Consider the following 54,909-nt stretch of genomic DNA (forward strand, 5'->3'; position numbering starts at 1 on the left):
TATAACAACCTATAATGGAAAAGAATCTGAAAAAGACTATTATGTATATATACAATTGAAAATACATACAATTGAAAAAATATATATATACATCTATATATAAAACAGAATCACTTTGCTGGATACCTGAAACCAACATAACATTGTAAATTAACTCTACTTCCATTTAAAAATGGTTTTTAAAAAGAAATCATAAAAAAGATGTTCAGCACAAAACAGAGCTTTTAATACAGGTTCAAATACATGAAGGGGCCTCACACTGATGACAGGCAGTAGCTTTCTAATTCCACTGAGGACAGAGGAATTTCAACCCAACGGATTTGGATAAAACATAGTTGATTAACTTCTTGTGAGGCTTGTTACATAACTACATGGGTTACTGAAAAGGACTGGAATTCCCTCCTTTGCCCATCTTTTTAAAAAATTTTATTTATTTATTTATTTTGGCTGCATTGGGTCTTAGTTGCTGCGCGCGGGCTTTCTCTAGTTGCGGTGAGCGGGGGCCACTCTTCGTTGCAGTACAAGGGCTTCTCTTCGCAGTGGCTTCTCTTGTTGGGGAGCATGGGCTCTAGGCGCGAGGGATTCAGTAGTTGTGGTGCGTGGCCTCAGTAGTTGTGGCTCACGGGCTATAGAGCGCAGGCTCAGTAGTTGTGGCGCCCGGGCTTAGTTGCTCCGCGGCATGTGGGATCTTCCTGGACCAGGGATTGAACCCAAGTCCCCTGCACTGGCAGGTGGATTCTTAACTGCTATACCACCAGGGAAGTCCCTGCCCATCTTTAAGATGAGATAAACCCTTTGTTTCTAAGGTAACTCTGATGCGGTCGTTCGTTAGAGAAGATGTGATAGAACACCTTTGCATTCCCCTCTGCCTGCGCGTCCCTTAACCTCGCACAAGGCAGGAGCCTTGCAGGGTTCACGTGCCTGTTACCAGCACCATCCTATCGGTCAAACGGGCCTTTGCCAAACAGACAATGTGAAGTATGAGTGTTGTTATTATTTTGACCTTATTAGGAAGAATAGAGGAATCCATAAAAGTGGTCTTCAGTGTTTTCTTTTGAAGATACATCTTAAAGGGCTTGGAAGAAGTCTATCAGTTCTAAGTTCCACTGGGTATTATATTACCCTGAATTATTTATTCAGTGTAAGTGGTAAGGAGAAGTATTGTTGGCGTCTTTTAAGAACCACAGGGTGAGAACAAGAGGTCTGTGTAAAAGAAGAGTTTGACTTCCTAGAAAAGAAGCTGTTAGAAAGAGGAAGGAATGGCTTGATGCCTTTTAAACTTATTTATATTCCCACGTCGTTCCAGAAAGATTTCAGGCTGAATTGTTGATAATGACGGAATTTTCAAGCTCTTAAATCTACAGTAATATTCGTTACCGAGCAACGTGTGGCAAAGAATTCTTGCAGCCTGTGATCAGGCTAGGGCTTCAGATTCTGGCTGCACAGTGCAGAACAATGACGCTTTGTATATCTCTGCTATATAACAGTTCATTCATGCGAATAGATGAACTAGTCAGATATCTTACTTGGTTTTTAATTATCTTATTTAATTATTTTAATTGTTTATTGTGTTATTTTCCATGTAGGAGAGTTAGGAATAATCTCAAATGTATCAGTTAGGATTTTTTTTCTATTGCAAGTTACAGAAAACCCACTACAAACTGGTGTAAGGAGAAAAACAAAACAGGGATGGAGAAGAGGATTTCCTGGATCTCGTGGCTAAGAAGCCCCAGTGGAGAGCAGACGCGAAACGTGGCTGGATCCTGGGCTAAAAAAAAAGTTCTTTCATTGTCATATGCTCCACATGGCAAGATGGCAGCAGAATTAAAGGAACCTGCTTTTCTAGTAGCTGGAATGAGTCACGTGCCAATCCCGACCCAGTCACGCTCGTCTAGGGACTGTGGGGTTCTGAGAGGTTTGGCTAGGTCACAAGTCACCCCCAGACTCCCCCTCAACCAGAGGGACAGAGAGGAAGACTAGATTCCCAAACAAAACCCGGAATTGTGACTGGAGGTGGACTGAATGGGTGTTAGCCAAGAACAAACGTCTTTCACACACGTTCCTTGTATTTGAATATTTCAGTGAAACGCTCAGTTTAGGACGGTTACGCTGCAGTCTGTGCTCCCTGCTTATCTGCTGTGAAACTCCTCGGATTCAAGCTTTGTTCAGCAGTCAAAGCGGAGTCCCAACGGCCAGCGTCCACTGCCAGGCTAGTTGTTCTAAAGCGTCGGGTGCCGGGCTGTGAGTGCGTCCGTATGGTGAGCTAAGAGCGTTCCTCTAGATGAGGACTTTGTTTTTTGTTTGTTTGTTTAATTTTTATTGTATATTGAAGCATAGGTGATTAACAATGTTGTGTTAGTAAGACCAATATACGATATCGATATGCGGAATCTAAAAAGAAAGATGCTACAAATGAACTTGTTTACAAAACAGGAAGAGACTCACAGACTTAGAGAATGAATTTAAGGACTTGCCTTGTAACATCACGGAAACCTTCGCTGGCACAGAGTAGCTGCTGGAGACGAGAGGCCCTGGGGCAGCACCTGCCCACCTCCAGGCAGACCCCCCAGAGTCGGACACTGAAGGCTCTTGGCTGGAGGACCCGACCAGACACTGTGGAATGCCCAGGCGCTGCCCGAGGCCCTGTCCCAGCCGAGGGCGAGTCCCACTCACAGACATCCTGAAACCATCACCAACCAGGGACCCTGCTGGCGCTGAGCTGCCTCCTCCCGGACTTCTCCTTGGCGAGGTCGGTACCCCTTCTCTGTTCTCCCTACTCTTACTAAGCTGTGCTGTGTGCTCATCACGTGCACTAAATCCTATGATTCCTGAACTGAATACTGGCTCCGTTCTGTGTGTCTCCACTCCCGTGACCCTTACGCAGCCTCACCGCTGGGCCTGGTGACAAAACCAGGACACACTGTCATTACGCTATGTGGTCGCATAGATTCTATTTAGAGTTATCGTGGCAGAGATGCCAAGAGCCCCCCACGCTGCCTCTTCCCTCCTTCCAGAGCAGGGAAAGTTTTACCCCGGCCAGACACACACTACCTCTCCCAGCTCCCTGACAGCAGGTGCAGCCACGTGGCAACGCTCCAGCCAATGAGATGTGACGACAAGTGATGTGTACAGTCGCTAGGTCTTGTCCTAAAAGTGAGTGTGGGTGAGGCTACCCTTTTCTAATAACATACATATATATTTTAATATAATATACATGTAATTTCTTATATATAATTTATACTTCATTATTTATTATATTTTAAAAAATATATAAACCTGTATTACCAATATTTCAAAGAGCAAGCAATGTTTACCCTGGGGAACAGAAAACTTAAGAGAGTGGTTTTAAAACCACTTTTAGGGACTTCCCTGGTGGTCCAGTGGTTAAGACTTCGCCTTCCAACGCAGGGGCTGTGGGTTCGATCCCACACCCCCTGCACTGGGGGAGCTAAGCTCCCACATGCCTTGTGGCCAAAAAACCAAAACATAAAACAGAAGCAATACTGTAACAAATTCAATAAAGACTTTAAAAATGGTCCATGTCAAAACCGAAAAATCTTTAAAAAAAATAAAATAAAACCATTTTTAAAGATTTTAGCGTATGTTCTTGTTTTCTAACCACTGAAATAAATTTCTAACCTCAACAGAGCATCACGGCATCTAAGGAAAAGTCCCCAACTGCTAACCTTGGCTGTTCCAAGGAGCTGCTATTGTCCAATAGGATGGCTGTCCCCTCACATTCCCTAGACTCCAGGTAGGAATCACTGACTCGGGGTGGGGATGAGAACACTGTCTCTAAGACTTGAAGTGCTGTCCTGGGAAATGGGGAAGACTGGTTCCTGGTGAGGCAACAGTGAAGCTTCATAAAATGTGGCCGAGATTTCCTATTGGAGGTGTTTATAGAGAGTGGATGGTTACCTACCAGGGATGCTGTCGAAGGACCTCACACCTTGCCTTTCCACCTTCACTTGGATAGCACCTTAATTTGAAAAGTGACCCCGTGGCGTATGGCCCTGGGAGACCAGGAGACAGTCTTGCTGCTTTGGAGTCAAAAACGCACCAAAGGGCTTCACTGGTTGGTTTGAAATATTTGGTCTTCTAAACTCTCGTTCATTCCTATGAAGACATACAGAAAAAAAAAAATTCCAAAGACAAAACACACAAGAAATCAGAACATCACCATCTTCGCCAGGCCTGCTCCAACCCCCTTGACCAGCGTATCACTTGCAATCGACTCTGAAGAATCAAACGTGTAAAGACCAGGGAGCTCAGTACCCTCATGAAGTCGGTGGCTTTTAGAAAAATCATCACCTTCGAGCTGTAGATGTTTCACTGACGCCCGCCCTTGGGAAACAAGCTCATGAACTCAGCAAAGTCTGAGAATCTGTGACTGATGAGGTTTAATGTGCTGACTTGTAAAGGGTGTGAGCTCTGGACAAGAAGGTTGAACTAAAAGGCACACCTCTTTAATTACAGGATTTAAGCCAAGAAAAGTCAAAGACAGTGGGTGGGGTTTGTGACCCTGTCTCTGCCTTTAGTAGAGAAAGCCTTCTGGGTAGCTCTTGAATTTTTTTCTTTCTTAACGACCAGTTTGTTTAAGAGCCAAATAAGGGTCACGTGTTACATTCAGTTTCTATGTCTCTTCTAAGCCATGGGTTCCTCCTCCGTTTCAGTCAGGCTCACTTCCTCTTTTCCTGGAAATGTATTTGTCATTTGTTCCTGTAAGTTTTTCCACAGTCTGAATCTTGCTAATTGCATGCCACTGACGTTGTTTAAAAGCCTCCTCTGTCTCTTCTATTTTCTGTAAATTCATACATCTAGAGGCTCAATCAGATTTAGGTTCAATTTCTTTGGCGTGAATACTGTGTAAGTGGTTTTGCGTGCTTCCATCGGGAAGCACGGAATATCTGTCTGTTTCTGTGACGCTGGGATTGTTCAGAGGGCCCAGGCCCTGCCAGGCTGACTCATAACACTGTCAAGTTCTGTCCTTTTTTCACCTAATGCTTTTAACAGCCGTTGGTGATCTTTGCTTACACCCACTCTTTCACTGGAGGCTGCAGCCCTGTGATATTTCTGGATCTATGAGGCCTGCTTTGCTTCTTAGCTGGAATCTCTCTACAAAGGGAAACCATTTCATCAACCAGTGGTTACCCTCAGGTACAGTTTGTACAGGAAGGCCAGACAAGTGTTTGATTCTTTCTTTTTATTTATAAGTTGTTAGAATGATAGGTTGGTTCCTAAAAGAAAACTATGACTATTTCTTCTACTCACAAAACTTCTGAGGCCAGATGTGTGGGATTCTCTGTCCCATGAAGCAATTCTGACACTAACTACCCAAAGTTAGTGCAGACGGGCTAGAGGCACAGTCCCTCAAGACCATCCCCAACTTGAGATGCTAGTTGCAAATCCCGGGTACCTGTACTTCTGATCAACCAGCTATAAATCGGAGATCCCCACAACCCTCACCTCAGCTTGATCATTTGCTCACAGAAGTTAGGAAAGCACTTACTATCACCCATTTATTACAAAGGACACAACTCAGGAACAGCCAAAGGGACAAGATGCACAGGTACTGGGGGAGGGGTGGGGCATCCATGCCCACCACTCCCAGGACTTTGACGTGTTCACCAGCCCAGATGCTCTCCAAAACCCGTTGTTTAGGGTTTTTACGGAGGCTTCATTTCTTAGGCGTCATCGATTAAATCATTGGCCATTGGTGATTAAGTCCATCTCCAGCCCCTCGCCCCTCCCCCGAGGTCAGTGGGTGGGGCTCAAGGGTCTGACCCTCTAATCAACGCAGCCTCCCCTCAGTCCCATCCTTAGGGTCTTTTCTAAGTCACCTCATTAACATAAACTCAGGTGTGGTTGAAAGAGGCTAGTTACAAACAAGCAAAGAGGCCTCATTTTACCCGATCGCTCAAGAAATTCCAAGCGTTTCAGGAGCTCTGTGCCAGGAAGCCCGTGTAGACACCAAACACATATTTCTTATTATGTCACAGTTCCCTGGCGTCCTCTGTGGGTGACTCACGGTTCCTTCTTTTCTTTTCTTCTTTTTTTTTTGTCATTATGAAATCTATCTACATAAAAGATAAACATAAGAAAGGCTAAGCAAAATGATTTATTACATTCATTTTCCAATGTTTTATGTTGTAAAAGGAAATCGATTCCACATCCTACCGTATAACATATTTAAGCTACTACGGTGTCTTAATCTGTTCCAGATGCTCTACCAAAGTACCACAGACTGTCATTCTGTAAACAAAAGAAATTTATTTCTCATAATTCTGGAGGCTGGGAAGTCCAAGGTCAACACCGTGCCAGCAATTCGGTGTCTGGCGAGGGTCCAGTTCCTCATTCATAGATGGTGCCTTCTCACCGTGTCCTCACGCGATGGAAGGGGCGAGGAAGCTCTGTGGGGTCTCTTTTATGAGAACACTAATCCCACTCATGAGGGCTCCACCTTTATGACCTAAGCATCTCCTCAAAGTCTCACCTCCTAAGACTATCATGTTGGGAGTTAAGATTTCAACAGATCAATTTTGGGACGACACAAACATTCAGATTATAGCATATGTTTTTTTTTAAAGTAATTGAAAGGTAAACTAAATACTGATATTTTTACTCACAAGATGAAAATTATAATTATAGACATACAAATTGATACTTGGCTATTTACAGAAAGCAAGTGAGGTAAAGTTGCAGCAGCCATGTTCATAGGGAAATCTTATTTGATTTAGGAAATGTAGCATCTTCACGTTTCTCAAAGTTGAATCCTAATCCAGAAATATTTGTAATGCTTTTTAGGAATAATCCAAGTGGCACACTTATCTAAATCTATTACCTTTCAGAGAAACAAGCTAACCAAGCTTGTGGTACAAGATTTTGTATGACCCACTCTTATAAAAGGGAGATACTGGGACTTCCCTAGTGGTGCAGTGGGTAAGAATCTGCCTGCCAATGCAGGGGACACGGGTTCAATCTCTGCTCCGGGAAGACCCCGCAGGCCGCGGAGCAACTAAGCCCGTGTGCCACAACTACTGAGCCTGCGCTCTAGAGCCCGCGAACCACAACTACTGAGCCCTTGTGCCACAACTACTGAAGCCCACATGCCTAGAGCCCGTGCTCCGCAACAAGAGAAGCCACCACAGTGAGAAGCCCCAATGAGGCAACGAAGAGTAGCCCCCGCTCACCACAACTAGAGAAAGCCCGTGCACAGCAACGAAGACCCAATGCACCCAAAAATAAATAAATAAATAAAATTTTAAAAATAAATAAAAAGGAGATACTCTAGGTGTAGGAACAAGAATGTTTAAGGTGGAGAATATTAGGGGCCAGGAACTCCCTTTGGTTGTTATCTTACCCAATGAGAATCTGCAAACAGCTCCTGTTAGCAGCTCTCTCTACTCTGAGAGCCACCAATTACCTTAAACTGGAAAATAAATTCTTATCGTTTAGTTGGTAACTTGGTAGATTATTACATCCTTGTAAATCATTCAAATATTTTTGATGTGCCAAGGCCTACAAAGGTGTTGGTGACAAAAAGGGGAAAATTCAGGGTCTCTACCCTCAAGGAATTACAGCAGGTGAGGCAGACAGGAAACAGGCAATCTTAGCAAAGGGCTCTGATAAAGCCTCAGTGTGATTCTTTTTCCTCCAAAATAAGTATTACATAATAATCCTGAGTGGAACCGTGTATCTTGTACTTGACAGCATTTCTCCGACGCGCCACCCTCTGGTCTTTTGCTTAATAAGCGAAGTCTCCAAGGGGTACACACACAACTGCATCCTCCGCTCTTTGACACAAATCTGGGCTGTTATGTAGCAAACACTTCTGACAGCGGGTTCTAGCCCAGCTGCGGGTCTGCCTGCATCGCCATATAAGGGCTTTCCCTTTTCCACCTTAGAATTCAGGGGCAGGTCACGACTGCAAAGATGTAAACGTTTACGTAAGTGGTCACTGAAAAACCAGCGTTGGTTTCCAAGCTTTTTTCCATTTTTTTTTAAGCTCCAGACCGAGTATTTAAATAAAATCACCCCTTGGTAGAAAACTGAAGGCTGCTACCCACACTCCCAATTTCCAGGCGCCTCTGCAGAACTCCGGCTGTTTCTCAGAACACTGACTTCAAGGATAAAAATTCAAAAACATAAGCAAAAACCTTCAACTTGAAATTTCTTGCAAAGGCTTATGTTCATGCTCTTTAAGAACATATATCTTCTTGCTTCACATAATAATAATAATTTCTATTTTATACTGCTTTTAACTTTCGGAAGTGTTTTTCTATGAATTATAGCAGATTTTGTGGTCTGGTCCTCCTGCCCCCTTTTTAATGTAGTTATTTCTAATTTCATGGCCTATGTCTAAGAAGAAAATTTGATATTATTACCTATTCATGGATTTTTCTCACTGTTTAAGCAATGTAGCCTTTTGACTAAGTAGATCTCTTTTAAGCAAGTATGACTTGAAAGTTATTTTCCTTAAGCCCAGTTATCATCTGATACTGATTGCTCCACCCACCTGCAAAAAAGAATTAATCAACATATTAACATATGCTATAATAAAGAGAAAATCTCCAATTCTTTAAAATACTTTTATATAATCTTTCAGACTATTTATAATCTACTTTAACACAGTCATTTTAATTCCCACAGTATATTATTATACTGTCAAATTGAAATTAAAGTTTTTTTTTTTTTTTTTTTTGCAAAACACTGTTGCTTGTATTTATCACTGTGAAGGGATTACCACCAAATGCTAACCCGTCATGGGGTAAGGGAAGGATGTGCTAAAGTGGATTAAAGTATTAAACCCAATTTGTGAAACCACACTGAATATATTACCATTGCAAATTAAGATTTTTAAAGTGCAGAGGTTCTTGGGATGCAGCAAACAATGAAAAGTCAAAAATGGAAAGGCATGCAGCCTGGAATGAATCACCACACAAGACGAGAAAAGTAGAAACACCCACCAGATATCATTATTTGATGGAAAAAAAAAACCAAAAACGTTCCTCTATTCTACAGTAGAGGACAGTTAGAAGATGTAGGAATGGCTTGGGAGAATGGAGCAGTTTGCTTCTGAAGACAGTGATTTAACTTAAGAATGGTCTTGGGGCTTCCCTGGTGGCGCAGTGGTTGAGAGTCTGCCTGTCGATGCAGGGGGCACGGGTTCGTGTCCCGGTCCGGGAAGATCCCACATGCCACGGAGCGGCTGGGCCCGTGAGCCATGGCCGCTGAGCCTGCGCGTACGGAGCCTGTGCTCCGCAACGGGAGAGGCCACAGCGGTGAGAGGCCCGCGTACCGCAAAAAAAAAAAAAAAAAAAAGAATGGTCTTAAACCCAAGAACTTCTATACTTAATTCTAATAAGTTACCTTGCTGAGACAAACCATTGAAACGAATAACTTTCTTTTTTCTTACGACTAGAAACGCTTGTTCACTGCAGGGGATACAGATGAACAAAAAGATAAAAACCAGCATAAGCTCACCTTCCAGGAAGAGCTATTAACACTTTAGAAAGCTTTCTTGAGATTCACATACCGTACAATTCACCCATTTTAAGTGTATAGTTAAATATTTTAAAATATGTGTACTGGGTTGTACAACCATCACCACAATATAATTTTAGAACATTCCATTACCCCAAAAAGAAACCCATTAGCCATCACTTCCCATTTTTCCCCACCACACAGCGGCCCCTACTCAGCCCTAGACAACCACCGATCTGCTTCCTGTCTTTGTAAATCTGCTTATTCTGGACCTTTCATATAAGTGGAATCACAATATGTGGTCTTCTGTGACTGACCTCTTTCACTTCGCTTAACGTTTCCAAGATTCATGCAAATTGTAGCATGTATCGGTACTTAATTTTTTATTGCTGAATAATATTCCAATGTATGGATATGCTGCTTTTTAAAAATCCATTTATGACGCACATTGGATTGTTTCCAGGTTCTGATGGTCGGGAATAACGCTGCTATGAATATTCCTGTACAAGTTTTTGTTTGAACACCTCTTTTTGAGTCTCTTGGAGTGTAGGAGTAGAATTTCTGGGTTACACATGGTGACTCTATGCTTAACATTTTGAGCAACTGCTAGACTGCTTTCCAGAATGGTTGTGTACCACTTTACACTCCCATCACCAATGTAAGAAGGTTCCAGTTTCTCCATATAACACTTTTTATTGTCTGTCATTTTTCTCTTTTAAATAGCAATCCTAGTTGGTGTGAAGTGGTATCTCCTTGTGGTTTTGATTTGTATTTCCCTAATAAATAATGGTGTTGAGAGTTTTTTTCTTATGTTTATTGGCTATTTGTATATCTTCTATGGAGAAATGTCTATTCAAACTGTTTGCCCTTTTAAAAATTGGGTTACTTTTCTTTTTATTGTTGGGCTGTCAGACCTCTTTATATACTCTGGATATAAGCCTCTTATCAGATATATGAATTACAAATCATTTCTCCCAATCTGTGAGCTGTCTTTTCACTTTCTTGATATCATTTCTAGCACAAAAGTTTTAAACTGATCTATTTTTTTCTTTTGTCCCTTGTGCTTTTGGTGTCATATCTAAGGTTTTGCCTAACCCAAGGTCATGAAGATCACTCCTATGTTTTCTCCTAGGAGTTTTAACATCTTAGCTCTTACATTTGAGTCTGTCCATTTTGAGTGAATTTTTGTGTATAGTGTGAGGCAGGGACCCACCTTCATTTTTTGCATGTGGATATCTGGTCCCACCACCATTTACTGAAAAGACTATTCTTTCCCCTACTGAATTTTCTTGGCACCCTTATTGAAAAACAGTTGACCATAAATGTAAGGATTTATTTCTGGACTTTCAATTTTATTCCACTGATCTAAATGTCTACTATTAATATTTGCCACAACTCCTCCCTCTTTTTTTCTGGGTATTTATTAATATTTTTCAAAATAACTGGATCATACTAAATACAGTTTTTAACCTTTTTTTTTAAAAGAAATCACTAACTAAATCCTCTCATGTCATTAAATATTCAACATAAGTTTTAATGGCTGCCTTTTATTCCATTGTACAGATATACAATATTAATTTAATTCCCTTTTGGTGAATATTTAGGCTGTTACCACAACAACATTATCATCAAATGACGTAAAAAAAAAATACACCCAAAATATACCTTATGTGTATCAGTAATTAGTTTATAAGGAAAAAACCTAGAGTGGGAATTGCTATGTAAGAATATTTTTAAGTCCTTGATACATATAAGAGCTTAAGCGTCCCTCATTGAAATCTTGACTAATTCTAAATTCACATTTTATCATAGACTTACACAAAGAGGGACATCTCAAAACTAATAGTTTTTGATAGCTTGACTTAAAGTCAAATAACCAACTCTTCCCCCTGTCTTAAATATCTCAGTTTAATGTTATTTTCTTCTCCTATATGAAGTACTGATTTGTTTTGCTGCACTAGGTAAACTGTCACTGAAAGTGAACATTTCAAATGAAGCAACTGAACGAAACCACCAAGGTTTGTGGCAGGTGTGCTGAAGTTAACCCCACAGTACAGAATCTAAGTTGGATACGATGGGAAAGGAAGACATAAGATGGCATACATGTTGGGAGAAAATAGAGAAATTAATAGACTAGTGGTCCCAGTGTGGTTGAAAAATGATCACGGCAGGAAAAGTAGGGCAGGGAAAACTAGGAGGAAGGAAGATTATTGCCAGATAAGAGAATATCTGAATTGCCGCTCTCAATATGTCCACTGCTGAGAAATTTAGAGTTGCCTTGGAAAAACTTAAGATCTCTTGAGGGGACTTAGCTGGTGGTCCAGTGGTTAAGAACCTGCCTGCCAATGCAGGGGACGCGGGTTTGATCTCTGGTCCGGGAAGATCTGACATGCCGCGGAGCCACCAAGCCTGTGCGCCACAACTACTGAGCCCACATGCCGCAAGTACTTAAGTCCGTGCGCCCTAGAGCCCATGTGCCACAACTACTGAGCCTGCGTGCTGAAACTACTGAAGCTCGTGCGCCTAGAGTCCATGCTCCGCAACAAGAGAAGCCACAATGAGAAGCCCACGCACCGCGACGAAGAGTAGGCCCTGCTCGCTGCAACTAGAGAAAGCCCGCGCGCAGCAATGAAGACTCAACACAGCCAAAAAAATAAATAAATATTTAAAAAAGAAAAAAAAAGATCTCTTGAGACTATAATGTCCCAGAAACAGGCCTAATCTTGAAAGGGACAGTCCACGCAGCATCTTTCCCTCTGGAAAATGGACGCACACTGGCAGATTTCTAAGTGTTCCAACGGGCACGGCTCTTGTATGACGTCTTCAGAGTATACCAGCTTTGCAGTGTTTAATCTAATGAAAACTGTATGTACCTCCCTTCACTAAGGTCTACATATGCAGACTTTATAGTGTAGGGGACCAAAATTTCCACCCCAAAATGTCTCTTTGGGACATGGATTATTTTGAGCTGAAAACAGTCAAGGCCAAAAGATGCAGGGAGAAACTCTGACCTTCCCCCAGCTGCCTAAAAGAATTTCGATAGAGGGCCTGTCCCGAAATAGAGCTATCGCCAGAGATCTCTGCAAAGAATACGGGCCGGGTCGGTGTGGTGGGGAAGTCGGCAGGGCCTGGAGACCAGAGTCCACTCTGTCCCATTGTGTCTGCTGGCTCAGCAAACTCGCTCACCAAGCATTTGCTTTTCCATCTCCATGTAAATGGCCTTCCTCCCCTTTGAGGTCCCAAACCACTACCCGCAACTTCCTCTTTTGTCTTTAGTTGAAGATGGTATTTAAGGTGAGGGTTTTGGCCGTTTGGGGGAGTTACTCAGTTTTTGTGGATCTCTCCCATGAAGACATGTTATGAAACTTTGCGTGATTTTCTCCTGTTAATGTTTCATGTCAATTTAATTCTTAGACCATCCAGAAGAACCTAGAAGGGTAGAGGGAAATTTCTTCCTCCCTGACAATCGCTCAGTACCAGTCTACTTTTTCTAACCATCCAATGACTTTGTAAGTTCGAGGGGTTTTTTTAAGATTTTTTTTTTTTTTGATGTGGACCATTTTTAAAGTCTTTATTGAATTTGTTACACTATTGCTTCTGTTTTATGTTTTGGTTTTTTGGCCGCTGGGCATGTGGGATCTTAGCTCCCTGACCAGGGATAGAACCCGCACCCCCTGCATTGGAAGGCGAAGTCTTAACCACTGGACCGCCAGGGAAGTCCCATAAGTTCAAGTTTTAGGATGAAGTTTTAGATTTGTAACACACACCTAGTTTTAACTAGACACCTCCTAATTTGGCATCCCAGAAGCCTCACTGCCAAGAACTATGTAGTTCTGTGAATACATCTGTGCCAGGAGTTTGGGCAGAAGGAATAATATGATTACCAAGATCATTAACTCTATGATGTGTTCAAGATTAGTAGGAAGACGTTTCTAAAATTATTAACAATAAAATATTTATCACACTATTGTATTAAATTCATCTCTATAAAAGCTTTAATCTTCCTGCTCTGCTCTGTGGTTAGAATAAAGCAACTCGAGTGTCAACCATGGTTCCTTTCTTTCACCCGCCACATCCAGTCAACCAGGGAGAGCTAGTAACCCTACTTCTTATGCATCTCTTGATTCCGTCCACTCCTCTGTATCCCCATGGCCTCTACCTGCGTTCAGGCCACCGTCTGCTCCAGCCTGAATTATTACCTCAGCTTCCTCCCTCAGTTTTACGCCCAACAATCTTTTCTCCACAGTGCAGCATGAATGAGAAATAAACCACTGTTGTTGCTGTGTGCCACTGAGACTGGGGGTCACTTGTTACTGCAGCATAACCTGGCCTAAGCAGATGACCCCTAACTTCTTTCAGTTCCTTGCATGTGCCGTACTCTCACTTTGGGCCTTTCCCTCCTCCTCTTTTTCCTGTGTCAATTGTCCCAATTTATCTTTGGCCTTTCAGATCTCAGCTTAGGTGTCATTTCCTCTGGAAGGCCTTCTCTTTTCCCCCACGTCTGGTTTGTGTTCCCATCCTACACACTCCTCCGACATTCTGTACGTCCCCTGTCACAGCACTTACTGTGTAATTATCGCCCCACCTCTACTGTAAGACAGAGACTACGTCTTTCTTGTTCATCATTGTATTCCTACGCTCGCCATGTGGTAGATGCCAGAAATCCCTTGAATGAGTAAATCAATTTTTAGAACTTGAAGATTTTGTCATAATGTTTATCGGGAAAAGTCACCGACGGCAGAAAGTAGTTGAGTCCAAGTTGTGGTCTGATTCATTGTGATGATACAAGTGAAAAAAGTATCCATGCAGCCAAATGCTATCAACCTGTGCTTTCCTGTCTTCCCCTCGACATAAGTTATACGGGTTTCCAAGCCTCCATACTAAAGGAATAAGGAGTAATATATATATTTATAACTGAATCACTTTGCTGTACACCTGAAACTAACACAACATTGTAAATCAACTATACCCCAATTAAAAAAAAAAAGGAGTAGCTATAAACAAATAGGTGTGAGACTGAAGGTCCCCGGAATCAAAGAACGATAGGCATTATTATTTCTGTACATGTCTGAACAGCGCATGAGGATAACGTACAGGTCAGCTCACATTCTTGCAGCATTTCCGGTTCTAAGACACAGCCTAAGGCAAACTCTTAGCATGGTTATGCAGGATGTACGCATTCCACAACTCTTGTCTAACTGAGTCACCCTGGATAGTTTCCTGTCCCTCCCTGCCATAAAGCATAATGCACAAGAACAATGCATTCATCGTGCCATCTGTGATCCCCACGTGAACTACCATGGGTAAGGCTTCCCGTGGTCCCACAATTAAAAGACCATCTGAAAACCATGTCGGTGAAGACGTTTTGTGCAGAAAGCAGGAGTCGCAGCTTAGGTTAACTAGACTGTGCTCTGGTGAGACCTAAGAGGAAATCTGACTCTGAGCTCGTTACTAAAGAGCATACGGTGGGGTAGAGCCACATGTGAGGCCTGAGTGGTTCTGAGGTTGACTTATTAACACCAAAAGATGAAGGGCTTGATGTTTAATAGTAGGCTTCATGCAGCATGCCTAACTCACGTGCAGAAATGAGTTTAACTCACTAGGCTATATATTAAGAATGAAACACCCCACATGTAAAAATTGCCTAGTTTTTGAAAAAGAAAGAACAGAAGAAAAAGACTGACTAGTTTTCTTAAAGTTATAGTAAGAAGAGGCATGTATACAACAAGGGTCCAAATCTTCTATGAGAAAACTGATGAGCGTCAGGCAGGGCAGGGTTATGCAACACGTATTAGCTTGAACTAGTTCTGAGGTTTCCAAAGGATTAGAAAGTGCTGGGAATGCTAGAAACGACGGTTAGAACCAGGTCCCTTGATTGAAAGTTAAGGGGACATGGTTTTAGGCCCAACGTAAAGAAGCACTTGTGGGGGCTTCCCTGGTGGCGCAGTGGTTGACAGTCCGCCTGCCGATGCAGGGGACGCGGGTTCATGCCCCGATCCGGGAAGATCCCACATGCCGCGGAGCGGCTGGGCCCGTGAGCCATGGCCGCTGAGCCTGCGCGTCCAGAGCCTGTGCTCCGCAACAGGAGAGGCCACAACAGTGAGAGGCCCGCGTACCGCAAAAAAAAAAAAAAAAAGAAACACTTGTGAATGTTACCTGTTTCTTCATTAGTGCAATTTGGATAAAATACCTACTTTATAAGATTGTACTGAGAATTAAACATGATAATGTTTGTAAAATGCTTTGCACAATGCTGGCTAATTAAATGGTAATTATAATTAAGCAGAGATCTCCAATGAAGAACTGGGCTTCCCTGTAAGGTAAGAAGTTCACTGCCTCTAAAAGTACTTAATAAGTCAACTGGTCACGTGCGGTAACACAACTCCTCCTGTTTGGGTACGGAGAGTGGCAGGGGCTATGATTGGACTCTGGTAAATGTATTCAAATCTAAGATTCTAAGACATATTGATGCTTACATTTCTTTGTACACACTGATTCTAAAATAAAATGGCCCCCAAATACACAAAACTAAAATTGCTGGAACTACAGGGAAAAATGGACAGATCCACCATTTTAATAAGAGATTGACTGACCTATTTTACCTATTCATGGGTGATAGATAGGCATACTGATAGGCAAATCTGAACATGAGCGTTAGTAAAGGTGTAAAACGTCTGAACTACCAAGCTTGCTTTATTTGATACACATCCCTGCACCTATCTACCTGCTGGTGAAATCAACATTCTTCTTTGGTTTAGACTATTTCTAAAAATCGACCATGGACCAGCTCATACAGCAAGCCTCCAGGATCTTTGATTCTCTGGCCACAATGCAACAAATATATATGAACAAAACATAAATACATTTTGAATTAAAAAGTCCTGGGCTTCCCTGGTGGCGCAGTGGTTGAGAGTCCGCCTGCTAATGCAGGGAACACGGGTTCAAGCCCTGGTCTGGGGGGATCCCACATGCCGCGGAGCGACTAGGCCCGTGAGCCACAGCTGCTGAGCCTGCGCGTCTGGAGCCTGTGCTCCGCAACAAGAGAGGCCACGACAGTGAGAGGTCCGTGCACCGCGATGAAGAGTGGCCCCCGCTTGCCACAACTAGAGAAGGCCCTTGCACAGAAACGAAGACCCAACACAGCCAAAAATAAAAATAAATAAATTAAAAGTCCTTAAATAACTCATGGTTTAAAGAAGAAATAACAATGGACATTTTAATATACGAGAACTGAATAAAAATACTATGTATCAAAACTTGTGGGATGCAGAAAAAGCAGTATTTGAGGAAAACTTATAGCCTTAGATGCTTATATTAGAAAAATAGAAAGATTAAAGGTGAATATGCTAAACTCATTAACTGAAAAATAGAATAATCTGAAGACAGTAGTAGAGAGAGAAAAAACATAAAGCAGTGAAACGGAAAACAAACTTGCAATAAAGAGGATCAACAAGGTCAAAAGTTGATTCTTGGGAAACGTACAATGAGACAAACTTTTTGGTGAGATGGATTAAGAAAAAAAATGAGAGAAAGATCAAGTCAGTATTAATGAAAAAGAGACATAATATTATATATAAAATACATTTTAAAAAGATAAAATGAAGAACTTTCTGAAAGTAAATATGAAACAGTTGAAAAGAACATTAAAACACATATAACTTAGCAACACTGACCCAAGAATTCCTTAAGAAAGGCTGAATAGTTCTATGACTGTGAAAAACAATAAATCTAAAGGTAAAAATCTTTCTACCCACACACAAAAAAACTCGACACCCAGATAATTTATAGGGAGCTCTGCCAAACTTTCAGCAGACAGGTCATTTCAATGTTATATAATTTATTCCACAGAATAATGGAGGAACAAAAAGAAATATTCCCCAATTCATTCTTTGATGCCTGTAAAACCATGGATAGCGTGAGAAAGGAAAATTACAGATCAATTTTACTTAGAAACATAAACTTAAAAATCCTAAACAAAATGTTAACATAAAATATCAGATATATAAATATATTATGGACAAATTAGGCTTATTTCAGGAATGCAAAGGTGTTTAACATTCGAAAAACCTTTAAATTATAAATATAATTCTTCATATTGCTAGATAAGGGGGAAATGCTTCTGCTGATCTCAACAGATTAAAAAAGAGAGGAAAAAAGCATTTGATATAATCCAGTACTCTTTCATGGTGAAACTTTTAGCAAATTCACAATGAAACAGAACTTCCTTAACTCAATAAAGGGTATTTGAAAAACCTGCAACACACGTCATTCCTAATGAGGAAATGTGTGAATTAAAGTATTTTAAAACCAGGAACTACACAAGAATGTCTGCTATCATCACATGTGTTCAACCCCGTGCTGGAGATGGTAGCCAGCATGATAAGGTAAGAGAAAGAAAAGGAAAGGAAAAACAAAACTGTCATTACTGAAGATGTGACCCTCTAAATAGAAAACTAAAAATAATCTACATATTATTGGAAATATGAAGAGCATTTAGCAAGGTGGCTAAAATATCAATATGTGAAAATCAATTTCATTTTTATAAACCAGCAAATAATTCAAAAACATAAGTTTAAGGACTTCCCTCGTGGCGCAGTGATTGAGAATCCGCCTGCCAATGCAGGGGACAGGGGTTTGATCCCTGGTCCGGGAAGATCTCACATGCTGCAGAGCAACTAAGCCCATGCGCCACAACTACTGAGCCTGCACTCTAGGGACTTCATGCCACAACTACTGAGTCCATGTGCCACTACTACTGAACCCCGCATGCCTAGAGCCCATGCTCTGCAACGAGAAGCCACTGCAATGAGAACTAAGAGTAGCCTCCACTCGTCACAACTAGAGAAAGCCCACAAGCAGCAACAAAGACCCAACGCAGCCAAAAAAATAAATAAATAAAAAGTCACCAAAAAATCTTATTAAAAACAAAAACATAAGTTTAAGACACATTTATGATAACAACATAAACTGTAATGAATCTGGAATAAATCTGACCAAAGATGAGCAAGTATCTCTAGAGAAAATTAGCAATTCTATAGAAATCGTTAAAGAAAACCTAAATAACTAGAGATATATAGCAAAATCTTACTATAGGAATTTCAATTCTCCCCCCAAATTGACCTACAGAATTAATGCATTTCCAATCATAATCACATCAGGACTTTTTTGTGGAAATTGACAAGTGGATCCTAAAATGTATGTGCATGAAAAAAGGGCCAAGAATAGCCAAGCCAATCCTGAAGCAAACCTGCTCAACCAGACAGCAAAATGTATAAAGCTATAGTAATTCAGGCAGAAGGGTACTGGCACAGGGACAGAAAACTAGGAAGAGAATAGTGAGTCCAGAAACAGACGTTCACACTTTGGAGCCTTGATATTTGACCAGAGATGGTAACCGCAGGTCACTGGAGAAAGGATTCTAGTCAATATAGGGTGTTTGGACAGTTGGCTGGCTATCTGGAAAACAGGAAAGGAAAGGAAATGGATCCCTACTTCACACCAGACAAAACCCAATTCCCTATGGATTAATGATTTAAATGTAGAAGGCAAAACTTTAAAAATTTCCCCCCAATTCGAAGAAATACCTTTCAGATAGCAGTGGACAGTGGACAAGGATATTTTTTTCTATTTGATAGACTTTATTTTCTAGAGCACCTTTAGGTTCACAGCAAAACTGAGAAGGTACAGAGATGCCCCGTCTACCTGCTGCCCCTACACAGGCCCAGCCCCGCCATTATCAACGCACCCCCCCCACCAGATGGCACGTTTGCTTCAACGAACCTACAGACATGCATCACCATCACCCAGAGTCCATGGTTCACATTAGGGTTCACTCCACTTGTTGTACATTCCACAGGTTTGGACAAAGGTATAATGACATGTGTACCCCATGACAGTGTCACACAGAATAGTTTCACTGCCCTAAATATTCCCTGCGCTTTGCCCATTCATCCCTCCCTCCCCTCAACCCCTGGCAAGACCAGGATTTTTTTAAGACATCAAAGTTTGCTAATTACAAAGGAAAGGCTAGACATATTTAACTACGCTAAACTTAATATTTATCTAAAGATAGTATAGAAATAAAGAAAGTGAAAAGATCTTGGACTGGACCCTGGCCTGGGGGTGTGGGGGATTGCTCTAAATCATTGGTCCCCAACCTTTTTGGCACCAGGGACCGGTTTCGTGCAAGACAATTTTTCCACGTACAGGGGTTGGAGGAGGGTAGTGGAGAGATATGGTTCAGGCGGTAATGTCAGCCATGGAGAGCGCAGATGCTGCTTCGCTCGCTCACCCACCGCTCACCTCCTTCTGTGTGGCCCGGGGGTTGGGGACCCCTGGTCTAAATGACATTATTGGAACAACTGATGAAATTTCAATGTGGACTGTATATTAGACGTATCATATCAGTGCTAAATTACCTACATTTGAAAATTGTTCTGTGCCAACATAAGGAAACATCATTGTTTTCAGAGGTGCACGCTGCAACTTACTCTCAAATGGTTCAGCAAAAATAATTTATATCTTGTCTCTCTTACACACAAATACAGCAAACTGTGAATCTATGTGAAGGGTATACAGGAGTTCATTGTATTAGTCCTAAAACTCTTCTGTAAGTTTGATATATTTTTTTCAAAATAAGAAGTCAAAATTTTAAAAAATATTTGAAAACACACGCTATAAACAGGGAGAAAATATTTGCAACACATACAATTGACAGAAGATTGGTATCCGCTTAGAAGAGGAAAAGAAACATGAATGAACAATCAGCACGTGAAAAAATGTTCGACGTTATCAGTAATTAGAGAATGCAAATTAAGACCATAATCTTGTACCAATTTACTCTCAGTAGACTAGCAAAAATTAAGAAGTTTGACCAAAACAATGATTGGAAAGAATGTGGAATAACAGGAAAGGGCTGATCCGTGCTGGTGGCAGTATAGATTGGTACCAGCACTTTGAAAACATTTTGGCAACATCGTGTAAAGCTGTATACCCCATCCCTCTGATCCAGTCCTGTTACTCCTGGGTTCAACTGAGACGAGTGCAAGAGGTGTGCACAGGAAGGCCCTTGCCAGCCTTGTGAGTATCACCCAGGCAGGCTCAGGTTTTGTCAGGCATGAGCTTATGTAATTGGAGAAAAATCACAACAAATTGCAAATGTGACAAAACCCAGGAAAGCACCATACTAATTTTAAAATTAACTGTCTCACACACCTCTCTACCCTTTTCCTTCATTCTTTTGGCTGCATAGGCTTAATCCCCTCTTTATATGACAATGATTTCCATAACATCACTTTCCATAGAGAAAATGAGAAGATTGCCCTTCTTCTAACATAGTTTACTGAACATTTTTTATTATTGATATTTGGGATGTAGAAAACATGTGTCTTCACATCCAGACAGACTCACTGTAGTTCTGTTATAGGGTTATGACCTACAAACTCAGAGAATCTGACAAATTTTACTTTGTGTGATTCTCATCATTAAAGAAAACATGTAAAGTGCATTTATAAACATAGAAGCATGACTACGTTCCTGACAGGAGAGAACTTCCAGGTCAGAACTGGATCCTCCACTTACAATTTTACACATCTGAGTTTTTTCAGATTAGCTTCCAGCTCCCTACATTTCAAACTAGGTTTCTGCCCCAACACACACATAGGTCAGGTGCTGGATGTTGTGGGACATTCCTATTCTGATATGACCATCTGTTCATGCACCTTCCTACCCTGGGGCGAAAAGCAAAAGCCTGACATTAAAGACTGCAAACCTCACACATCCTCTCCACTGAACTCAAACGCATTCCTGATGCAACCCACCTTGGCTCAACCCCAAATGCCTGCAGCCGTGTATCACCCAAGCTGAAAAGGGCTGAAGGAGGGGGCGCAGGAACGTAAAGAGAAACTGGCCCTCTTCCATCGCGGTTTAAATGTCTTCCTTCTGTAGATTTTACAAACATATGACCATGGGAACACACTGCCAAGGCTCCTCTTTCGGGTCAATGGGAGAGACCCATGGGAGGGGCCCTGAAACTCCAATTTCATTAGCTTCACGGTCGGTTTGCCTCCAACAATAACAAAATACTGGAGACAAGTGTCCACAGAAAAATGGATAAACAACTGGACATAAACGACTTCACAGAAACGCAATGTTACAGCAGTGAAAATAAATGTTCTACAGCTTGCTTACACTTAACAGCTTGGGTGAATCAAAGAAACGTTCAACGATAAAAGCAAATCCCACAAGACTGTGTATCATTTGTATAAAGCTCAAAAAGAGAAAAGTCAAACAATATATCCTTTGGGAATGCCTCCACCTATAATCAAACGACTAAGAATGTCAAGGAGAGACAAAGTTCAGGACAGGGGTGGTCGAGGAAGAAGCAAGGGGTAGAACCCGGGAAGCGCCCGTATATATGCTCCACGTGGATAATGTGGAGTCACAGGCTTCCGTTTTCTCAGTGTGCTTTAAAACTTACATATTTGCTCAACATGTGATTTCGTGTGCATCCAGTATTAGCCTGAAAGCGCTGGAAGTCCTGGAGCCCCGCGTCCCTCTTTCCGGTCCCGCGCTTTCCCCGTCACTTCACTGCCAGCGGCTCGGGGACCAGCTCCAGCGAAGTGCGACCCCCGGGACCCACCCGGCACGTGACTGTGTGACTATCCCCGCAGTCGGGTGGGGCGGGTGGAAAGGTCCAGAGTATCTCACGTGCACACTAAACCTGCTCCGTTAATTCCAGTTATTCGCCGGCTAGAAGCAGATCAGAGTTCGAGGCCCACGGGGCCTCACCCACTGCCCGCAACACCCCTCCCACCCCCGCCTCCAAGCTTGCCGACCCCCCCCCAGTCCCACCCCCGTCCCCGCCCCCGCCCCTTTCCCGGCGCCTTGACTCTTTTCCTCCAGCCCCACCCACTAGATTACGCGAATTTTTCCAGGAGGATCCCCACATCCGCCCCTCCCCACGGAACCCGCCCGCTTCAACCAGTCTCCGGGATTTACAACCAGCCGGAAGCCGGGAAAGGGGCGTGGAAAACGCGCGGAACTGCCCGCCCCCGCCCCCTCCCTTCCGGCCTCTCCGTCGGGCCCCGCCTTCCCCGCGCGCAGCGGCGTATCCCAAAAGCCGGAAAAGTGGAATCTGCGCTCCGCACGGTTCCCCAGCGGCAGGGTGGCCGCGTGGCCGGGCTCATCGGCCGGAAGCCCGGCCCAGCGCCTCAAGGGGGAGCTGCACCCGAGAGGGAGCGGACGCGGCTGCAGTCCGCGCGGGTGAGCGTGCCCCCGGCCCCACGGCTCGGGCCTGCCTCCCGTCCTACTCCTCTCGTGCGGGACCCGGGCGCCGAGCCGCGGCGGCGGGACGGGCCCCTGCGCAGTCCCCTCCCCCACTCCCTGTCACCGCCCCCACCTCCGGCCTCGTGCCTAGCGCGCTCCGCCCGGGCCTTGGCAGCGCCGTGACGTCACGCGCCTCTGCGTGCGGAGCCGCGGTGGAGCGGGCGACGCACGAGGGGGTTGACGTCGGGGGGAGGGACGACGCCCAGGGGGAGGGGAGGGGCGTTGGCGCGAACAGGAGCAACGCGTCTGCAGCCCCGCCAGCTCCGCCTCTGTTCCGTCGCGGGGACCTGCGTTTCGAGCTCCTCCCTCTCGGGTGCAGCCGCCCCCCACCCCCACCCCCTTGACCTTTTCGGGGACTTGAGGTGGTAACCCTAGACCTTCACTTGTAATTTCGTTGGAATTTTTCTGGAAAAATGGGATCTGGCAATGTATCCTAAGAATTTTTGTTTTGAGAAAAATGTTTCTTAGCATATTTGGCAGCCCCCAAATTAGGTTAAAGCCTGTTTACCAAACGCTGTCATTTTGCAAAAACCTGTTTGGTTGTAAATGGGAAGCGCTGTGGTTGGAGGCTTGCACACGCTGAGAAGGTGTGAGCTTCAAGTCCCTCAGCCTCCAGGTGCTGAGTCCCCCGTGAGAACTGACCCCACGTAAGAGAACACGCGTGTGTACTTTGCGCTCAGCTCTGACCTTGGAACCTAGTAACTGCTGCACACGTATTACTAGTGATCTTGTGGCTTCGTTTTAAAGACTCCAGTTGTGAAGTAGACCTTTTTCTTTTTGTGTTTTCGTTTGTGAACGTATAACAGAAGGGTTTACCCCAGAATTTCTGTGATGTCTGGTATGTCAAAGTGCAAGTCAGTCCACAGACGGAGGTCAGTGGTGTGAAGCCGTGTGCAGTGTATGCAAACAGAACTGTCCTCACCCGGCGGACTCGGGCGGGGGCGGAAGGGAAGCTTGATGGGAGCATCGCCTTCTTTGTTCTTTTGAAGCAAAACCTGGGGACGTGATGAACTTAGGGTTCTTTATCTGTGACTTTATTGAGGGTAAAATAAATCTCAGTGTATAATTTCTTCCACAGAATATTGAAGGATGTTCGTTCCAAGATCCCTGAAAGTCAGGCGGAATGCTAACGATGATGATAGAAGTTGTGCAGCCAAGAAAGTCAAACCAGAAGCAGAAGATCCCCAGCTGGGTGCGGGCGGGGATGGTCCAGCCGATGATGCCTCGGGTACCAAAGAAGCTGCACTAGCGGCGCATCACGGTGCCCAGCCGTGCCCTCTCCCCGGGCCTGCCAGCCAGGTGCCTGAGGGGGGTCTGGCTGGACCCGGGCAACAGGCACAGGACAGCGATCTCCTTGAAGAGCCAGTGAAGTCCTTCTCCAAAACGCAGCGCCAGGCCGAGCCCGGGGAGCCGGTGTGCGTGGTATGCGGGCGCTACGGAGAGTACATCTGCAATGAGACGGATGAAGACGTGTGTAGCCTGGAGTGTAAAGCAAAACACCTTCTGCAGGTGCGCGGAGCGGAGGCGCTGTTAGCTCCGGGCGGTCCACAGAAAGCGGGTTCTGAGCCAGCGGCTCCACATCCTGCTTCGTATGTCTACACCGAGCACGCCTTCATCTCGAACCTTCGGGAGGACCAGATTGAAAACCTCAGACGGCAGCTGGGAATCGTGGTTCAAGGGCCAGGCGTCCCCAGGCCCATCATTGACTTTGAGCATTGCGGCTTCCCTGAGGCCTTAAACCTCAACCTGAAGACCTCGGGCTACGAGATCCCCACCCCCATCCAGATGCAGATGGTCCCCCTGGGGCTTCTGGGCCGAGACGTGCTGGCCAGCGCGGACACTGGCTCTGGGAAGACGGCCGCCTTCCTGCTTCCCGTCATCATGCGAGCTCTGTTTCAGGTAAGGTAGAGCTCACCTGTATGAGCCTCAAGAACAGTCAAGGTGTTTACCAAGTGTCATCCTCAGCTACGTTAAAATTGCAAACTGAAACCAAGTACTTCGATCTTTAGTCACTGGAACTAAATTTTATTATATTGAACCAGTCTCTTCATTGAAGGTCTAAAAAATTGCTTTCCTTACAAAGTGTTGTCTTTTTAACACATTTTCTATTCAAGGAACAGGCTTTGGGTTTGGGGCGAAAATCCTGCTGACCAGGTGAGCTGTGATTTTTGTGTCAATCTAGCCTGCTTCGATTTTGTGTTTTGAAAAACCTGATACCGAAGTCAGAACACTATTGTAGAGTTTCAAAATATACCGCTAAGCGTGACCTGCGTTTCATCTTAAAATGATACCACCTTGCCTTACTCGTTGGTTTATAAGCACTCCTGCACATAATTAGTTTAACAGACGTTTTGAGTAATTATTTGCCAAGTACTAGGGAGTTTGTGAGGTTTGGAGGATGGCAAGGGGGGAAAGGAGTGAGAAATGTAGGCGAAGGGAGAAGAGATAGAGGAAATTTTGGAACGCTAAAGCGTAGTAGAAGGTAATGTGAGAAAAAAATAAAAGACTAGATTTTCAAAATATAGACGAAACTCACCGGAAGACCAAAATAGAATGTTTGTATAAGTAAGGTCTCCTGACAAAGAAAGAAGTGAATCTACAAGAGCGCCGAGGGGAAGTCGAGGGTAGGATGCCAGGCTTCACCCAGATCTTCAGGGCAACCAGCAGGTTTCTCTTCTGAGGAGGCTGGCTGGAGGTCGCACAGGCCAGTCGGTGGGAAGCCAAGCTTCAGTTTTCCCGCCGTGATTGAGGCAGATGCCTCTCCCTGGTCCTGATGGTGGGCTCTTTCATTGTCTGTCTGTATTATGTGAGAAATGGGTGCAATTTATGCTGGTTTTGGAGGAGAATTCTGCAGTTGAGCAGAAGGCCGGTGGGCTGATGGGACCACTTTCAAAGAAAAGGGCTCCTGGGGCTGCCTTGAGGCTTGTGTCCACAGCAGCAGAGCTCACTGCTGGTGTGTTTCACATCTTTGCAGAGCAAGATGCCATCCGCGCTCATCCTCACGCCCACGCGGGAGCTGGCCATCCAGATAGAGCACCAGGCCAAGGAGCTGATGAGCGGCCTGCCCCGCATGAGGACTGCGCTCCTGGTGGGGGGCCTGCCCGCCCCCCCGCAGCTCCATCGCTTGCGCCAGCGCGTTCAGGTGGGCTCCCTGGACCGAACGCCTTTGCAGAGGACCTAAGCAATGCAGGAACTAAGGGTTTTCGCCCCCTGAGGAACTTCAGAGTGTGATTTTAGGTGGCCTTTAAAGTCTTGCCACGTGAGCCTTTCTGTGGGGAAGGCCAGGAGCACAGGTTAGGGAGGTGCCTTTTGTTTTCCCAACGCTGTTGGATGTTCTCACAGCCATTACCACCTTTAATCATTGCGTTTGCTCTGGGAGGTGGGGTGGCGTACCCCCTCTTTTCACGGCTGAGAAGATGAATCTCCGAAAGGTGGGCCTTACCTCAGGATCGTGGCTGATACACTTTAGAGCGGGATTCCTACAAACAAGGACATTGTCCTTCATCATCACAGTCCAGTCATAGACCCAGGAAGTTCACGCTGGTCTCTTGGGATGCGTTAACATTGGTGTCACGCTTCCGACCCCACTCAGGTTTTGCTCGTTGTCCCATCAGCTTTTTTCCGTCAAGCTCAGAGTCTTCCGTTGCTTGTAGCCGTCATGTCTCAGTGTCTTCAGTTTGGAACCGATCTTTCCTTTTTTCTCAGGGTCTTGGCACTTTTTAAGGATTACAAGCGGCTTACCTGGAAGAACAGCCCTGAACTGATTAGATTCAAGTTGTGGCTCTTGAATTAATTCTTTAACAGGACATCACAGAAGAGACGCTTTCCTTTCCATTATGTCCTTCTAGGTGGCGCACAGTTTCAGTTTGTCCTTTGACTGGTGCTTTTATCTGCCAAGTTAAACTGTAGAGTTTGTTTGTACCCTTTGTGTTGAATAAGTATTTTAAGGGGAGTACTTCCAGGTTGTAAATTTATTGAGCTTCCCCAAACTTTCCACTTATTTACTTTTTTATATCAGTACGGACTCATGGTTCCCTGTTTTTTTTACAGGGGTATTATCTGTTTGACCAGTGGAAGCACCTTGCAGTCGGTTTCTGTGTCCTTTTATCATATCCTTGTCATTCTTTGACTACTTTCTTACTTTCCATCTAAAGAAGATGTTCCGTCCTTACCTCGTTCTTTCCTGGCCTCGGCCCTGGAACTCTCTCCACGGAGCCCTGGCTCCTTTGGTGTGGAGAATAGTCTTCAGAAACCGAGACCTGGGCTCTACCTGGGCTCCTTGCTGTTGGACTGTCATTGCTTCTGGGACCTCAGCCTATCCGAGACCATGAGTTCATGTTGATATTTCCAGTTCTCATTCATCACAAGGTTCTTTTTACGTTTTCTGTTTCCACGTTGGTAACTCTGACGATGAGAAACCTGCCATCCCTTATCCTTTATGTAGTTATTTATCTGCCCCATCCCCCGGCATGTCACCAGTGTCCCTCCATCACAGCGATGCCTTCCTCCCTGGACTCTGCCCTACACGGCCTCACCTCTCCTCGCCCGGCTGCCGCACCCCCTGCCGCCCGGGCCAGGACTCACAGACACCTACCCTCTGGGAGGAAAAGCAGCTGAAGCGTCTGTGTGCTCGGCAGAGCTATATTTCAAGAGTAAGGACAAGACGAAGACCTACTCAGATAAACAAAACCGAGAGAGTGTATTGCCAGTGGACCATCTAAAGGAACTTCAGGAGGAAGCCCTTCTGCAGATAAAGAAGATTCCAGAGAGGAAGGTAGGGGGTGGAAGGAAGCTGGTGCAAAGTCGGCAGTAAGCGTGTGGGCGAAGCTAAACAAACACAGGCCAAGCGAACAGTGACCAGGAGCAAGCCGTGGTTTCAAAATAATGGGGTGAATACCATCCCACAGCGTGTAAGGGCAGGCGAGATGCGATCGCCGTAAAGCAGCGCCCTGGATCTTTCAAGAACAAGCTAAAAGTGCCGGTTAACTTTATATTAAGTCATAGATTTGTCGACATTCAAGGCGAAGCACTCAAAGAATGAAAAAAGTTGATAACTTCCAAACCATCAGAGGGGAAAACGGAAGAGAAGGAGTGAACTCAAGTCAAAGTAATTAAAATTGACTTGATATCTGTGGATGTCTGAAGTACCCACGCCAAACCCTGTGTTCTGGGGATACAGACCTTTTATCGTCCGCGGCGATGTTACCACTGTGCGGGTGTGGACTGGAAAAGTGGGTACAGCTGAACATAGGAGGTCATTTGTAACTCCACCAGAGTTATCCCGACACTGTCTCATATAATCCCCACGATAGTTTTCAGCATTTCCATCTTACGACGGGAGAACAGAGACTCACACCATTATTAAATGCTGAAGCCACGATTCCTGCTGAAGTTTCACTAAGCCCCTACTTTTAACCACAACTTCAGCTAATATATGATAAAACTGTTAAGACCCTTGAGTGACCTTAGAGTTCATTGTACCCAGCCTCGTAATTTGAAAGTGAAATAGCAGGCCCAGAGAGGGCAAGGGGTTTGCACTTGTTCACGGAGCCAGATAGCGGTGAGCGTGCTCGTAAGGCCCTCCCAGCGTGGGCCCTGCCAGGTTCTCAGGCCTCAGCCGCCTTCTCCCCCCTCCACCCACGCCAGCCTCCCCGCCTCCGAGCTCACCGGTCACGGTGCCCTTCCCTCTCCCTGGACCTGCCGGTCGTGCTCACTCCCACTACTCCCGTGGGTGTTGGCTTGTGTTTTAGCAACACTGAGTACATCCCTCCGTTGATAACACCCTGTCGTGATTCTCGTGAGCACGTGTTGGCTCTGTTTCTTCCTTAGTGTCATGACTTTCACGAGAGCAGAGACCAAGGCTGACTTACTCATCATCGAGTTCCGAGTACTTACACCAGAGTCTGGCATGCATTGGCCACTCAGTAAGTGTAGAATGAAGGAATACGTGAGTGAATGAACGCGATCGAACTTTCTAATTTGCCTTTTCTCTTTCGTTCAGGTTATCATAGCAACTCCTGGGCGACTTCTGGATATAATAAAGCAGAGCGCTGTAGAACTTGGCGGTATAAAAATTGTAGTAGTGGATGAAGTAAGTAGTGGTGTTTAAAAACAGAGTTTTATATAATCTGTGAAAAGCGCGTTATAGTTATATAATTGCATTGTATATTTTCAGGCATTTTCTCTCCCAAAGGAAAACAACTCAGGGATTTTTTTTTAATTGGCAATAGTGGTTCTTAAGCTGGTTCTCGTGTAGCACTGCAGCTAAACTGAAATTAAACCACCACTGTCTTGTCCTAATTGATTGAAAATGTAAACTTAACAGGCATACTGTACTCTCAAGTGTTAAGTTTTTTTAAACATGCTGGGTGTCATTTGTCTACAGAAAAAAGAAATCAGTGGCCAATAACTCAGTGGGAATTTTGGAAGTAGCTAATGATGCTTAGTTGGAGGAGGTTCTTTACTTTTTTCTATGTGGACGCAGGTGTCTGTGGTTGTGATTTTCTGTGTTGCATATAGCAAATAGGCATTTTTGTACTTTGGGCTTGCTTAATAAGAAGTGAATGTGTTATTATTTGATGGTAATCCAGCACGTACCAACGGGACAGGGTGGGGGGCACAGCTGTCCTGCCTGCATGCTCGTCCCGCTGGCTGTGACGGGGCAGAGGCTTGGGCTTACCCAGCAGTGATCAGTGCCGACCAGTGACAGCAACCTGTCCTGCGTCTGTGGCACCAGGGAGTAGCCTCGGGACAGCCTTGGCCACAACACAGCCAAGACCCAGAAGACGGGGGTTTGAGCCTGTACTGCGCCTGCTGTGAGACCTTGGGCAAGTCATTTCATTTTCCAGAGTCGTGGCAAGGAAGAGTAGTGGCTGTGAAAACGTCTCGCACTGAAAAGTCCCGTATAAATGTAAGATAAGATCCAGTCCTTTAGAAAGTGCTGCTAAGTCAGCGTTTTCCTGGCCCGGCCTTTGGGGGACCTGATGTGTTGCATTGGGTTCTCGTCCTTACTGCCACCCTGAACGTGTGGCCGGGTTTCCCCTGTGGATAAGCCCACGTCCTTAGGTTTCCCCTCCCCGTCTCATGAGCCAGAGGATGATCCTTGTAGAGAATTCATTCATGCCCCCCTCTCTTCAGAGCATTTTCGTTTTCTTACATTAACAAGGTTTCCGGGGCACCCCAGGGCTGCGCTCAAGGTGATGGTGCCCGAGGAGTGCTGTCTGGCAGAAGTGCACCGATGCCCAGCTCCTCGGTGACTGGGGACGTGGCTCCTGTGTGGTCAGGGGAGAGGAGCCGGTCAACAGCATAATCGGTCATGTACTGAAACTGAAGTCAGCACAGAGGTGCTCTTTGGGTGCAGGGGACGAGCCCTGGGTGAGATGGGTGGCGTCACAAAGAAGCTGTAAACACTCTCCAAGCCTACAAGGTGCCCTGTTTACAAGAGCAGGCGAAGGTCTGAATTCGTCCGGAGAGCCGAGGTTTGCCCTCCCCCGATGCAAGCTGTCAGTAGGACCGTGTATGTGCTCAGGGTTCAGGAGGAGAAATGAGAGGGTCGGCGCGTTGGCTTCTCAGAGGTCACGGGACTTGACCTGAGCCTCGGAAGAGGGAAAAGGATTTAGAAGAGTAGAGGATGCATCCAGTGTCCCAGGTGAAGAGACCAAGGCGAGCAGACTCTGTCGGGTGCAGTGCACGTGTGCGGGGCTGGCGGGAGAGACGGGCGGGTGTGCCACGTGGGAATTGGTGGTTGACGAGATCTGCTGCCCATGCTGGGGAATTAGAGGAGGAAGAAGAAAGCCAGCCATCGGCCCAGAAGAGGGGGGAGGGTCGGGGACGGAATGGAGGCAGGCGTCGGGGTTCGCCTGAGGGTCACAGGGAATCACTTACGGGTCGTGTGATGACCGGACACGCGGGAGGACGAAGGTGGGTGGGGTGTGCCTTGATTTAGGGCCCACGGGAATGGGCTGGGGCCTGGTAGACACACTCGAGTTGGTGCTGGATGAAGGGGCAGGTACCAGACCCATGCGTGAGAGTCCGCGGGACGTGCTGGCTTCTCTAAGGAGGAAGTTGAGAGAGACGAGCAGTGGGCTGAGGCTCTGCCTTCTGCAGCTGAAGACAAGTCAGTGAACAGAGAGGTGGTCTGAGAGCCCAGAGGAAACCGGGAACAAATGATGTCCCTGGGGAGAGGGGCCACTGTTCGGGGGCGGGGGGAGGGGGCCGGACACAGGAATGGTCAGGCCGGAAGTCTGACAGTCCTTTAAGATTAGGAAAATCTGCTGCCACCCTCTGCGTCCCCCGTGTCCCGAGGATTCTCTCCCACCCCCTCCGCCTGCTCTTCCTTCGTTCCGTGTCCATGACTCAGAACCTTCCCTCTGGAGCCGCCCTGCAGACCTCAGGCCCCCTCGTCTCTGCTCCGGGGACCCGTGCGCAGACCGTCCTTCTGCAGTGTGTTCCCTGCTCCACCCTGGGACCAGGCGCACTGTTTGCCGTTTCCCCGGTGGCTGAGATGGAGAACCAGAGCTCGTGCTTGGATGCTCTGGTTCCGTGGGTCGGGTGGAGTCCAGGAATGTTTGTACTGCTTCCCTTTAGGGAGGCTTGGGGCACACGGACCGTCCTACCTGCTGACGTACAGTGCTGAGAATAATGAATGCTTATCTGTCAAATCCATTAGGGCTTTTCCCATGCTAGCCTTTGTTCTTGGTTGTGAGGATGTGATGGAAAGCGAGGTGAGCTGTGACACAGGCGTGTACACAAGGTGACGGGACAGAGGCGCCCGAGGAGAGGGGGCCCCTCAGGTGGGAGGGGCCTCTGGGGGGCTGAAGAGCAGCAGCTGCCACGCAGAGATCCGTCTGGAGGAAGGACTCCGAGTGGGAGAAGGGCCGCCGGCCACAGGGGGACAGGTGAGGACAAGTGGCGAGTGGGGCAGGTCCGGGGAGGGAGACGGGCTTGCAGGAGGGGCGAGGGGGAGGCCGGGCCGGGCGGGCGCCCTCCTGGAGTGATGGGAGGTCTCGGGAGGCTTGGGCCAAGGAGGAGCACCTGTGACACGTCCTCGGGCATCTGTCTCCTTGCCTGAGGTGAGCGGGTTCTGGTCGGCCGAGGCGGGAGTCGAGTCCGCACGGACGTCAGCGGAGTCTGCGGGGCTGCTGATGGATCGGAGGTGGGGTGATGATGATGAGAGACAAAACAGAGGTGCCGGACGGTGCCGTCTCCCGAGATGCTGCTGGAGTAGGCCTAGGTCTGGCAGTGGGAGAGACGGTCTGTTTTGAACATGTTAAATTCCAGGGGCCTTGAGGTCCAGCTGGGGCCACGGAGTGGGCAGTGAGTCTCCACCACTTGAGTCCAGGGAGGCGGTTATGGCCCCGAGTGAGGTTTGCGGCATCTTTGACGTGTCCGTGGTGCACAGAGCCCTGGAACTTGTTGAGCTTCCTGGAGAGAGAGCATGGGTTGAGACGGAGGGAGCCTGGGACGTAGCCCACCGGCTCATTGACGTACAGAAATTGTCTGAAAAAGGAGAGCCAGGGAGGGAAGGAAGACCAGGGCTTGAGGAAGTGCTGGTCAGGATGTGCCGTGCTGTCATTTAACTGTATCATGTTTCGAGGATACGAACATAGTAAGTTTCCCTTCTGGACCATCAATTCTGGAAAGGTAGGGTCTCCTTCCGTGTCCTCACCATCGAGCACACAGCATTGAGCTTGGTGTTCATGACGTAGGTTTGGAGACAGTGGTCCCCTGTCCATAGCCCAGCTCCACCACATCGTAGGGCACTGTGTCATGTGCCTCAGTTTCCACATCTGTAAAGCGGGGTCGCAATGGTGCCCACCTCCCACCATGCTCCCTTGAAAGGTGCCCAGCGTCCAGTAAATGCCCATCGAATGGGGACTGTCAGCCACCGTTGGCTACGAGTTAAGGTTTGCTGAGTGGAGTGAATGTTTAGCCTGGGGACCCTCAGGAGTGAAGTTTTGGTGGCAGAGATGGAAGTCAGATTGTCTGGGATTAAGGACATCACGAGCAGTGAAGAAATGCAGGTGACACCAAGAACAGTCCCCAGAAAATTAGGCCAGGTTTGCTGTTTAATTAGGGGACACCTATGTTCACCTCTTACCTTATTAATGCTTACTCTGTATCCAAGTGCCGTCTCCCCCCGGGGACTCTGAGATTTTCAGAGTAGCCTTGTGTTCATTGTGAGTGGCTCTACTGTTTGAATCACCTTAAATTTAAGTAGTGCTTTTAATTCTAAGAGGTTTTTTAAAGTACATGTTCCCCCACATTTTAATCTGTTAACATCCCTCTAAGGTAGGTAGGAAATAGGTTTATAAATGGAAACTGAGGTGTAGAAAGAGTAAGATTTTCCCAAGGTCTGATTGATAATGGCTTTCAAAAAGTACAGTTTAGATGGGAACCATCATGAATATTGTTTAGGTAGGGGCGTGTGTGTGTGTGTGTGTGTGTGTGTGTGTGTGTGTGTGTGTGTGTGTAAATGAAACAGAACTTTCATGAAACAATACTTACCCTTGTGACCTGTGATTTCTCTATTCTCATATGTTTTATTCTGTCCTATTTTGTGGTTTTAAAAAATGCTCTTCATGGCCCATTCTGCAGTTTGAATAACAACTGTATTCTATGAGTAATCCACGTACATTAAAGAGAAGTTAGAAACAGGAGGAAAAACACCCATATTCCCATTGAAATAACCATAAATAACCATAGTCATTGTATTTCTTTTTCTCCTGGCCTTGAGAATTCAGGCATTATTCTGTAGACACTGGGAACCTTTAAAGGATTTTAAGCCTGAGTGTATTATACTCAGACTCATATTCTCCACGTGGAGAATAGCCTTTGAGCAAGAAAGCTGGTTCCCAGGAGGGAGGGGGGAGGGCTTGAGCCAGGATGGTGGCTGTAGGGAGTGGGGGGAGGGTTTCCAGACACAGTTAGGACATGGAAAGTAAGTGAGGCAGTGCTGGTGTCTGGGTAGTGGGATGATGGGCGAGTTTGGTTTTCTCTACTTTGTTTTGTTTACCAAGTTTTCTACAGTGAGCACGTTATTACTTCTAGTATTTAAAACTAATAATAGGGCTTCCCTGGTGGCGCAGTGGTTGAGAATCTGCCAGCCAATGCAGGGGACATGGGTTCGAGCCCTGGTCCGGAAAGATCCCACATGCCGCGGAGCAGCTAGCCTGTGAGCCACAACTACTGAGGCTGCGCGTCTGGAGCCTGTGCTTTGCAACAAGAGAGGCCGCCATAGTGAGAGGCCCGCACATCGCGATGAAGAGTGGCCCCTGCTTGCCACAACTAGAGAAAGCCCTCGCACAGAAACGAAGACCCAACACAGCCAAAAATAAATAATAAATAAACAATTTTTTAAAAAAAGAAAGAAGTATACTCTTTAAATAAAATAGTAATAATAATAATTGCATCTTAAAAAGAGTTAGACAAAGACTTAAAAATGGTTGTTGAATGTGGCACCTGGGGAGTGATTGAAGACCTGAAGGAGCCGGTGAGGGGCGGGAGGTGAGCCCTGGACTGGACAGTGCGGGGAGGGCGGGGAGGCGGGGGAGGGAGACTGCAGGGCTGGAGGACTCTTCCAGGAAGTTCGGGTGAGAAGAGAAACTGAAGGAATTTATTTCTCATGGTCTTATTTTTTCTGAACCAGGAGAAGCAAGGTCATCTACTGAGATGAATGGGGCTTAGTGGGATTACTGAGGCATGTGGGGATGTTTGCAGACACACTGTGGGTGTGTGTTCTCTCTTGTCTGCTAGTTAGTTGAAACACTGAGAAGGACCTTGCTGGTACTTTTATATACTTTATCTCTTTAATCCTCATCACAGCCCCAGGAGGTAATTACTATTATCATTTCCATTTATAAAGGGAAAAACTAAGGCTTAAAGCTCTTCATTAACTTGCTTGAGGTCATAGATAGAGCCAGGATCGAACCCAGACCATCATGATAATTTCATATTTTTTAAATGTCATAGAGTGAATAATATTAAAACAAGTGATCAAGCTTCAGTCTAACTGACAGCACATTAGTGGACACTAAAACAATTCAATGTCTTACTTTCCAAAATTATAGATACCCAGATTATATTTGAAAATCAAGATAGCCTTAACTTTTGTTATTTTTTTTCTTTATTTTTTTTTTTGTTGTACGCGGGCCTCTCACTGCCGTGGCCTCTCCCGTTGTGGAGCACAGGCTCCGGACGCGCAGGCTCAGCGGCCACAGCTCACAGGCCCAGCCGCTCCGTGGCATGTGAGATCTTCCCGGACCGGGGCACGAACCCGTGTCCCCTGCATCGGCAGGCGGACTCTCAACCACTGCATAACCAGGGAAGCCCCTGTTTTTATTTTTTTTTAATGTTTATTTATTTTTGGCTGCGTTGGGTCTTAGTTGCGGCACGCGGGATCTTTTGTTGTAGCGCACAGGTTTCTCTCTAGTTGTGGCACACAGGCTCCAGAGCGTGTGGGCTCTGTAGTTGTGGTGTGCGGGCTCCAGAACACGTGGGCTCTGTAGTTGCGGCTCACGGGCTCAGTAGTTGCGGCACGCAGGCCCCCGCAGCATTTGGGATCTTAGTTCCCAGACCAGGGATTGAAACCTCGTTCCCTGTGTTGGAAGGCGGATTCTTAACCACTGGACCACCAGGGAAGTCCCTCATTGTTTTTAGAAACCAGCAATGCAGAGGTATATACAGAAGTGAAAACCCCCAAATTGAATTTTTTTTGTTAATTTAAAATCATATTTTATTATAAATATATGTTCATGGTAAAAAAAAAAAAAAATTCAAAAACTTCCCTGGCGGTCCAGTGGTTAAAACTCTGTGCTTCTGATGCAGGGAGTGCAGGTTCAGTCCCTGGTTGGGGAACTGGGATCCCACATGCTGCACGGTGTGGCCAAAAAAAAAGATCAAACTTTGCGAAAAGCTATAAAATGAAGAATAAAACTGTTCCCCCCCACCAGCTCACAGGTCTTCTCTCCAGAGTTAGCAATTAACTTTCCTGAGTATATACACAAATGGTCTCATGTTATACATAGTGTTCTCTATTTTGCTTCTTTTCTCCTAGCAGGGATAAAGAGCCTTCTGGTCATTTTTCATGCTAGCACCGTGTTGTATGGTATGGATCTATCATAATTTACTTACCAAGTCTCCTCCTGTTGGATATTTAGGCTGTATATGGTGGGGGGTTTTTGGCCACTATTACTAATGCCATAACAAAAATCTTTGTAAACGTAGTTACACAATATGTAGTTTTATATAAATATATTTTTTTCCCAGTTAATCCTTTGGCTTTTGACATTGTGGTGTATTTTTCCGTGTAAAGAGTTTTAAGTTTTTTACGTTCTTAATTGTATCCGGTTTTTTTCTGGGGTGGCCCTGGGTTTTCGTGTAGGACTAACTTTACAATGATTTTGTTTAGGCTGATACCATGTTAAAGATGGGCTTTCAACAGCAAGTGCTTGACGTTTTGGAAAATGTGCCTCGTGACTGTCAGACCCTTTTGGCTTCGGCCACGATTCCAGCCAGCATAGAGCAGCTCGCAAGCCAGCTTCTGCGCGACCCCGTGAGAATCATCACTGGGGAGAAGAACCTGCCCTGCTCCAACGTGCGCCAGATTGTGTTATGGGTGGAAGAACCAGCCAAAAAGAAGAAACTGTTTGAAATCTTGAATGTGAGTGGCAAAGCGGTCAGCCCTGCTTTGTTGATTGCACTTGCATTTTTCACAGTTTTTTGTTTTTTTGCTTTTTTTGGCCACATGGCTTGTGGCATCTTAGTTCCCCGAACAGGGATTGAACCCGGGCCTTCTGCAGTGAAAGCATGGAGTCCTAACCACTGGACCGCCAGGGAAGTCTCCACAGTTCTTTTTTTTTTTTTTTAATAAATTTATTTATTATTTTATTTATTTATTTTTGGCTGTGTTGGGTCTTCATTGCTGTGCGCAAGCTTTCTCTAGTTGTGGCGAGCGGGGGCTACTCTTTGTCGCGGTGCGCAAGCGTCTCATTGCAGTGGCTTCTCTTGTTGGAGCACGGGCTCTAGGTGAGCGGGCTTCAGTAGTTGTGGCACACAGACTCAGTAGTTGTGGCTCGCAGGCTTTAGAGCGCAGGCTCAGTAGTTGTGGCGCATGGGTTTAGTTGCTCCGTGGCATGTGGGATCTTCCCGGACCAGGGCTCGAACCCGTGTCCCCTGCCTTGGCAGGAGGATTCTTAACCACTGGGCCACCAGAGAAGCAGTCTGCACAGTTCTTGAGAGAGTGCTTTTTAGATGCAGCTTCAGGGGAACCTGCTGTAGATGTTTAATAATAAATTGCTTTGCTTACTTCAGAATTCTTTAGGGTTCAAGTAAATTTTTATTTGTGAAAACATGCAGTATAGATGCGAGGTTGGTTTTTTTCGCACTATTATAGAAAGATATTTAAATATCAAGGTTATTCCCAAAGAATATTTTTTTTGTTTCAAAAATTTTTAGTAGTTTTATATATAAGGTAAAGGCAAGTTCTTTCTTGGCTGTTCTGTCCTTGAGAAATAGAATTTTTTTAACAGTAACTGGTTTAAGCAGAAATTTGTTAAGTGGGTGGTATGTATAAGCGTAGTTGTTAAAAATACAGTATTACGTTAAATATGGTTTATTTTGACTTACGAACAATTTTGGAAATTTTAAATTGCACTTAAAATCATTTCTGCAGTTTTCATGAGGTGATGCAGAAGCGTGAAGGACGTACACTGTTTGCCTTCTGTTTGTGCATATTTTAAAGAAAACACTCATTTTAATAGAATGTGCCTTTTTTCCTTCTTAGCAGTGTTGGTAAACCTGTTGATAACTAGCTTATACTAAAGCTCTCAGAAAAACGTCCCATTGTAAATTATGTTATAGCAATAATTTTAAATATGTGTTTTTAATGTTTCAGGATAAGAAACTCTTTAAGCCTCCAGTGTTAGTATTTGTGGACTGCAAACTAGGAGCAGATCTGTTGAGCGAGGCAGTTCAGAAAATCACAGGTCTGAAAAGCACCTCTGTGCACTCGGAGAAGTCACAGCCGGAAAGGAAAAACATACTGAAGGTGACACCCAGCGTTCTGTTGTCTTCTCTTTCCTGTAAATCTGTTTTGCCTCATTTTCAAGAGATACCATATTATCTGCTGCTTTTTAAAGCAGACCTTTTTTTTAATGACCCTGAGAACTTCAGGCACGCAGCGGTGTGAAGTTAATTGTTTCTCTCGCTCAGGCTTCTGTGTTTTGGGAGCAATAAGCTTGTCCCCTAGGGACTGTCTACTAAATAGATTAATCATTCAGAATCCGCCATTTCTGAAATCAGGTCACTTTGGACTGAGGCATAGAGTAGTTCACCTTTGGAAAAGGTTTGCCTGAATAAATTATTGGAAAAAATTGGGGGTTGGGGTCGGAAGGCCTTTAAGCTACATATGTCTCTCAGATGTACTAAGACCTATACTTACTGCGAAGGTATTGCAATACCAGTGTTGAAGAAAGTGTTGAGAAAAGAAAGGATAATCTGAACGACAGAAAACCACTCAAGAAAAATCCTCAATAATGAATTTTGTTGCTGTTTTGGAAAGGGTTTACTTGAAGGAGACTATGAAGTTGTGGTGAGCACGGGGGTCCTAGGAAGAGGCCTGGACTTGGTCAGCGTCAAGCTGGTTGTCAATTTCGACATGCCTCCCAGCATGGATGAGTACGTGCATCAGGTAGATTTTATATGTTACCACCGTTCTGCTCATGAATTTTCTTATGCAAGGCATTGTCGTTATAATGGTAAGTTAAAAGAAAGCAGGGCGTAAAACTGCATGTATTTTTGCTTTTAAAATATATAAACTAAATTATGTTTTTCACAACTATATGGATGCGTAGAATGCATTAAAAATCAGTTGGAAATAAAAAACTAAAACATTTATTTAAAAAATTTAAGTGATTAGCTTTTGGTGTAGTTTAATTTTCTTTCTATTTTTTGTTTTCTTCAGTGAGTATATTAAATGGCTTTTATAAGCAGAAAAAGAGGGCTTTGTGTAAAAAGGTTGTTTTAAGTTGCTGCATCTGGCCAGAATAAAGTCGATCTGCTGAAGTGTTTGTTTTTTTAGGAATCATGTCTTCATCTCCTCTTCATACCCTTATTCGCTCTAGACTTTCACCTTTCAGAGTTTGGTTCCTTTCCTTTGCTGCCAGAGATAACAGCAGCTCTTCTTTCTCTCAGAAATAAAGCCTCTCTGAGCGCCACGTTATCTCACTGACCGCTACCTGTCTTCCTTCTCCGGCATCACTTACAGACTCTTCAAGTAAAGCCTTTCTCTGATGTTCTTAGAATCACCTCTGAATGTCACGTTTACTGAAGTTGCCCACTAAAATGCCTGTAGCGCCCTTACTGAGTTGTTGCTTTATTTTTCATAAGACTTAATAATCTAGCAGTCTGCTCTCTCTCTCCCTCCTTCTCGCTCGCTCTCTCTTTTTTCCTTTCTTTCTTTCTTTCTTTCTTTTTTTTTTTTTGGTACCACCTCATTTACCCATGCCTCAGGGATTTGACTATTCCACAGGAGCTGACTGTTCACGTAACTAAACTTTATTTTCTTCCAAATTTTCAATTTTTTTTTTTTTTTTTTTGGTGGTATGTGGGCCTCTCACTGCTGTGGCCTCTCCTGTTGCGGAGCACAGGCTCCGGACGCGCAGCCTCAGCGGCCATGGCTCACGGGCCCAGCCGCTCCGCGGCATGTGGGATCTTCCTGGACCGGAGCACGAACCCGTGTCCCCTGCATCGGCAGGCGGACTCTCAACCACTGCGCCACCAGGGAAGCCCCAAACTTTCAATTTAATGATTTTGGCTGGATGGGACTTCCCTGGTGGTGCAGTGGTTAAGAATCCGCCTGCCGGTGTAGGGGACTCGGGTTAGAGCCCTGGTCTGGGAAGATCCCACGTGCTGCGAAGCAACTAAGCCCGCGAGCCACAACTACTGAGCCCGTGCTCTGCAACAAGAGAAGACACCGCAATGAGAAGCCTGCACACCTCAACAAAGAGTAGCCCCCCTCGCTGCAACTAGAGAAAGCCTGCATGCAGCAACGAAGACCCGACGCAGCCAAAAATAAATTAATTAATTAAGTAAAAAGAAAAAAATAATAATTTCAGCCAGAAATCTGTCTAGAGTATTAAAATACTTAAGAAGCTTCTTTGCTTGTTACATGGAACATGCTGGTTATACCTATGTACCCGTCTCTTGCTCTCCCCAGGCCAGCCCTGTGGCTGGCAGTTATCACGCTGCACCCACTGTAATACAGGCAGCGTGCCTCAGGGATGCTGACAGGTGCAGAGCTGCGTGCCTCTCCTCAGAGGGGCCACAGGTCCTTCTGCTTTTTTAGTTCTGTATTTGGGTGTTTTTTGTTTGTTTCAATCATCAAAGTACACATACACACGATAACAAAGCACGCAAATAACGAAAGATATAAAGTGAAAGGTAAGTCTTTTCAAGGAAGCCCTCCTACCTTTGAGTGGTTCCCCCAGTTAACACTGCAGAAATGGTAAATGCATGCGTGTGTGCATATATACAGATGTGATGTGCATGCCCTGTCACACCTTCCACATAAATGGGACCATATTATACCCTCTATTCTGTGCCTTCTTTCTTTTTTTTTTTTAACGAGGAAATATATTTATTTTATTGAAGTATAGTTGATTAACAATATCATGTTAGTTTAGGTCTGCAGCACAGCGATTCAGCTCTGTGTGTGTGTGTGTGTGTGTGTGTGTATAAATAATATATTCTTCAGATTGTTTTCCCTTACAGGTTATTACCTAATACTGATTAGAGTTCTGTGTGCTATATAGTAGGTCCTTGTTTTTTATTTATTTTATATATAGTAGTGAGTATCTGTTAATCCCAAACTCCTAATTTATCCCTCTTCCCACTCCCCCTTTCCCCTTTAGTAACCATAAGTTTGTTTTCTGTGTCTGTGAGTCTCTCTGTTTTGGAAATAAATTCATTTGTATTTTTTTGTTTTTTTTTTTTTTTAGATTCCACATACGAGTGACATCATATGACATTTGTCTTTCTCTGTCTGACTTACTTAGTATGATAATCTCTCTAGGTCCATCCATGTTGCTGCAAATGGCATTACTTCATTCTTTTTTATGGCTGAGTAGTATTCCGTTGTGTGTTTATACCACATCTTCTTTATGCATTTGTCTGTCTGTGCCTTCTTTCTTTATTAAAGAGACCTTAGACAGTTTTCCTTATCAGCACACACACTGGGTGCCGTTTAATAAGTGTTAATATGTATTGAGTGCTTAGCCTAATGCCAGGCACTGTTCTAAACTTTTTAAATGTTTTTACTTGTTGAATCTGCCTCGTTCTATTTTCGTGGCTGCATGGGAATGTATTATATGGATGTCCTGTAATTTATTTAACAAATCCTTCATTGCTGGACAATCAGATGTTTCCAGTGTTTTGTTATTAATGCTGCAGTGAACACCTGTATACACAGCTCCCTGGGCCTCTCCTGCAAGTGCATCTGTAAGAGAAATTCCTAGTGGGAGAACTGCTGGGTTAAATGATATGGGTATTTAAAATTATAGTCAGTATTCCCACGTGTCTGATTTTTAATTTCAGGGGTGGTAAGCTTCTGGAGAAATAATTTGTATTGTTAACATTAGCTGTCTTTGGCCGGGCTGCGTGGCTTTGTGGGATCTTAGTTCCCCGACCAGGGATTGAACCCAGGCCCACAGCAGTGAAAGCTCCGGGTCCTAACCACTGGACCGCCAGGGAGCTTCCTAGCTATCTTTTAGAATTTGGAGACCGTTGTAGTTCATTTTTAACTGCTTTTTATCTCAGTATAACATATCTAGTATAAATTACATCTCAGATGTAATCCACATGCTATACAATTTGCCAATTTAAAGTGTACAGTTCATTGGTTTTTAATATATTCATAGAGTGGTGCAGCCATCCGTATAATTGATTTTAGAAAATTTTCATCGCCCCCAAAAGAAACCCCTTGCCCCTCCGCAGTCACCCCAGTTCCTCATCACATGCACACACCCTCATTCTCAGGCAACCGCAACTGTACTCGGTAGATTTATGTCTTCTGGACGTTTCATGTAAATGGAATCCTACAGTATGTGGTCTTTTGTGACTTGCTTCTTTCACTTAGCATAATGTTTTCAAGGTCCACACGTTGTTGTAGTATTTTATTGACAGATAATATCCCATTGTAAGGATACACCATATTTGTCCATGCATTCATTGGTTGCTAGACATTTAGGTTGTTTCCACTTTCTGTCTACTATGAATAATGCTGTGAACGCCCAAGGCCATGTTTTTGTGTGGACATGTGTTTTCATTTCTTTTGGACATAAACGTAGGAATGGAATTGCTGGGTCCATGTTGAACATCTTGGGGAACCACCAGACTGTTTTCCCATGTAGCGTCATGTTTTACATTCCCACCAGCAAAGTATAAGTGTTCCATTTTCTCCATATTCTCATCGACATTTGCATGCTTTTTTTTATTATAGCCAGGTTCATGGATATGAAGTGTTTTGGATTTGCCTTTCCCTAATGACTAATGACGTTGCACATCATTTCATGTACTCATTGGCCACTTGTATACCTTTGGAGGAATGTCTGCTTAAATCCTTTGCTTTTAAATTGGGTTGTCCTTTTGAGTTGTAAAAGTTCTTTATATGTTCTAGAGACCCTTATCAGAAACATGATTTGCAGATATTTTCTCCCATTCTGTGAGTTGCAGGTATTAATTTTTAGTTTTATTGAAACAACTCAGTAAGGTAAATAAATCAGGTAAAAACAAAAGCTGATACTGAAAAACAGCATCTCCCCCTTATTTCTCCCCAGTCTCATTCTCTGCAGGCCTCCCCTTCCAGCTTTTTTAGAAGTTTCTTCTTTTACAGCGTTAAGAACGTTCTGTCTATTGGCGGGAACTATCTATTCATTTAGATAATCTGAGTATACTTTAAGTTCTACGTTTCAATTAAGGAGCAGAAGTTGACCATGATTGTATATTTCCCTCCCTTCTGAAGAGTTTCTCAGTATATTAGGAGACACGTTTTGTTCCTTCTCACGGGTCTCCACAAATTTGTGTCTGTTTAACTCTGTCAAAATGAGAAATAACTTTATGCAAAAATGGACTTGCTTCAGTCTCACATTTCAAGGCACTTAAGTACTATAAAGGAGATACAGTCCTTTTGCTCTTAATGCAATAGCTTTCAAAAAGTTTCTACCTTAACCCACTCACAGTAAGAAATATCTTTGCCTCCTTACCCCCTACACGTACATACAAACATGCACACACGCGCATAACTGAAACACAAGTTTCACAAACAATACTCACTTTTCTTATTTTTATTTTCTATTTGGGTTGTTTCCTTAACACTGTGCTAGTGGCAGCCCGCTAAATTGATCTCACAAGTATATTGAGGTGAACAACTCAAAAAATGCTCTCTGAACAAATGTTCATCTCAGTGAAGCTTCTGTAAATACTAGTCTTCGTTTTCTTTCAAGAGACGTTAAGATTCTATGTGAACATTTTGAAAACGTCCTTTGCATTTCATTTCAGGTTGGAAGAGTCGGGAGGTTAGGTCAGAATGGAACAGCGATTACTTTCATCAATAACAACTCGAAAAGACTCTTCTGGGATATTGCAAAACGAGTGAAACCCACAGGGTCCCTTCTCCCCCCGCAGTTGTTAAATTCCCCTTACCTTCACGACCAGAGGAGAAAGGAGCAGCAGAAGGATAAACAGACGCAGAATGATCTGGTTACGGGGGCTAATCTTATGGACATTATTAGAAAACATGATAAAAGTAATTCTCAAAAATGATTTGTGATACCACGTTGAATAATTTTTATTGCATATTGTCAGTGAAATTTCTGTACATTATTCCTGTATGGTTTGATGAATGTGACATGCACATGAAACAAAAAGTTAACATGATGTAAAAAGTTTTAATAGACTATCAAATTTATACAGCAATATTGTATTTATTTTCCTTTTTAATTTTCATAAATTAAAAACAACAACAGAAAGTGAATTACTAAATGAAGTAAAAATTTCTTCTCTCTGGAAAAAGTCCTTTTTTTTTTTTTTCAATAAAGATTCCTTGTAGCTATCATCAGAACCAGAAACCCACACATCCTGACTCAGATGGTGATTCTTCTGTTTTATATCCACTGTGCTGCATGCACATTGGCACCTGGATTATTGTTGAATCAATGAATATTAGAAAAGTAAATGATAAAAAATGGAAGAAATGGTCAGGGCCCCTTTTGGAAGAAATGTTAATTAAATATCTATTTTCTCTCTCCGTTTTCCTTTCGGCTAGATAAACGTAAATTTATTTTACATCTGATGAGGGCTGCTCATCAAATAATGTCGAGTTATGTGAATGTTGCATTGCAATATATAGTTTTATGTTAACGCCACTTTGCTAATTCAGTTGACTTATTTAAAAAATAAATGTACAAGATGTATTAGTGTACTCCACACATCTTTCCTGAGCTCACACTATGTTCTGGACGTTTGTTCAGTGCTCAGGACACAAGTGGACATTGTGCCTGCCCTCAGAGCTTACAGACTGCATAATAAACCAACTTTAAAGTCTGGGGAATTTAACAAAACCAAGATGTATTTCTCACTTATGGCAGGACTGGCAGCTCTCCTCTGGGTCTGAGTTCTTCCATCTCTTGGTGTCACCGGCTTAAACACGTGGCCTCCAGGGTCGGCCTGAGAAACACGTGCAGGTGCTGGCCCGTCTGGGCTCAGGCTTCCAAACCTCTCAGCTGATGATTTTAAACACTGGGAGGAAGGATGGGCATTTTGCTTTGATGCAGCAATACTTTCATTTCTTTAAAAACCATTAGTATTGGTTTAGCTGGGTTAGTTAGAAGGTATGTTACTTAAATGTTGACACTTAAACAAGCATTGTACCCTCAGCATCCTCCCCGGGGGTGAGGGACCAATGCAGGTAAGTAAACCCTAGCGTTTGTGGTCGCCACCCAATGGGAACACTGGGGTCAGAGTCTCCCCAGAGTGCGCGAAACCTCAGGACTCCCTCTTGCCCCATTTCTGTCTGCCGACTGTTGAGTGGTATTTCAAGGGACCAGGCTGCGGCAACCCTTAAGGCCCAGGGCGCTGTCAGAGGTGCAGTGAGCACAAGTCTGCACACACACCAGGCGCTGTCGACGTGTTGGTAATACTCACCAAAGAAAGGGCAGCTTTTCAGGAGACTCAGACGTGTTTATAGATAAAAGCAGTATGACCAGAAACGCAAGAAAGCTTTGCAAATCAGCATTTGCAGGGGAACGTATTTGAGCAAAACCAAGTACTGTTGGGCTGTAACATCACCTCCCTGGTCAGCTTAACGCGCGGGCACCCTGGCTTCTGCTCCCACCGCTGGGCACACCATCCTGTGTCTCTGTTCACCTTCTTCCAGCCACGCGTGCTGCGTGCTCTCCGTTCCAGGTTTTGTATTGCGTGGGGCATGTGGACCACGCTCCTGGAGACTCACTTCTCAAGGCAGCAGGTGGAGGAGACAGCGGTGGGGAGGGAGCCCTGACTCACAGGCTTGTTATGCGGACCAGACCTCAGTGCTGTGCAGAGCGCGGCGGCGGTGGGTAGAGGGAAGAGGGAAGGCACCAGTGCCCTGCCCTCCCTCCTCGTCCCCCACCATCCCCCCACTCCTATTTCTGGTCCTTCCTGCTTCTCCATATCTCAGCCTCTCACTCCTTGAGATCTTGGCAACACCTTCCACCTCTCCCATCTCCCCTCCTGTTGGGGACAGGTGGCTGCAAGGCAGTGGTTTCCTCCCTTAATATATCAATAATTCACAGACCAGAAATTAAAACTTGTTTTCATTGGTCCCAGTGTTGCTAATATTTTTTTCCCAATTAAAGATGTTATTTTTTTAAAAAGCTACCTTCTCTCATTTCATGAAAGAAAGAACGTGAGATCTATAACAAGAAGGAAGGACATACTCTCTGAATGAGAGCCACTTCTTCCCAAGAAGGGAGAGATGGCAACCTTACACCGATGAGCCATATGATAAAATTTTAAGTAATAGATGTTTGTGACGAATTACTATACAGTCTGAAATTTTAATTAGCTGAAATAACTAGTCATGTATGCTCTCAGACATTTGTTTTGCTCTTCTGCTAATTGTGTTACGTGACAGATGTACAGAATTCACTCTTTAATTGCTTTATTGCCAGATGGAAGCAGACATCTTTTGTATGTCAAACACCTTAATGAAATTAAGCAGCTTTTAGACTCTGCAGTATGCAGTGCCACTTTATAAGATACTTTCAATGGCATTCTATTCATATTTCTAATACCAAGCACATTGTTAAATCAGAATTTTTCTTCCAAAAGCCCAAGTTTGTGTGTGTGTGTGGTTTCATAACATCTTTATGAAGAACATTGCCACATACTTAAAGTGTGACTCACGCTGATGAATTTAATAAATCTAAGTTGGCTCCATGAACTGTCATATTTTCTGATAAAACAATACTATTGAGGTTTCCCTGGTGGCGCAGTGGTTGAGAGTCCGCCTGCCGATGCAGGGGACGCGGGTTCGTGCCCCGGTCCGGGAGGATCCCACATGCCGCGGAGCGGCTGGGCCCGTGAGCCATGGCCGCTGAACCTGCGCGTCCATAGCCTGTGCTCCGCAACGGGAGAGGCCACAGCAGTGAGAGGCCCGCGTACCGCTAAAAAAGAACAAAACAAAAAAACACAACAACAAAAAACAATACTATTTTCTGTTGGCAGGCTGAGTATTATTCGGGGTGTGCCCTTCTTTGGAATTAATATCAGTACAGGCCTTATTGCCTTGTTATATTTTCTGCTTAACACAGTCAACACAAATTTCACTCCATAAACTAGGTAGGTATCCAGAGGTGACAGGTCATTCAAGGTGACTTTCCTGGAAGCCACTTGTAAAACGACTCCGGGCAGATAGGACTCTTGCGGTGTCTCCCAGGCGCACTCAGAGTGACCCCAGAGGCACTAGGGCCACAGTGTGAAAACCAACTAATGATAATTAAGGAAACACACTTCTCTTGTTCTGCTGTGGGTGGGAGGACCAATTTTAGAACGGCACATGTGGTGTTATTGGACAGAATTACAAATAAAGTCAGTATAAGACAAATGTTTACTTTTTGGATGTGTTGACAGTCATTTGTAAAATGTTTACAAACAGTGATTTTAAATTTTGAATTTTAGCTTTCCAAAAAGTTTGCATATCCTTCTTTTTCTCACTTCATCTCAGAAAGATGAAAACTTGGCAAAGCCTTTTGCAAATTTTTTTCATTAGAGGAAATTAATTCTATCTCTAATCTTTAGCTTTTCTCATCTGTAAGATGAGAAAAGCATTGCTTTAAACTTCTCTGAGGTCTTCCCAAACCTACATGTTCTGTGCTTCCTGCTTTTAAATCTCTCCCTGTCTGGAATATGCTTCAGAATCACACAGGGTGGAGGAGTCTGGAGGAAACTCATTTGGCCAGGAATTGATCATTATTGAAGCCAGTGCTGGGGGCATGGAAATTCATTATTATTTGGTCTACATCTGATGTGTCTGAAACTCTATATTCCATAAGAAAAGCATACAGGGCTTCCCTGGTGGCACAGTGGTTGGGAGTCCGCCTGCCGATGCAGGGGACACGGGTTCGTGCCCCGGTCCGGGAAGATCCCACATGCCGCGGAGCGTCTGGGCCCGTGAGCCATGGCCACTGAGCCTGCGCGTCCGGAGTCTGTGCTCCGCAACAGGAGAGGCCACAACAGTGAGAGGCCTGCGTACCGCAAAATAAATAAATAAATAAATAAATAATAGCATACATATATGTATATATATAATCTGCAATCCTATCCTTTTATTTGTGCCCTAGTTACAGATCTTCAATTCTCCACTGAGCCTTTGGCTCAAATTGGACCCGTCTAGAGCCAAACTGACCAGGTTCCTTGCAAAAAGCCAATTTCCCCCTTTCCAATTTTCCTGTTGCCTGTGGTGCATCTGCTTCCTATGCTCAAGATCAGGGAGCCATCCATAGAGAACAAACTTGTGGTTGCCAAGGGGGCAGGGGTGGGGGAGGGACAGACCGGGAATTTGGGGTTAGCAGATGCAAACTATTACATATAGAATGGATGGACAACAGGTCCTACTGTATAGCATATGGAACTATATTCAATATCCTGGGATAAACCGTAGGAAAAGAATATATAAAGAATGTATATATGTAACTGAGTCACTTTGCTGTACAACAGAAATTAACACAACATTGTAAATCAATGATACTTCAATTAAAAAGAAAGATCCGGGAGTCATCATCAGCCCATTTCTCTCCCTAGCCTACGTTATCAGCTTAGTCACCGAGTCGTTCTGGTTTTCGTTCAAAATGTCCAGATTCTTACGCTGCTACGGAAGCCCGGGACTCCATCACCTCAACTCAAATTCTACTAGCTGCTTCCAAACTGGCTTGTTAATTCTAGGACCCCTGTCACTCAGGATCTCTCCAATCCAGAGCAGGAGAATATTTTTAGAGGATAATTTCACTACTTCTCTGATGTTTCCTTGCTCAGAAAACTTCGGCACGCTTTTGACAGTGATAGCGAACCTGAGTCCTTCTGGCCGGAGTCCGGATCGGTCCTCCGCCTGAGTGCACGGTACAGCATTCTCCCCACTGCTCCCAGCCCGAACCAGCTGTTCTGCACTGGGGCAGCACTGAACATCACAGCCTGGAGATGAAACGGGGACACATCCCGGCAGCTACAATTAGCAGCTGGCCGCCAGGAACTGATGTGTCACTGGCGTTGCTCTGTCTCCCAGCACAAATAAAGGAAGGCCAAGAATCTGCTAACGGAAGGGCAACTTAATGAGGGAGGGAATGTTTTCGCATTTTTTCCCTTGAATCCTGGTGATATTTTCATTGGGATTACAGACAACTGTAAACGCTTGGAATCAGGAAATAATAAGAAAGTGAATTCTGAAACCAGGGCAGCATTTTAGAACTGACAAAGTTGCTATGATTTGAGCTAGGCAACTGAGTGCATTTAATTGAATGTGGTGCTTTGTGGGGAGGAAATTAAGACGTTTGTAAACCATTGTTACGATTTCTGAGATGTTTCGCACAATTAGAGTAGTTTATGACTTTTATGAATGCAAAAATATAAAAGATGCAGAAAATTTGTAATTGAAAGTAGCATCTTACATATGTGTGTGTGTGCATGCACGCGTGCGCACACACACACGGAAAGTACCTTTGGAAGAATAGTAAGAAGGGAAATGTGTAGCCTATGAGGAGAGGGCTGGGAGATTTTCACTATATGTCCTTTTAATATAATGCATATGGCTTCTCTGGTGGTTAAGACTCCACAATTCCACTGCAGGGGGCGCCGGTTCAATCCCTGGTGGGGGAACTAAATCCCACATGCCATGCTGTGCAGGCAAAAAAAAAAAAAAATTAAAAAAAAAAAAGCACAGTATGGGAAAAGAATCTGAAAAATAGCGGATATATGTATATGTATAACTGCTTCACTTTGCTGTACAGCAGAAAGTAACACAACATTGTAAATCAACTCTACTCCAATAAAAAATTTTAAAAAAAGAATACAAACTACTAGATATAAAATAAGTAAGTTACAAGGAAGTAATGTACAGTAAATGGAATATAGCCAATATTTTATAGTAACTTTTTAAAAAAATTTTATTTATTTTATTTATTTATTTATTTTTGGCCGCGTTGGGTCTTCGTTTCTGTGCAAGGGCTTTCTCTAGTTGCGGCGAGCGGGGGCCACTCTTCATCGCGGTGCGCGGGCCTCTCACTGTCGCGGCCTCTCTTGTTGCGGAGCACAGGCTCCAGACGCGCAGGCTCAGTAGTTGTGGCTCACGGGCCTAGTTGCTCCGCGGCATGTGGGGTCTTCCCAGACCAGGGCTCGAACCCATGACCCCCGCATTGGCAGGCAGATTCTCAACCACTGCGCCACCAGGGAAGCCCTATAGTAACTTTATATGGAGTATAATCTATAAAATATCGAATCACTATGTTGTACCCCTGAAACTATTGATAATATGGCGTTGTAAGTTAACTATACTTGAATTAAAAAAACATAGTGTTCAAAAAAATAAATAAAATCATGCACAGATTTCATATTTATTTATGGGTAAATGGTTACTAAATTTCCTTTTAATTCTTTCAGATTTGGAGGTGGAGGGAGAGTGTGGAGTTTGTGTGTTTGTAAGTAGCAGACCTGGCTGCTGTGGTTAAACACGGAACAGGTCTGGGTGGGACGGGAGGCGGTTAAAGCTGAGTGCAGGACACTGAGTGGAACAGAGAGTCAGCCCAGGGCCCCCAGACTGGCAGGCAGCCCCAGTGGGTCAAAATCTGTGCTGACGGATCAATAAAGCCGGGGTGGGGTAGAGGGGGCACCTGCAGGGAGTTGGGGGGGACAGTGCAGAGAAAGGGAACCCCCCTCCACCGCCTAGTTTATTTCTCAAGGAAAAACCTCTCCCCTCCTAGAAATGGAAGCAGAAATGAAACTTTAGCTGGAGTCGAGGGTGGCAGCAGGGCAGGGAGCCTGGCATTGAGAGAAAACTCCGTCTATGAATGTGGAATCCATCGCCCCTCCTTCCACCTCCAAGGTGCAGGGCGGGGAGAGAGAGAAGCACAGCCCGGAGGGTCCAGACCAGGCGCCCACACAGACTGGCGCCCACCACCCTGGCAAGGCAGGGCCCTGTGCCATCCTGATGACCCCGTGCTGGGTACCTGTCCCACAAAGGGAGAATTGAGTTCATGGTGTCCTCAGGTAAGAAGGTGAGTTTACAGCTGAGCCAGCGAGGAAGGAGTATCAGTTGCCACATTCCAGGAATGGGCCAGATTACTAAAGATTCAAACAGTTTAGGGAAACGGGCAGAAACGAGGCTAATGAAATTCAGTCTCACAAAGCTGGAAGGTCAGCCATTCAAGCAGAATCCATAATACATTTAAATGGAGCCTTAACGGGGAGAACTGCTGAAAATAATGAGGGAAGAGCCCGAGGGCAAAATATATCATCCACGGTCTAGGTGCCCATGGGATTTCCTTCCAGAGCAGTCGAGGCACTGGGGGCTCTCCATAAAGGCACCTCTCACGCCTCATTTAGAATCTGGGGGGCAACCCTGGGCTTGCAGCTACTCAGAAAAGGGCTTAACACAAGGCAGAGTCTTGTGTTAAAGGGGGAACAGGAGAAACGAGAGGGAAGGCTGGCCTGCAGCTCAGGAACCTGCATTTTCACCCTCTTCCTGAGCTGAGCACAGAACCTTTACACTCAGGTGTCGCGAGTTTCTGAGAGGGGTTCCCCCAATTCTTTTCATGATTTTGTCCTGACTCTTTTGCTGACTTGGTTCTTCTCTCTGTTGTGTGTTTTTGCAGCAGAGCCTCTAAATCAATTGCAGGGAGAGAGCTGGGGATTTGAACCAAGAAAAAGGAAATGGAATGATTTTGAAATTAGCATTAATTGAACAGAGTCAGGTACCTAATAGCTGTGAACAAGCTATGGATACAAATTCATGAAATCTGAAACAGCCTCAGACTACAGACCTGCTGGCAGCAGGACCAACAAAAGCCCAGACAGATGAGGTGAGAGACCACGGAGTGTGCAGCCCGAGATCGGAGCTGTGGAACTCTGTTCCCTTTGCCCAGCTAGAATGCCATTACCCTGTGATTGACGAAATACATTTTGAACCCACATCCTAAGACCCTGCTCTGTTATTCCTATATGCAATGAGAAAGAGAGAGAGAGAGAGAGAGAGAGAGAGAGAGAGAGAGAGAGAGAGAGAGAGAGAGAGAGAGAGAGAGAGAGAGGGAGGGAGAGCCTCTACACCTGCACTGTCCAATATTATGGCTCTTAGGCACTTAAAATGCGGTTGGTCCTGGAAGTGTAAGGTACACACTTGGGTTCTGAATAAAAAACATAAAATCTCTTATTAATCATTTTTATGTTATCCAGCGACAGATGAATGGATAAGGAAGATGTGGTACATATACATATATACACACAATGGAATATTACTCAACCATGAAAAAGAATGAAATTTTGCCATTTGCAGCAGCATGAATGGACTTGGAGGGCATTATACTAAGTCAGACAGAGAAAGACAAATAGTGTAGGATATCACTTATATGTGGAATCTAAAAAATACAACGAACTAGTGAATATAACAAAAAAGAAACAGACCCCACAGATATAGAGAACAAACGAGTGATTACCAGTGGAGAGAGGGAAGGGGCAGGGGCAAGATGGAGGTAGGGGATTAAGAGGTCAAACTACGATGTATAAAATAAATAAGCTACAAGGATGTATTGGACAGCACAGGGGGTGTAGCCAATATTTTACAGCAGCAATAAATGGAGAGTGATCGTTAAAAACTGAATCACTATGTTGTACACCTGAAATGTATATAATATTGTAAACCAACTATACCTCAGTTTAATAAATTTATGTTGATTATGTATTGAAATGATATTTCTGATATGTTGGGTTACATAAAATATATTATTAAAATGAACTAACCTTTTCCTTTCCTTTTCTTAATATGGCTACTACGGGATTTAAAGTTCTCACGTGGCTGACATATTGGACAGCCCTCCTTTAGACTTTCAAATAGTGGAACAGATCCCTAGGGCTGTAGTTTGCACTCCCCCTTGTTAAATTCAGGAGACTGGGCGCAAACTGATCAGCCAGAAGTTTGTTTTCACTTTCTTTTTTCAGGAAAATGATCTCAAACTGCTCAGACCTGATTGTTGTCAACTGGAGTGGACGTTTGGGGCCAATGAACAGTTGCGGTACAGAAATTTAATGAATAATATTGAAGACATGCAGCTGGGAGAAATAAAGGACACAGTGGAGAAGACTAATTCTGTGAGCATTATTTCATATCATTTCATATGAATTAAACCCATAAAGTGCACACAAACCTTCACCATGGCTTGGGGGAAACACTGTTATCACAGAGGACAGAAAATACCATCATTATTCATCTCTGTGCTGCAGGAAACTGAGAAACATTAATCCAAACAGAACACTACACTCTCTGTCGAGCCCCAGACCATTAGATCCGAAAAAAAAAAAAAATGCAGAACTCTTTCTGATGGCGGATTTCTTTTTTTCCTGAGTGAGTCAGAGAACAGACTGTGGTTTAAACCAAAGAAAAAAAAATGAAGCCTTCTGTAAACGGGTAAAGGCATGTGGACGGGTATGGAATGATTCATGAAGCCGTGAGACTGACAAGCCCGCCTTTTCTCCCACTGAAAAGCCTGGCATGATGTATAATTCTTGCCATCCAGGTGGCCTCTTATTTGACAGCTGCCCTTTGAAAACCACAGATAAGAGAAGCAGTCACTCGACACAACCTTTTTTATGCTGTTTTTTAAATGAGAAAACTCATTTATATGAACACACACTGAAAAGGGGTTATAAAAACAGCTAAATTTGTATCAATTTAGATAATTCGAGATACTCCTAGTATTACAATTTAACAATAAAAGCTATGTGATTCTAAACTATTTTGGGCTTAAGATGGACCACAGAGTGATTTATACACATTCAACATCCTTCCTGAGGTCATCTTTTTAAACTTGTTGAAAGTTAAGTGGCACAAAATCTTTCATTCTCCACTTTGGAAAAATAGCTCCAATTCTACTTAGAAGAGTCAGCATCATTTTTAACAGGATGTCAGAAATGACTTTGGGCCATGTTGGCAAAGCACAGAGGGGAGAAGACACCTGATCGAAGGTCAAACTTGGCCTGTTTTAAAAAAAAAAAATGTTCTTCCTAAGCGAGCCCCAGAGCTCCCTTTATGTAGAAATAGGTTACCCGGTAGACTTTGGGGTTGACAACGGTTCTAAATTTTCCTAATCTTCTCTGGAATGAAACCAGCAGGATTCAAAGAGAAAAGAGCGGTTGGACTAATCCCTGAGTTCTTTTCGTATTAAAAAAAAAAAGGATTACTCACTTAATGTCATTGTTTCTTTTAAAATTCCTGGCAGTGTTGCTAAATGTATTTAGCTTATGAAACTGATCATAAAGGTTTTCATCAGCTTCATCAAAACATACAAGCCTGCTATATGCCTGCTTCCAAGACCGTTGCTCTAACATGCACTAGAATTTAGAAAGAAAATAGAAAATATGACAGATTTAAAACTACCCTTACGTTTGTTTAACTCTTGTGCTTATCACAGTGCCACAGAAATGTGAGAATTGGGAACAATCTTAGTAAAAACAACTGGTCAGCGTAGTGATGCAGGACACCAGCAATGGCGCCCCATTTCCTGAGTTCTGAACTTGGCTCTGTGACTTAATAGGCTAATAAGATCAGGCAAGTTATTTAACAACTTGGAAACTCAGTTTACCTCATCTGTAAAACAGCAATAATCACAATAATAGTACCTGCCTTACAGGGTTATGGAAATTAAATGAGATAATGTACGCATCTTACATAAAGAAGAGACTCAGGAGTTGCTGGTTTACTGGATAATTTAATCCAGTCATTGAGTTTCACAGGTGAGGAAACTACACACGGAGACCCCGCCTCAGTTCCCTCCACTGAGCCTCGACGGAGCTCAGCTCTGATCACTTCTCCTCCACTTCCCATCTGGGCTTTAAAATTAATCCCCATAGTCCTGTTTGGTTATGGACCCCAAAATGCAGCCAGTTACAAACACCTACACACCCAGAAAATAATCCTCATTTTAATAATTTAAAAATTATGAAATTGGGTAAATTGTAATAGATCTGTATCCTAAGAGACCATTAATTAGCATGAGTTAATCATTTTTCTTTAAATCTTAACATAATAGAAGGCTTCAGATGTGCTTGCTTTACTTCTGAACACTTTCTACATGTTTTCTTTTGGTTTGTCTCCCTCTGGTGGATTAAAAAAATACTTCCTTTCATTTTCAGAATAACCACGGATTTTTTGGAACAGGTTTTGCTCAAGTTAAGAGTTTGTCTGAAAAAAAAAAAAAAAAAAAGAGTTTGTCTGTTGTCAGCCTGGTTCACGTTGTGGAACTTCTAGAAAACTATCTTTCCTGGATGGGAATCTCTGCAGAGGCTCAGATTCAGGGAGGGCACCTGCTC

At 44.3% G+C, this 54,909-nt stretch overlaps 1 protein-coding gene and 1 long non-coding RNA gene across 8 annotated transcripts; one reads left to right on the forward strand and one right to left on the reverse strand.

Moving 5' to 3' along the window:
- Nucleotides 1-3,506: 3,506 nt before the first annotated feature.
- On the reverse strand, nt 3,507-22,291 carry LOC109547526 (uncharacterized). Of its 3 annotated transcripts, XR_012329722.1 has the most exons (4): nt 21,962-22,291; nt 8,385-8,515; nt 5,910-6,077; nt 3,507-4,116 (listed from the first exon to the last, which is right to left on the reverse strand). It is a non-coding gene; the product is annotated as an uncharacterized lncRNA (long non-coding RNA). The 3 variants fall into 3 exon arrangements; XR_012329724.1 differs by lacking the exon at nt 8,385-8,515 and having other exon boundaries at nt 4,312-6,077; XR_004523869.2 differs by lacking the exon at nt 8,385-8,515 and having other exon boundaries at nt 21,962-22,289.
- Nucleotides 22,292-22,586: 295 nt separating this feature from the next.
- DDX59 (DEAD-box helicase 59) lies at nt 22,587-43,845 on the forward strand. Of its 5 annotated transcripts, none has more exons than XM_019920566.3 (8): nt 22,587-22,746; nt 23,888-24,708; nt 25,784-25,951; nt 28,811-28,900; nt 36,218-36,469; nt 37,703-37,855; nt 38,369-38,484; nt 43,363-43,532. In XM_019920566.3, the coding sequence occupies exons 2-8, from the start codon at nt 23,899-23,901 to the stop codon at nt 43,382-43,384; spliced, it is 1,611 nt and encodes a 536-aa protein (XP_019776125.1). In that variant the 5' UTR covers nt 22,587-22,746; nt 23,888-23,898; the 3' UTR covers nt 43,385-43,532. The 5 variants fall into 5 exon arrangements, with proteins under 5 accessions (XP_019776125.1, XP_019776122.1, XP_019776123.1 ...); XM_019920563.3 differs by having other exon boundaries at nt 22,589-22,746; nt 38,369-38,497; nt 43,363-43,845; XM_019920564.3 differs by lacking the exon at nt 22,587-22,746 and adding an exon at nt 23,058-23,171 and having other exon boundaries at nt 38,369-38,497; nt 43,363-43,845.
- The last annotated feature ends 11,064 nt before the right edge of the window (nt 43,846-54,909 follow it).

This window comes from Tursiops truncatus, chromosome 1, assembly GCF_011762595.2.
Source record: "Tursiops truncatus isolate mTurTru1 chromosome 1, mTurTru1.mat.Y, whole genome shotgun sequence".
Lineage (NCBI taxonomy): Eukaryota > Metazoa > Chordata > Mammalia > Artiodactyla > Delphinidae > Tursiops > Tursiops truncatus.

Excerpts from the sequence above, each read along its gene's own strand:
- DDX59 (XM_019920563.3), top strand. The coding sequence starts at position 23,899 with ATGTTCGTTCCAAGATCCCTGAAAGTCAGGCGGAATGCTAACGATGAT. Across the intron at positions 36,470-37,702 it reads AACTGTTTGAAATCTTGAAT|GATAAGAAACTCTTTAAGCC; the intron begins GTGAGTGGCAAA and ends TTAATGTTTCAG. Across the intron at positions 37,856-38,368 it reads AAAGGAAAAACATACTGAAG|GGTTTACTTGAAGGAGACTA; the intron begins GTGACACCCAGC and ends TGTTTTGGAAAG.